The 71,839-nt window shown below is 43.1% G+C and overlaps 4 protein-coding genes across 13 annotated transcripts; 3 read left to right on the plus strand and 1 right to left on the minus strand.

Annotated features, from left to right (window-relative positions):
• Positions 1-1,311: 1,311 nt before the first annotated feature.
• Positions 1,312-40,353, minus strand: LOC108931026 (FYVE and coiled-coil domain-containing protein 1-like). 9 transcript variants are annotated; one of them, XM_018746656.1, is made up of 18 exons: positions 40,289-40,353; positions 37,947-38,042; positions 36,622-36,728; positions 32,150-32,275; positions 29,679-29,785; positions 28,825-28,968; positions 23,253-23,337; positions 20,005-22,299; positions 19,130-19,222; positions 17,919-18,037; positions 17,573-17,740; positions 14,418-14,561; positions 13,459-13,649; positions 13,022-13,175; positions 5,565-5,663; positions 4,993-5,203; positions 2,870-2,979; positions 1,312-2,728 (listed from the first exon to the last, which is right to left on the minus strand). In XM_018746656.1, exons 2-18 carry the CDS (start codon positions 38,002-38,004, stop codon positions 2,653-2,655), a joined length of 4,287 nt encoding a protein of 1,428 aa, XP_018602172.1. In that variant the 5' UTR covers positions 38,005-38,042; positions 40,289-40,353; the 3' UTR covers positions 1,312-2,652. The 9 variants fall into 9 exon arrangements, with proteins under 9 accessions (XP_018602172.1, XP_018602114.1, XP_018602124.1 ...); XM_018746598.1 differs by having other exon boundaries at positions 5,565-5,675; XM_018746608.1 differs by having other exon boundaries at positions 20,005-22,302.
• A 2,339-nt stretch (positions 40,354-42,692) lies between these two features.
• Positions 42,693-44,223, plus strand: LOC108930983 (chemokine XC receptor 1-like). The gene is made up of 2 exons (XM_018746523.1): positions 42,693-42,745; positions 43,032-44,223. Exon 2 carries the CDS (start codon positions 43,033-43,035, stop codon positions 44,062-44,064), a length of 1,032 nt encoding a protein of 343 aa, XP_018602039.1. The 5' UTR covers positions 42,693-42,745; position 43,032; the 3' UTR covers positions 44,065-44,223.
• A 5,864-nt stretch (positions 44,224-50,087) lies between these two features.
• Positions 50,088-51,766, plus strand: LOC108930976 (chemokine XC receptor 1-like). Its single transcript, XM_018746496.1, has 2 exons — positions 50,088-50,224; positions 50,689-51,766. The coding sequence occupies exon 2, from the start codon at positions 50,699-50,701 to the stop codon at positions 51,752-51,754; it is 1,056 nt and encodes a 351-aa protein (XP_018602012.1). The 5' UTR covers positions 50,088-50,224; positions 50,689-50,698; the 3' UTR covers positions 51,755-51,766.
• A 253-nt stretch (positions 51,767-52,019) lies between these two features.
• Positions 52,020-54,357, plus strand: LOC108930980 (chemokine XC receptor 1-like). Of its 2 annotated transcripts, none has more exons than XM_029259311.1 (2): positions 52,020-52,297; positions 52,765-54,357. In XM_029259311.1, the coding sequence occupies exons 1-2, from the start codon at positions 52,279-52,281 to the stop codon at positions 53,823-53,825; spliced, it is 1,080 nt and encodes a 359-aa protein (XP_029115144.1). In that variant the 5' UTR covers positions 52,020-52,278; the 3' UTR covers positions 53,826-54,357. The 2 variants fall into 2 exon arrangements, with proteins under 2 accessions (XP_029115144.1, XP_029115145.1); XM_029259312.1 differs by having other exon boundaries at positions 52,768-54,357.
• The last annotated feature ends 17,482 nt before the right edge of the window (positions 54,358-71,839 follow it).

The following is a 71,839-nucleotide window of genomic DNA, read 5'->3' on the forward strand; positions in this document are numbered from 1 at the left end:
GTTTAAGTATCTCGGGGTCTTGTTCACGAGTGAGGGAAAAATGAAGCGGCAGGTTGACAGACGGATCGGTGCGGCGTCCACAGTAATGCGGTCGTTGTACCGGTCTGTTGTGGTGAAGAGGGAGCTGAGTCGTAAGGCGAAGCTCTCAATTTACCGGTCGATCTACGTTCCTACCCTCACCTATGGTCATGAACTCTGGATCATGACCGAAAGAATGATACAAGCGGCAGAAATGAGTTTCCTCCACAGAGTGGCTGGGCGCACCCTTAGGGATAGGGTGAGGAGCTCAGTCACCCGGGAGGAGCTCGGAGTAGAGCCGCTGCTCCTCCGCATCGAGAGGAGCCAGTCGAGGTGGCTTGGGCATCTGTTCCGGATGCCTCCTGGACGCCTCCCTGGTGAGGTGTTCCGGGCTTGTCCCACTGGGAGGAGGCCTCGGGGCAGACCCAGGACACGTTGGAGAGACTATGTCTCCCGGCTGGCCTGGGAACGCCTTGGGGTTTCCCCAGAGGAACTGGAGGAGGTGTGCAGGGAGAGGGAAGTCTGGAGGACTCTGCTCGGACTGCTGTCCCCGCGACCCGGCCCCAGATAGCGGAGGAAGATGGATGGATGGATGGATTATGTAATGTAGGCTACTATACCCTCAAACTGATTTCAAATTAAACATTTGTGTGAATCTGAAAGTAGTTTAAAAAGTGATACCAAGCAGTACTTAAACCTTTACTGACATTTAATTTTCAGAAAACGCTCTTCCAAGTTCCGTTGCAGCTTCAGAAAACAAAAATTCTTTGCCATTCTTTGTGGTTTTCTGCAGCTGAGGTGAACTTGTCTCGAGATAATTCCCATGGTTGTTTTCTAGCAGTAGTTCTCATTTTTAAACATTGTTGCTTAACTTTCTCAGGAATTAAGTAACAAAAATTTCTTTTAGAAACATCTTTTACTGGCAAGTCTCTTAATAGCACCACCTGTTAGCCACCAATGAAGTTACATCATCTGAAACATTATGATGTTGTTAAGTCCTACAGGTCTACAGAAAGCCTAAATATTTTGTCATACACAAAAAATGTATTTCAACCACTCAGTTAAAGAGTTAACCTTCTGCTGACAGTCAGTGTTGTGCTATGAAGACTTTGCATCTGTGTCCAGAGATCCAGACAGGACGTTGCCATACTCAGATTCAGCATCTATGTGGGTATTTGTATGATTTTTTTGGGGATCATGACAATGCCATAGATATTAGATTTAAAACCAATTCTTGGTCCACAAGAAAATGATAAAAAAGCACACATTCCAAATGAAAACAGAAAATCTCAGTGTCTTTATTTCAAATACAAACTAACAGGGTGAGAAGTACCCCAGAAACCTTCAAAACTGGATACCTTCAGTTTCTGATATGAACACATTTCAGCTATGGGAGTATATAAAAGAGGGGTCCCCATACTTGGATCTAGAGAGCCCCAGGCCACACTGCCTCAAACACAGATGTGAAGCACAGGTCCCAGGAGAAAAGCCTGAACAGTGACAATTAACTCTCTGAAAGGTTAGTCTGAGTCGGTTGCATTTCAGCCTTCAGACATACTGCTATTGGGTCACTTTACGTGTACAGGAAGGTTTTCCAGGGCCAGGATTGAGCACCACTAAATTGGAAACATATTAACCTTCAGTTAAATGCACCAGCGCATTCCTTGAATTCCCTCAAGAAGCATTACCTATAGAAAAGAGATTTAAAGGCTACAAAGGTATTGTTTAAAGAAGTCATTTTACCGAAATGTGCATTTGTCTTTTATGAAAGTCAGCCAACTTGTGCCGATTTTAAAGTATAATTTGTTATTCTGTAAAGCAGCTTCAAACTGTGTTTAATGATCGGACTTTAAGCTTCAGAAAGACAAACGCATTTAGTCAAAAAACTAAACCACCCATTTAGTGTTAAATATTATATTTCCTTAAGAACATTAAAGACATATTTTAAATCTCTAGTTATCTTAAATATATTAAAACAGCTAAATCTTCAAAACCTGGTTATTTCACCAATGTGTTTATGACATGGTGCTTGTGCAAAAGTTTATATTAAATGTATTACTCATATCTTGTATATAAGCCTCTCAGGTCATAAATGATTATAGCTTCATGGTAAGAACTTTAAAGCAAACCAATCAATCTGCACTGTAACTGTGTTTTCACAAGTTGTAACAGGAATGTAACACACATAAAAGACATGGTACGTGAATGTCACATATAAAACAGTACAATCATTAATTCTTATTGTCAAAAAACAAAAGGGCATTAAGCTATACCAAAAATAAGAGGTCAAATGACAGAATTAAAAAAATTGCACACACTATCAAAACAGCTACATCAGTGTTTTTACCTTCCTTCAACTGAGAATGAAACTAACAATCCTTAAAAGGAAAAAACTGCCCTTTTTTGAACTAATTTCTTCCGTTTTTCCCCATACTCTCTCGACCTTCCCTGCACAATTTTAAATAGTGCACAATTTTGTCCTTTTCATATATTAATAAAAAAATGTAGTGCATAGACTTCAGTCAGAGTCTTTTCTTTAGTGTTTCCCAAGGCCTTCATATCTCAGAAGCTATATTACATTCTGAGATTAACAACACTTTGCATAGGTACAACATAAAAGGTATCCACAGTCCGTTATGAAGATTCACTTCTGTCACAGATTATGGGCTTTTTAACAGTCAGATGGTACTGAACTTTCTTAGAGATGAACCTACAGCAAACACAACAATGGAAATGGGGGGAGGGAAACTCAGACACGCAATGGAACACCACAAGCAAAGCATATCTTCCCAAGAATAACTCTACTGTGTATTTGAAGAAATTCCCTTTTCAAAAACAAAGCTGAGCTTACCGGGAAAAGGAGTTGTCAAAAATTAGTGTGTATGTTCCAGGATTCCTAACCTTCAGCTGTCCCTGAATAGTCTCTTTGTGCGAGTTGCAGCGAGTAAGGGGGATCAGCACCTTGGAGGAGAACAACGGGACAGTTATGACTCAGAGACTCCTTGCTTTACATGTTAAATTTCATTATGCACATACATCTCCAGGTATGGCTTATTTGGCCAGGATCATGATGATACACAGAGGTGTGATGTATTCTGGCTATATAAACAGACCACAAACTCGCCTAACTGTTCATGGATTGGAGGGGGAAGCCAGAGTACTCACGAGAACACTGAAGATGAGTTGAATGAGCCAGAGTACAATGACAATGCAGTACTAACAAACAGAAAAGAACACTTATATAAATGAAAAAAATTAAACTATGAAAAATGTATGTACAAACCACAGAGAGAAGAGGTAAATCGGACACATAAAAACAGCACAGGCTTTAACCTGAAACAAGTTCCGATCAGACCAGTTACAGGAAAAGGGGAATATGGATTCTTCTGCACTCATGCTGTGTATGCATTTTTTAGTGCTGCATCTAGTCATTACACAGCTTACTAGAGACGTAAAACACATTTCAATTCTGACTCAGTTACCGGATTTCAGGTCTGTTTCACTGCACACACACCATGCTGGGAATTTTGTTATCAATAAAACTGTGGCAGCATGCTAGCACAGAGGCTAGCATTGGCGCTTGGGTTTGGACTTCAGTTTAAATTTGACCCAGTCTGTGTGAAGTTTCCATGTTTTCATATCCATGTGAGTGTCCACTTGGTTCTCTGATTTCCTCCCACATTACCAAGACATGTGCTTTAGCTGACTTGTTAATGACAAATCATGCATAATGCACAGGCTAATGGCAATTTTCACTTGAAGCACAGGTTTCTGGATTGTGGGAGGAAGCCTGAGCATTGAATCAACATATAAACTTCAAGAGTTAAAAAGGTGATATTTTCCCCCTGACATGTATTATCTTTAACGTCAGCAAAATGTGCACCAAAGTACAGTTCAATCTTGCTTTACCGGATTAATAACTGAAAGGTGTGGGTCAGACGAGTCATTCCAACAAATCATGTACCTGATTGTTTCTGTGACATGGCAGAAATTTTTTTATACATAAATGTTTAATTCAGGTAAGAGTAGGATGCTTTGAAATCACTTCAAATATTTAAATTCTGTTTTTTAAATTAAAAAATTTTTTTTTTTTGTAAATTTTGATTTCATGTCACTGATTTTCATTTCAATGGGTTTCATTTTAGTCAACCGTACTAGAATTATTTCATACTTCATTACCACATTTGCATGTGTAGTAAAATATGTGCTGTTATTAAAGGCTTTATATAATGAAGTCACTTACAATATAATTCTTTTTAATTTGGGAAAGTATTCTTCAAAAAATGGTGGCATGACCTCCCCCTCACTCAGAACTGCTGAAACTGTCTACATTCAACAAGAGTCTGAAAACTCACCTCTTCCGGACTCACTTCGCCCATGATCTCTCAAACTTATGTAAGGTGTAAATGTTCATACACTGTAACTTTATGATCATGCCCAGGTAAGCCTTTACATTGTATGTATATGTTTGTGTACCTTTTTATATATTCCGAGTCCCGCTTGGGGTGCCTTGTGCCTTGTCCTATCCTAAGTGTGTCCCCTCCCCCTTTAGCTTACGCCCTGTAGTGCCGGGTTAGGCTCCGGCTTGCCGGACCCCTCCTGGGACAAGCGGCTTCAGCTAATGTGTGTGAAATTTATAGAAAGGTGATCAGGATTCATCTATTCTGAGTATTATGCACCTACTCGTGCGATAAACATTGGTGCATAAAGTGGAAAGAAACAAACTAAGTTTAAGAATCACATGTCTCTTTCCCCTAATGTAACGCACAAATTGTATTTCTCTGAGATGTGCGTCACTTTGGAGAAAAGCATCTGCTAAATGAATAAATGTAAATGCAAATGTAAAATAGTGATACTGCACAATCATTCCAATAATGGTCACTCGAGATCTGGTCATGCGCAGGTCAGCTTTACATTGATTTGCCGCTTATAAAGGATTGTCATTTTAATAATGACTATGCTCAGGGGCCCCACCTTGGACTGCTCAAGGGGACCATTATTGGCTTCACGGTGCACCACACCGAAAGAGATGCTCTTAGGCTCGGAGGAGAAGAGCCAGCTGATGGTGTGCCCGGCCTCGGGCACAGTGATGGGGATGATGCTGTAGCAGCTGGACTTGATGAAGAGCTCCCTGGGTGCCTCTCCAAACAGTGAGACCTCATCTAGGCTGAAGGGGACTGTTAGGCTAGGGGTGTTGGGGTGGAAATTAGAGAAGGCAACAAGATAGAATATAGTGACATGAACATTACGTCTACTCGAAACACCTCTGACTTGGTTTTCAGTTCACATGATGTGGCAGGTAAATTCGCTTTAAAATTCATTCATAACCACAATAAAATACAAAAGAGTTTGTCCAATACAATCTTATGTTTTTGTTCATTTTAGTTCATTGAAGCTGTGAGCGAAATAGGAAGGACCATACATGGACAGATTCCATAATTAAAAAAAAATAAATAAATTAGCACTGGAAAACTGGTTAAAGTTAACTCCCAAGTCATATTTTGCATGTACAATGCATTGTAACATAGCCTGCAGTAAACACTCACGTGATCTCTCCAGACTTGAGCAGGTATATTTCAGCATCTTGAACAACCAAAGACAGGTCATCTGCATCCTCAGTGGTTGTGTCACCAGTTCTAGTACTTCTGAAATTGAAACTATCAGAGTAGTTATCTACAAAATCTTTCATGTCAAAAAATATTACTGCCCTCGCACTCACTCAGATGAACAGCATGATCATGTTGGTGTCTCTGAAAACAAATCCACAGGTTCATACAGGTTACTCTTAACAAGATCATTAGACAGCTCTGTCAACAAGCAAAAAATCTTTAAAAATGAAAGCATTGGTCCCCCTCCGTGAACCGCCACCTTACCGTGGTGGAGGGGTTTGAGTGCCTGAAAGAGTCCAGGAGCTATGCTGCCTGGGGCTATATGCCCCTGGTAGGGTCTCCCATGGCAAACAGGTCCCGGATGACAGACGAGACAAAGTGCGGTTCAAAAATCCCTTATGAAGAAAATAAAATCAAGGCTTTCGTTTACCCCGCCCGGTATGGGGTCACCGGGGCCCCACCCTGGAGCCAGGCCTGGGAGGGGGGCTCGCATGCGAGCGTCTGGTGGCCAGGTCTATGCCCACGAGGCCTGGCCGGGCTCAGCCCGAAGCCATGACGTGGAGCCACTCTTCGGTGGGCTCACCACCTGCCGGAGAGACCGTAAGGGGCCGGTGCATTGTGATTTGGGCAGTGGTCGGGGACGAGTGCCCGGCCGATCCAAACCTCGGGCGCCAACTCTGGTTTTTGGGACTTGGAATGTCACCTCACTGGCAGGGAAGGAGTCGAGCTGGTGCGGGAAGTTGAGAGATACCGTCTAGATATAGTCGGGCTCACTTCCACCCACAGCTTGGGTTCTGGAACCACTCTTCTCGACCAAGGGTGGACTCTCCACTATTCTGGCGTTGCCCAGGGTGAGAGGCGGCGGGTGGGTGTGGGCTTATTAATAGCCTCCCAGTTTAGCCGCCATGTGTTGGAGTCTACCCCGGTGAATGAGAGGGTCGTCTCCCTGCGCCTTCGGGTCAGGGAACGGTCTCTCACTGTTGTTTGTGCTTATGCGCCTAGTGGCAGTGTAGAGTACCCGGCCTTCTTGGAGTCCCTGGAGGGCGTGCTGGAAAGCGCTCCCACTGGGGACTCTGTCGTTCTACTGGGGGACTTTAACGCCCACGTGGGTAGCGACAGTGACACCTGGAGGGGTGTGATTGGGAGGAACAGCCTCCCTGATCTGAACCCGAGCGGTGAGTTGTTATTGAATTTCTGTGCTAACCACGGTTCATCCATAACGAACACCATGTTCATGCATAAGGGTGTCCATCAGTGCACTTGGCACCAGGACACCCTAGGTCGGACGTCGATGATCGACTTTGTGGTCGTTTCTTCTGACCTTCAGCCATATGTCTTGGACACTCGGGTGAAGAGAGGGGCTGAGCTGTCAACTGATCACCACCTGGTGGTGAGTTGGATTCGATGGCGGGGGAAAAAGCTGGACAGACCTGGCAGGCCCAAACGCATAGTGAGGGTCTGTTGGGAACGTTTGGCGGAGGCCCCTGTCAGAGAGGTCTTCAACTCCCACCTCCGACAGAGCTTCAACCAGGTCCCGAGGGAGGTGGGGGACATTGAGTCTGAATGGACTATGTTCCACGCCTCCATTGTCGGGGCGGCGGTTCGGAACTGCGGCCATAAGGTCTCCGGCGCCTGTCGCGGCGGCAATCCCCGAACACGGTGGTGGACACCGGAGGTAAGGGATGCCGTCAAGCTGAAGAAGGAGTTCTATCGGGCCTGGCTGGCTCATGGGACTCCTGAAGCAGCTGACGGGTACCGGCGGGCCAGACGGAGCGCGGCTCTGGCAGTTGCCACGGCAAAAACTCGGGCCTGGGAGGAGTTCGGTGAGGCCATGGAGGAAGACTTTTGGTCGGCCTCAAAGAGATTCTGGCAAATCATCTGGCGACTCAGAGGGGGGAAGCGGTGTTCCACAAACACTGTTTACAGTGGAAGTGGTGCGCTGACGACCTCAACTGAGGATGTCCTCGGGCGGTGGAAGGAGTACTTGAGGATCTCCTCAATCCCTCCGACACGCCTTCCGTAGAGGAAGCTGAGGCCGGGGACTTGGAGGGGGACTTGTCCATTACCCTGGCTGAAGTTGCTGAGGTAGTCAAAAAACTCCTCGGTGGCAAGGCACCGGGGGGGGATGAGATCCGCCCCGAGTTTCTCAAGTCTCTGGATGTTGTGGGGCTGTCTTGGCTGACACGCCTCTGCAGCATCGCGTGGAGTTCGGGAACGGTGCCTCTGGACTGGCAGACCGGGGTGGTGGTCCCTCTTCTTAAGAAGGGGGACCGGAGATTGTGTTCCAACTACAGGGGGATCACACTCCTTAGCCTCCCTGGGAAAGTCTATGCCAGGGTACTGGAAAGGAGAATCCGACCGATAGTCCAACCTCGGATTCAGGAGGAGCAATGCGGTTTTCGCCCTGGCCGTGGAACACTGGACCAGCTCTATACCCTCACTAGGGTGCTGGAGGGTTCGTGGGAGTTTGCCCAACCAGTCCATATGTGTTTTGCGGACCTGGAGAAGGCATTCGACCGTGTCCCTCGTGGCATCCTGTGGGGGGTACTTCGGGATTATGGGGTTCGGGGCTCGCTGCTACGGGCTCTTCGTTCCCTGTATGACCGGAGCAGGAGCTTGGTTCGCATTGCCGGCAGTAAGTCAGACCTGTTCCCGGTGCATGTTGGACTCCGCCAGGGCTGCCCTTTGTCACCGATTCTGTTCATTATCTTCATGGACAGAATTTCTAGGCGCAGCCAGGGAACGGAGGGTGTCTGTTTTGGTGGCCGCAGGATCTCGTCTCTGCTTTTTGCGGACAATGTGGTCCTGTTGGCTTCATCAGGTCAAGACTTGCAGCGTGCACTGGGGAGGTTTGCAGCCGAGTGCGAAGCGGCGGGGATGAGAATCAGCACCTCCAAATCCGAGGCCATGGTTCTCAGTCGGAAAAAGGTGGATTGCCCCCTCCGGGTTAGGGGGGAGCTGCTCCCTCAAGTGGAGGAGTTTAAGTATCTCGGGGTCTTGTTCACGAGTGAGGGAAAAATGAAGCGGCAGGTTGACAGACGGATCGGTGCGGCGTCCACAGTAATGCGGTCGTTTTACCGGTCTGTTGTGGTGAAGAGGGAGCTGAGTCGTAAGGCGAAGCTCTCAATTTACCGGTCGATCTACGTTCCTACCCTCACCTATGGTCATGAACTCTGGATCATGACCGAAAGAATGATACAAGCGGCAGAAATGAGTTTCCTCCACAGAGTGGCTGGGCGCACCCTTAGGGATAGGGTGAGGAGCTCAGTCACCCGGGAGGAGCTCGGAGTAGAGCCGCTGCTCCTCCGCATCGAGAGGAGCCAGTCGAGGTGGCTTGGGCATCTGTTCCGGATGCCTCCTGGACGCCTCCCTGGTGAGGTGTTCCGGGCTTGTCCCATTGGGAGGAGGCCTCGGGGCAGACCCAGGACACGTTGGAGAGATTATGTCTCCCGGCTGGCCTGGGAACGCCTTGGGGTCTCCCCAGAGGAACTGGAGGAGGTGTGCAGGGAGAGGGAAGTCTGGAGGACTCTGCTCGGACTGCTGCCCCCGCGACCCGGCCCCGGACAGCGGAGGAAGATGGATGGATGGATGGAGCATTTGTCATGGCAATTTAAAAATATTTAAATGGTCCTGTTGGTGGTTTTGAGGGGGCGCTGTGGCGCAGCGGGTTTGGCTGGGTCCTACTCTCTGGTGGGTCTGGGGTTTGAGTCCCGCTTGGGATGCCCTGTAACAGACTGGCATCCCGCCCTGGGTGTGTCCCCTCCCCCTCCAGCTTTGCGCCCTGGGTTGCCGGGTTAGGGTCCGGCTCGCCACGACCCCGCCTTGGACAAGCGGTTTCAGCAAATGTGTGTGTGATGGTTTTGAACCAGATTATTCCTATACCTAAAAACTACTCTGTTTACTTTTATTAATTTAGCTGACGCTGTTCTCTAAAGCAACTTACAATGGTAAGATTACAGTTATTACAAGCTTATAATTATTTACCCATTTATACTACTGGGAATTTTACTAGAGCAATTTAGGGTAAGTACCTCAAGGGTACTACAAACCTGAGGTGGGAATCGAACCTGCGACCTTTGGATTCACAGCTAGCACCTATAATCACTATGCTACCAGCTGTCCCTGTTCCCTCTATCACCTAATCTGTTTTTTCAGAGGACTTGGCACCTTTTGCAGTAATATTTCTTCAACATTTGCAGTGAACACATTAACTTTTCATTTTTCAAATTATCCAACCTAAACATTTCAAACAGTAAAAATGCTAAGATGGTTATATTCAGTACACTCTACAGAGGATCAGCTGACTGAGAACTATGACTGGAGCTAAAGCTAGAAGTACCAATAAGGGAAACACAACCAAAAAAACCACATTTGGAGAAGCTAGAAATAAACTAGAAATAATTGCAACATTGTATTAACTCTTTGCATTTAAAAAGTTTTTCCTTTTTAGACTTGTGATAAATGTTGAAATACTATGTGATCATACAAGAATGATCAAAACTGTAGCCTTTTAACAGAAAAGCCAGTATATTGATTTTCTGAACAGTCGACATGGGAACAAGAATGATTATGCAAAAAGGAAGTCACAAGCGGGTGTTTCTGTAGAAATACACTGTCAATTTTGTAACAAGTGTTTTTGTAATGAAACTTAAAATAATATTTCAGATTAATTTTGATGACAGCTTCATGACATTCACAAAGTGGAAAAAATGTATTCTTTCCACTTTGCAGTGAACATTTATTTAAAAAAAAAAAAAAAAAAGAAACGGATGAGCCTGAATGCGTACATCTGTGCCAAATCATGAGCATATTAAAGACAGGAACTGATGTCATGTATAATGAGGATGTGTATTCTGAAACCACCCACTAACCTGTTGGTATATGAGCTGAAACTGGTATGTTTATTAATTCATGAGCAACCCGTTTACCAAGTGTAGTAACTTGACCAAGTACATTTACATACTGGACCTTTTAGTTACATCTAGCACTGTAGCTACTACACTACTTATACTGCCTGCGCTACAAACACCACAAACCTCATCCACATCACAGTGCAAGTAACAACCAGCTGACACTCTGGTAAGTTTTAATTCTATATATATGCTTATCAGAAGATTGTCTAATGTCTTGCATACATTTACATTTATTCATTTAGCTGAAACTTTTCTTCAAATTGGCTCACAATGATTTACCTGTTTATACAGATGAGTAATTTTTTACTGGAGTAATTTAGGGTAAGTAGCTTGATCAAGGTTAGTACAGCAGGAGCAGGATTCAAATTCAGGTCCTTCAAGTGCATATACATAATAATTACATAATTTATTAAATTTTGCATAGTGTCATATATTGTATACTTTGCAATGTAAATCACACCACATTTCATTAGCAGAAAGACAATTTATACCATTATTTGCCATTTAGTTCCACCCTTTTAATGTTTTCAATAGCACGACCCACTTGCACTGATAAAGAAGTGAATCTGACAATTTTTTTAAGAACATTTTCCAGCAATTGCCCATGTATAACTTGTTATAACCTGTATTGAATCAGTCAAACTATCCTGTTGTATGAAAGAAAAATTATGCACGAGTTAAGACTTTTAAACATAAAACTTTCTTTGACTAGAAATGCTCAACTGCCAAGTCTTCATAACTTGACTTCAATAAAGCAAGAGGTCATAAACATTTTTCTGACATCTTTTCTTTTTTCTCTGGTTTAGTTATAAAAGGCCCCTCAAAATGCTGAAGAAACTTGTTTCAGAGAATGATAAAACAAGAAATGACCAGATCTTGATCATTGTGCTGTATTCAGTGATCACTCCTGTGAGTCTCCTAGGCAATGGCTTGTTCATGGTTGTGGTCCTGCACTTCCGGAAGCCTCTCTCTACCAGTGAGACTTGCCTTCTGCAGCTGGCCTTTTCTGACATCCTACTGGCTTTCAGCCACCTCTTCTTCCTGGCTGAGGCTGTGAATGGCGACGAGTTTGGGACTACGCTGAGCTGTGTCATGTACTTCCTGAACCAGGTTGCTTTCTGCTCCTGCATCCTGCTGCTTACGGGTGTGGCCCTGCACCAGTGGCGCTCCATTACCTGGCCCCAGAATAAGCAAATCTCCCGCCACTTCTTACTTGCACAAACAGTTGCCACATGGACCTTGGCCCTCCTTACCTCCCTTCCTGATGCCATTGAACCTTGGCAAAATGCCAGAAAGACTGGAAAAATTAGCCCTGGATTGAAATTCCTGGGTATTTTCAGCTTCCTGGTTCAGTTATTACTGACTTTCCTACTACCTATGGTGATCATGACTGTGTGCTACTTCGCTGTTCTCAGGACTGTGTGCCAGACCTCCATTCGGAGACGGCGGCATGTTTACCGGATGGTCACTGCCCTTTTGAGCGTCTTCTACATTTTCCAGCTGCCAAGAGTCATAAGCCACTGCCTAGACTTTAATTTAGCACTACCACTCAACTCACACTCAGAAGTTACCTACATCCTCTCCAGTTTCTCCTGTGCCATCAACCCCATCATTTATGCAGTATTCTGGCAGAAATTCCAAAATAACACTAAGAACTTGTTTGCACAAATGAAATGTTTGAAAAAGAGAGGGTTAAGTCCTGTGCAGAATGAGAGTTCATCTACTTAGGCAGTATCAGGGTACAGAAGCCTGTGGTAATCCTCATCTGGGGCTTCCCATCACATTAAACAAACCAAACTGAGTATGAGATCACATAGCACTGTCAGCTGCCCAGCCCCACTGTTGTGCAGATAGGAAAAAAGAGAAGATTCTCATCTTATTGCTGTACAACCACAATATTATGAATCCAAAACTAGTGTCATAACATGGATTCTAGATGACAATTTAACAAATCTCTGCAAAAATGCTGCATTAACAGCAGAAGTGAATATAATCAATAATACAGAAATAGCCACTGATCTGGGCCAGGTGGCATGTGTTTACAATGAGAGGAAGTATGTCAATATATAATTTATTGCACAAGACTGTATTCACATTATATGAATAGGCAATGGGTACACAGCAGGCAGTGGAAGAGCTGCAACTGCGTTGCACTTTAAAAGTCCCAGGTTTGAATCCCACTCTTGCTGTCCACCGATCAAGCTACATAGTCTGAATTTATAAAAAATGAAGACCTTGCTGTAGAAAAGGGTAAATCATTGTATATTAGTAACTGTGCAAATCTTTTAAAAAAAATGTTTTGGGCAAAGGTGCCAGCTAAATAAAGCATAATAATTACTTGCATGCATTACTGTACCTGTCTATTATGTGTACATTATATATGTGAGTGTCTATAAATGCAAGCTTGCTAACTTGTGAAACCAAGTCAATGTCAAAGTATATTTGTGAATTTATGTGTGTGAAAGAGGAAGAAAGACTCACAGATCTAGGGTGTCCCTCTGTGGGGATTTCTGCACCCTTTCTGGAGATTCCTCGGTGGTGTGTGACTGTAAGTCATAGTTACAGACCCCGTTTATCTCCTCTTCAGTGATTACATCATATGTACCATCATCTGGCTTAGCCACCTGTTCTGACACTACACAAAAAAAAAAGCAGCACTCAGTTTACGTGTCTCAAATGTGTGTTCTGCAGAATGAATATGAAAACACTGGATAGAGTCCCTCCCAGATAATTTCCAATAGACATTAATTCAGATACACAACATTCTTCAATTATTAATTGGTAGATGTGTCTATACAAAGTACCACACATCTTATACCTTTATTCATATATACAAGCAGATACACAAAGGAACAGGACAATTCTTAGATTTGAGTCAATAGCTGGAATGTGCAGTATGGAGTGCGGCCTTCCCTCACCACTGACATGGGGTCTGTGCCCGTAGGAAGCAGAGTGGCTATTGGGTGTGCTAGGAGGGCTGCCCAACTCAGTCTCTATCTGGTGATCTGGAGAGGCACTGCAGTTCCTGCAGCATCGCTCCCTCTTCCCTCCAGGTGTGACCTTGGAAGAGCAGTTGCTACAGTAGTAGCAGAAGGTGCGACCACACAGCCTGTGGTGGGGGTGTAACATGAGAAAGTCAGCAGAACATCTTTCCCATGTTCTCTTCTACATCCTCACTTCTACTTTTTCATACATTTCATTGCTGTATTCTTTTTAAATTAGATATTACACCAATGGGTAGATCTGATCCGTAGTCTACATGTGCTGACTTTCAATGTTCTCCTTGTGTTCATTTGTTTCCTCTGGGTGCCCTGGTTTTCTCCCATACTCAAGGGTTTCAGGTGGATTGGTAAATCTAGTATGCATATGTGTGGGTGTCACACTGCTCTACTGTATTAAAGGATGGATGACTGTAGACAGTTTTTTCAGTATACTATCTAGCACTGTAGGTCACTTTGGACAAAGGTGTCAGTTAAATGCTACTTGATAATCACTAAGTTGCTTTAGAGAAAACCATCTGATAAATGCAGAAATGTTAATGAAAATGGTGACAGACAAGGATGAGAAACTACTCTGAGTAACACAAATCAACCTAGTAGAGGAAATCATGACAATTCTATATATTGCTCATTTAGCGCTCTTTTCAAAAACTTGAGACAGCACGTAGGTAACACAAAGTAATAAAAAGAGCGGAAAAAATTAAGGCAGCTGCTAATGAATTACACTGACACAAGCCATCTAGCAACTGGGGAGGGGAGAACAGGAAAGAAGCATGAAGATCTCTGCTAATGGTTACCTCAGACACTTTTCTTACATCAAGTTAATCCCCACAATTAGACAATCAAAAAAGGCATATATGGTGTGTGAAAAAGCACACCTGCAGGGGTGTCGGCGCTGCCACCAGCTGAACTGGCCCTGGCATGCTAAACAGTGGCTAGCATCCTTCTCCGTCACCTCCTCACACCTCTGCTTCTGCTGGAACTCCAGTGCATCCCACTTCTGCCATAGTGTATCCTTGTCCCTGTTGGGTTGGACAGATGAACTGTATTACAGCCAGCTATATAATCACAGCCACAAGCAAGAGCAGCATGTGACCTGTTGATTGGCTTATTGACAGTCTGGCTTTCAGACAGACAAAACTATAGTACTGTAGAAAATTATTGGCCTTTTCCAATTTTCATTATTTTTGGAGCATTTTGACATTAAATTTTAAATTTTGTTGGTTCTAATCGTACAAGAAAGGCTGAGAAAGACAAACCTGATACCATTCTTTTTTTCCATCTTGGCATGGAAGACAATGAAATGTGTAGTCTGTTATTTCACATACGTTTTAAAGATGAACAAACAAGAAAAATTACACCCAAAGCAAAATTTATTTTACCCCAGAGCCAACTGCCCACTGGTGAGATGTAATTAACTTGAACAGCTGCATCACCTATGGCTCACATTTCCTGTGCTGAAGAACTTGAGAAGAAATTCTGATTAATTACTGAAGGATAAATGACTTACTGATGTAGCTGTGTATTCTGTCACAGAAAATTAGTCTGAATCTGTCACAATTTTTCTGTACATACCCAATGTATAGGTTGTCATATTTATATTACAATCATTACTTAGTGTTCAGTCTTACAAAAGGAATGATAACTTGCCTGTAGATGGTAATTTATCCATAGCAGAGGAACTTAACTCGCACTTTGCCTGCTTTGACAAAGACAGCAATAGTAGGGAAACGGTTACGCCCGCACTGCTACCTGATCAACATCAACTGCCGACGCTGGACAATAACAAGGTTAGAAAGGTTCTGCGCAGTGTTAATGTGAGGAAAGCAGCTGGCCCTGATGGTGTCCCAGGTCGTGTACTTCGCGGATGCACCGACCAGCTGACAGAAGTAAGTCTCTACCAGGATTTTTAACCTCTCCTTGACCAGTACCACTGTCCCCACTTGCCTCAAAACTACAATTGTGTTCATTCCCAAACAGCAAAATGTGACTGATGTCACCTTTGCCCTGAATGACTATTGCCCAATTGCACTTACTCCCTTGATAGCCAAGTGCTTTGAGAAGCTGATTCTGGCACATGTTAAAAACATCATCCCCGCTACTCTGAATCAGTATCAGTTTACCTATCGGGCAAACATATCAACAGAGGATGCAATCAGCCTCGTCCTCCACATTGCTCTGGATGGGCCGAACACATGTCAGAATGCTCCTTGTTGACTTCAGTTTGGCTCTCAACATGGTCATCCCCAACGTACTGGTGTCCTAACTCCAGAACCTAGACCTAAGCACAGCTGTCTGTAGGTAGACTCTGGACTTCCTGACCAACCATCCGCAGAACGTTAGGTTACGGAAGCACACATCCTCCACTCTTACCCTGTGTTCTGCAAGGGTGTGTGTTGAGTCCTCTACTGTATGCACTGTTCACCCATGACTGTCACTTGCCCACGCGACAAACACCATTGTGAAGTTTGCAGATGATATGACAGTCATTGGTCAATGACTGATGAAGCTGCATACAGGGATGAGTTATGAAACCTGACAGTCTGATGCTTTGTCAACAATCTCATTCTTAACACCAGGAAGACAAAGGTGGACTTCAGGAAGAAACGCAGAACTGACCTAGGTCCCGTGCTCACAAATGGCGAGGCTGTGGAGAGTCCCCAATTTCAAATTCCTGGGGTTGAACATTACAGAAGACCTCTCTTGGGCCACACACACTTCTACTGTCATTGAAAAGGCACAACAAGGGCTCTATTTCTTGAGAAGACGGACAGCGATACTGCTCCAGGATCTTTTAGTGAATTTCTACTGATGTACGGTGGAGAGTGCACTGACGTATGGCATTACAGCATGGTACACCAGTTGCACAAGAGAAGAACAGAAGGCTCTGCAACGGGTCATCAGGACGGCTCAGAACATCATTGGCACACAGCTACCCGGCAGTCGAGGACATTTATCTGTCCAGATGTCAGAGCAGAGCCTCCAAAATTATTAGGGACCCTACACCACCTCTTTAAACTGCTCCCCTCTGTAAGGAGATATAGGACAATTCACTCACACACCACAAGAATGAAAAACAGCTTCTTCCCCAGAGCTGTGAAACAGCTGAACACTGCTTAATTTTTATTGTATTGTATTATACTGTATTATCGGGGGGTGCAGTGGGTTTGGCCGGGTCCTGCTCTCCGGTGGGTCTGGGGTTTAAGTCCCGCTTGGGGTGCCTTGCGATGGACTGGCGTCCCATCCTAGGTGTGTCCCTTCCCTCTCCAGCCTTACACCCTGTGCTGTCGGGTTAGGCTGCAGCTCCCCGCGACCCCACATGGGACAAGCGGTTTCAGACAATGTGCGTGTATACTGTATTATCCATTTATTTATTTACTGTGTAATCTATTTAAACTTTAATTTTTATTTATATACTTAACTGTTGTGTTTTATATTGTTGTCTAAAGAACTCAGGGAGTACCACTATAATTTCGTTGTATTGCAAAGCAGTACAATGACAATAAAGTCTTCAATTCAATTTTATATTTTAAGAATGCAAAATTAAAGATCCATTTTGTTGATCTAACTGATAAAAATGAGGCAAAAACACTTTAAATGTGGAAAGGATTTTTCCTTAATTTTGTTAAAGCTCTAACTTGCTTATACACAGAAAACAATAATGTAATAAGTTAATAAGATGGATGACCCAGCTGTGTTGATGAGTCTGTACATCTGTTTGTAAGCTACTTGATATAAAACTATTACACAGGTACACAAAAGCAAAAGAGAAGTCACCTTTCAAAATGACATCAATGAATAATTCAAAGTTGGGTGGAATTCAGTCCAGTCTTTGAGACATCAACACCTTAAAACTTTTTTTTTTTTTTTTTTTTTTTATTTCTGCACATCTGTTTGTATGGGAGCTGTTAATCAGTCAGTAACTACAAAGATGCATTTGGTGAATGCAGAATAAATTGAATGGAAGCTGAACTGAATGCAACAAAAATGCTTTCCAAGTAACATGCCATTCGAGGCCAGCCCTGCTGTGTACCTAATCAACTCAATGAGTCGCTCCTCCAAGTTCTTCTTAGTTCTGTACAGGTCATCAATTTCAGCTGACGTCTTCATGTCACAGCTCTTCCTCTCAGCCACAGCACGGTTCAGCTGCTCACTAAGGTCGTGGCAGGCTTTCTGAGCTGTAGCCAGCTTCTCCTCAGCCCTGAAAGATAGGTCGAAAGAGCATTACCCTGTCACATTTCACTGTGTTCAACAAGAACTGTATCAGAAGTTTTGGGAAAAAAATCCAGGCTATTAAAAAAAAACAACAATTTCTGTAAATGTTGTGACCCTTACAGAATGTGTGGGTATTCATAAGGAAAACAAGGGACCACCCCCACCTTCTCAGCTTCTCGTTTTGCTGTTTCAGCTCGCTGTCCTTCCGGCGAATCACACCTTCACACTCTTTAATGTGCACTTTTTTCTTCTCTAGCAGCTCACAATATCTACTGTTTTCAGCCTTCAAAAGAAAGACAGAAACAAAAAAAGTTTGGAATGTGACAGTTTGTCTTTACTGTCCATCCATACAGTTCATGCCTGGACTAATAGGAGGAAGGGGTCATGCAACTGACCTGTCATTTCAAATATCTTTTTAAAATTTTTCTGACATGGTAGTAATCACACACACACACACACACACACACACACACACACACACACACACACACACATTTTCGGAACCGCTTGTCCCATACGGGGTCACGGGGAACCGGAGCCTACCCGGTAACACAGGGCGTAGGGCTGGAAGGGGAGGGGACACACCCAGGACGGGATGCCAGTCCATCGCAAGGCACCCCAAGCGGGACTCGAACCCCAGACCCACTGGAGAGCAGGACCATGGTCCAACCCACCGCGCCCCCCCCCGGTAGTAATCAATTGAAAAATTAAAAAGTCGATTTCTGATCTAACCTTTCTGGATATTGTGGAAAGCATATTAAAAAACAATAAAATAATGCACTGTACTGCCCAGACAGCTAGTCATGCACGGAAAAGTTAGAATTTTTGCTGTAGTATTACATATACAGTACTTTTTCAATCTAGTTTGAAGAACAGCTCACTAATTTACATTTTACAGTTTACATTTATTCATTTAACTGATTATTCCAAATCAACTTATAATATTAAACTACCTACAATTATTTACCTGTTCATAGAGCTAAGTCATTTTCACTAGAGCAATTTTGGGAAAGTAGATTGCTCAATGGTGCTACAGTTGGAGGTGTTTGGATCAGAAATAGCATCAGAAATAGTCTGATGGCTCTAAAAAGTGAAATGATGCTTTTGTTAAGGCTCCTTATTAACATTCAGCATTAAGAAGTTCATTAGTTAAGATCACAGTAACTGAATTAGGTAATTTCTCTCAGCACAATTAACGCTGTGCTACGAAGGCAGCCGGACTACGGCATGCCATGGGCACTCAAGCAGAAAATAGCTGTCAAAAAGGCCAAACCAGGCACAGCTCATTTTTGCCACACTGTGAAGGTCAGCTTAACACAGTGCTAAGATATCAGCGTGCTCCACCTGCCTGCTTGGATCCTTTAAAAAGACCAACCTCCAGCTGTGACACCTTGGCTTCCAAGCTGGAGACCTTTTCAAGCTTGGCCTTCAGCTGATGCTTGGTGCCCTCCAGCTCTTCATTCAAACTCTGCAAGAAAGAACACAGTCATTCCTTACTTGATGTAGCAACTGCTTTAACACCAGTGCATCTTCAGCATAACAACTGGGTTTAAACAAGGCCTACATCAGTTAGTCAGTAATCAGGCTCAACTTCATCAAGAACAACAAGATGGAATTTGACAGAATAAACTGTAGATGCTTTCGGGTAAAAATACTTCTGAGCATATAGAACTGCTAAAACAGTTTTTATGTTCTCCCCATATTTGTGGTGGGCTTCCTCCAGGAACTCCTGGTACTACCGACAGTCTGAAGATTTAGCCTTCTGTGTTTTTTTTTAAACGTCAGTGAGATTTCCCAAGAAGATGAAATACACCTAGATCTAATTATATAACCAACACAAAGCAAACTAATACTTAGCAATAATTTCCAGATTTTTCTTTTTAATTGTTTAAAAATTTGAAAGAGTTATTTTCATATAGATAGATAAAAATAAGCCCCAAGTAATTATAGCTACCTTACACCATGTGCATGTTTCAGGTGAGCTGGTGACTCTAAATTCCCCTAAACATGTGCATGTGCAAATGTCTGCATGACAGAACTAGTGCGTGAATGCCCTGGTGATGGACCTTGAGCTCTATGTGTCTGTGATGGACCACCATGACCCTGTGCTGGACCAGCAGTTACTGCAGTACCTACATTCTTGTAAAACTTCATTACTTCTGTATGTTTCTTCTTTTTGTTTAAACCTTGCCATTTATTCTCTATAGCTTTATTTGACATATTATGAAGTGGAGTGACTTTAAGCAATACCTTCAGTTGACTCTGGTGGTTTAAGGTTTCGCAGCTCATTTGAAATCTGATGGCATTGATCTCCTCCTCTGCAGACTCCTGCAGACTCCTGGACTGTGTTTCTGCCTGCTCCAGCTTCCCCTGAAGGCTCTCCAATTTGCACAGCTCCTCCCGCAGGTTGGCATTCTCCCGCTGGAGGACAAGAAGCTGCTCCACCCCGCATGCCACTTCCTCCTCCATCTCTCGAAGCCGAGTGGACGCACTGCCTAGCCTGCGTTGGGTGTCATCTTTCTCTGAGTTCAGGCTGCAGATGTGGATACTTAGTTCAGCCATCTCCATGTTGACGCGCTGGAGACAGTCCTTGGTCTCGGCACTCTCCAAAGCCAGCAGTTCATGGGATCGCTTCAGTGAGGCCAGCTCCTCCTTTGAAGAGGTACTCTCCAGGGCCTGGGCCTCAGTCTCCCTCTCCAGAGCCACCTCTTTCTGCTTGTGCTGCAGGAGCTCCTGCACGTGTCGTCGGTTCAGCTCCTCGACCTGGCCCTTAAACTGCTTCACTAGGGCCTTTAATTCCTGTCGTGAGGCCTCTGTCACCTCCAGCTGGGCCTGCACCTTTAGCTTCTCTTCTGTCAAGTCCTGGAGTTTACAGCGCAGGTCCACCACTTCATCCCGGAGCCTAGACACCTCCTTCACACTGAGGTCCAGTTGGCCTTCAGCCAATGCAAGCCTGGATGACCCTTCCTGTGAATTTTTCACCCACCTCCCCTCCAGCTCATCCACCTGAACACACAGATCCTCACCCAATCGCATATTGAGCTGCAGGAGGCTGTTCTCCTGGAGCTTCTCCTGTAGAGTTTCCTCATTGCTTTTGGACGTTGCAAGGTTCTTCTCCAGCTCAGCAATCTGAGCACTAACGGAGCACAGCTCCTCCTGCATCAAGGATAGTGCCCCCTTCTCCATGCCTTCCTCAACCCTCAGCTCGCAGTTTTCCTGCTCCAGTCTCCTAACTGCCCCTTTGCTCACCTCCTTCAGGAGCATGGCCCTCTGGAGGCTTTCATCAAGCAGTATATTCTCCTCTCTCAGCTGCCTCTCCCCCTCATCCACAGCAAATACAGCATCACCCCCCTGCCCTCTCAGCTGCCTCTCCGATGCCCTCAGGGTAGTCAGCTCATTCTCCAAAACCCCCTTGACCTCAGCCACCTCCTTCTTGATCTCTTCATTTCTCTTCACAGTCTGTAGCAGCTTGGAATTGAGCTCCATCAGGCTGTTGCACTGCATCTTGTATTCCTCTATCCTCCTTGCCTGGTCCTTCACATTGCCCTCTAGTTCTACAAGGTTATTCCACAGACCCTCTTTTTCACTCACAAGCTTCTCCACTTGCTTCTCTAACCCCTGGATCTTTTTTACACTGGTGGAAAGGCCATCCTCTTTGGCTTTAAGCTGCTCTGTCATGTTGTGAATCTGCCCTTCCATTTGTTCCTTCAGGCTGCTGTGTCTTTGTTGGAGATCCTCCTTTTCTGCCTGTATCCTCCTTTTCAGCTCCTCCACTTGCCTCTCTCTTACCTCCTGTGAGTTCTGCAAGTCCTGAAGCTGCATCTGAAGGTTACTGGACTCCTTCTCCTTCACTGTCAGTGCTCCCTGTAGCTTTTTGATGGTGCTCTGCAGATCCTTTACTTGCTTGAGCATTGCAGAGTTCTCCTCCCTGGTAAACATGCTGCTCTCCTTCATCCTCAATTCCTCGGCCAGCCTCTCTGCCTCCCGCTTCCTCCCATCAGCTTCCCTTAGTGCCTCCAGTTTCTCCTTCTCTGCTTCATTGAGCTTGTCTAGCAGAGTGTGGATCTTCTGGGCTGAGTCAAAGTGGCTGGCTGCCTGCCGGCCCTTTTCACCTAGTGCACCATCCAGCTGCGCCAGCAACTCCATGTTTCTGCACTCTGCACTGCTCAGCTTGGCCTCTAGCTCTCGGCCAGCCGTGGCCTCGGCCCGCAGAGCCTCCAGCTCCCGTGCAGTCGTCAGCAGTCGCTCGGCCGTTTCCTGGTTGGTCAGCTCTAGAGCCCGTTGATTTTCCAAGGTCTCCTGATGAGATCGGCACAGGCTTTGTTTCAGGTGCCCCTGCAGCTGGCCTTCTAGGTCTCGAACAAGGGCTCGCAGGCCTGCAGATTCCTCTTGTAGCTGTCGCACCTGCTCCAAGAGCTCCTGCCGCTTCAGCTCAGACTGGTCAAGCTCCATGCGCAGGTCGTCCACTACCCAGCAGGAGGCCGTCTCGCCGATGTTGCTCAACAGGCTGGGGCCCTGGTCAGGGCTGCACAGGAAGTCAGGGGCCTGCTGAGTGGGGAGAACACCATCAGAGGCACAAGAGTGTGACATCTGACGCATAAATGGATGTGGCTCACAAACAAAATTCACAAAATCACACAGGTCATGTCTGTTCTTCACAACACTGTTCATGTTCTCATAATCAACATTTACTTGAAATACATGAGACAAATACAAAATACATAGCACAGTCAAATGCCTGAACACCACAGTGGTTATAAGTTTAAAATCATTATTAACCACCAGTAATGGCAGAACTATTTTCAATGGAACAAACAACTGACAAGGTCAGTCAAAGAAGGATCCTTAATGTGGACTGAAAACCTCACCCTGAGGAGGCCTGGATATTTGTATATTCCAAACAGAAACAACAGCAGCACTAGAACAAACCTGACAAGGGAGTATACTGATCATTTGTGTGATTGTATATTTGAATAACCACTTGTTGGTTGTCTGATTCATATTTTACACCCATAAAACTAAAGCCTGACCCAGAACACAGTGTGATTAAGAATATTCCAATCAATTTCACAACATGCTGTGAAGAATGCATTGTTTTCAAAGCAATAACAAGATTGAAACATTCAACATTTTATAAGGAAATACTGCCATCTAGAGGTAAAGTGCTTATATTTACAATGAAGACCTCTTGATCACAGGCATCCAGTAGAATATTTATTCATATGCAACTCCACTGGCAATCTACTAAGGTTGAGCTTTGCAAAGGCTTCCAGAGGGCAGGGGCTCAAATGAAAACAAACAAACTCATATTTAAATTTCTTATTTGGTCCACAAAGTGAAATTCTACCAAAGTAGGAGTTCAGCACTGGAAAATTCAGACAGAACCCTGATGGAGCCATTAAGTTGAATTTTTACTGTTACCCAAATTACACTTTAACACACAAGCACAAACCCCAATGACACATTACTACTCTCGCTGATGGACATCAAAGACTCACCTGTGAGTAGCTGCTCACCAGGCTGCTGACGCTGGAGTAGCGGCTCGGAGGTTTCCACAGGTGGGCTGGTGATCCCAGTGACCTCCTATAGGACGAGACAATGTACCATGAGGCTCCAGCTCCCCTGGACTGCCCATATTACATATAACCCCCCTGCTGCCACCTTAATAAAAATCATTAATGGAAAAGGAACTGGGGAGTTTGGATACAAGCAAGGAACACTACAACACTCTTGACCAGCTTATTTTTAACTGCTTAAACATTATAACAGTTTTTGATGGTTTTTATGTCATGGGGAGGTTCCTGTAGATTTAGAAGGAAAGTCCATCCATCCATCCATCCATCTTCCTCCGCTTATCTGGGACCGGGTCGCGGGGGCAGTAGTCTAAGCAGAGCCCCCCAGACTTCCCTCTCCTCGCAAACCTCCTCCAGTTCCTCTGGGGGAACCCCAAGGCGTTCCCAGGCCAGCTGGGAGACGTAGTCTCTCCAACGTGTCCTGGGTCTGCCCCGAGGCCTCCTCCCAGTGGGACATGCCCGGAACACCTCACCAGGGAGGCGTCCAGGAGGCATCCGGAACAGATGCCTGAGCCACCTCAACTGGCTCCTCTCGATGCGGAGGAGCAGCGGCTCTACTCCGAGCTCCTCCCGGGTGACTGAGCTCCTCAACCTATCCCTAAGGGTGCGCCCAGCCACTCTGCGGAGGAAACTCATTTCTGCCGCTTGTATCCGCGATCTCATTCTTTCGGTCATGATCCAGAGTTCATGACCATAGGTGAGGGTAGGAACGTAGATTGACCGGTAAATTGACAGCTTCGCCTTACGACTCAGCTCCTTCTTCACCACAAAAGACCGGTACAACGACCGCATTACTGTGGACGCTGCACCGATCCGTCTGTCAACCTGCCGCTCCATTTTTCCCTCACTCGTGAACAAGACCCCGAGATACTTAAACTCCTCCACTTGACGGAGCAGCTCCCCCCTAACCCGGAGGGGGCAATCTACCTTTTTCCGACTGAGGACCATGGCCTCGGATTTGGAGGTGCTGATTCTCATCCCCGCCGCTTCGCACTCGGCTGCAAACCTCTCCAGTGCACGCCTGTAAGTCTTGATTCGATGAAGCCAACAGGACCACATCGTCCGCAAAAAGCAGAGACGAGATTCTGCGGCCACCAAAACAGACACCCTCCGTTCCCTGGCTGCGCCTAGAAATTCTGTCCATAAAGATAATGAACAGAATCGGTGACAAAGGGCAGCCCTGGCGGAGTCCAACATGCACCGGGAACAGGTCTGACTTACTGCCGGCAATGCGAACCAAGCTCCTGCTCCGGTCATACAGGGAACGAACAGCCCGTAGCAACGAGCCCTGAACCCCATAATCCCGAAGTACCCCCACAGGATGCCACAAGGGACACGGTCGAATGCCTTCTCCAGGTCCACAAAACACATATGGACTGGTTGGGCAAACTCCCATGAACCCTCCAACACCCTAGTGAGGGTATAGAGCTGGTCCAGTGTTCCACGGCCAGGGCGAAAACCGCATTGCTCCTCCTGGATCCGAGGTTCGACTATCGGTCAGATTCTCCTTTCCAGTACCCCGGCGTAGACTTTCCCAGGGAGGCTAAGGAGTGTGATCCCCCCATAGTTGGAACACAATCTCCGGTCCCCCTTCTTAAAAAGAGGGACCACCACCCCGGTCTGCCAGTCCAGAGGCACCGTTCCCGAACTCCACGCGATGCTGCAGAGGCGTGTCAGCCAAGACAGCCCCACAACATCCAGAGACTTGAGAAACTCGGGGCGGATCTCATCCCCCCCCGGAGCCTTGCCACCGAGGAGTTTTTTGACTACCTCAGCAACTTCAGCAAGGGTAATGAACGAGTCCCCCTCCGAGTCCCCGGCCTCAGCTTCCTCTACGGAAGGCGTGTCGGAGGGATTGAGGAGATCCTCAAAGTACTCCTTCCACCGCCCGAGGACATCCTCAGTTGAGGTCAGCAGCGCACCATTTCCACTGTAAACAGTGTTGGCGGAACACTGTTTCCCCCTTCTGAGTCGCCAGATGATTTGCCAGAATCTCTTTGAGGCCGACCGAAAGTCTTCCTCCATGGCCTCACCGAACTCCTCCCAGGCCCGAGTTTTTGCCGTGGCAACTGCCAGAGCCGCGCTCCGTCTGGCCCGCCGGTACCCGTCAGCTGCTTCAGGAGTCCTATGAGCCAGCCAGGCCCGATAGAACTCCTTCTTCAGCTTGACGGCATCCCTTACCTCCGGTGTCCACCACCGTGTTCGGGGATTGCCGCCGCGACAGGCACCGGAGACCTTATGGCCGCAGCTTCGAACCGCCGCCCCGACAATGGAGGCGTGGAACATAGTCCATTCGGACTCAATGTCCCCCACCTCCCTCGGGACCTGGTTGAAGCTCTGTCGGAGGTGGGAGTTGAAGACCTCTCTGACAGGGGCCTCCGCCAAACGTTCCCAACAGACCCTCACTATGCGTTTGGGCCTGCCAGGTCTGTCCAGCTTTCTCCCCCGCCATCGAATCCAACTCACCACCAGGTGGTGATCAGTTGACAGCTCAGCCCCTCTCTTCACCCGAGTGTCCAAGACATATGGCCGAAGGTCAGAAGAAACGACCACAAAGTCGATCATCGACGTCCGACCTAGGGTGTCCTGGTGCCAAGTGCACTGATGGACACCCTTATGCATGAACATGGTGTTCGTTATGGATGAACCGTGGTTAGCACAGAAATCCAATAACAACTCACCGCTCGGGTTCAGATCAGGGAGGCCGTTCCTCCCAATCACGCCCCTCCAGGTGTCACTGTCGCTACCCACGTGGGCGTTAAAGTCCCCCAGTAGAACGACAGAGTCCCCAGTGGGAGCGCTTTCCAGCACGCCCTCCAGGGACTCCAAGAAGGCCGGGTACTCTACACTGCCACTAGGCGCATAAGCACAAACGACAGTGAGAGACCGTTCCCTGACCAGAAGGCGTAGGGAGACGACCCTCTCATTCACCGGGGTAGACTCCAACACATGGCGGCTGAACTGGGGGGCTATTAATAAGCCCACACCCACCCGCCGCCTCTCACCCTGGGCAACGCCAGAATAGTGGAGAGTCCACCCTTGGTCGAGAAGAGTGGTTCCAGAACCGAAGCTGTGAGTGGAAGTGAGCCCGACTATATCTAGACGGTATCTCTCAACCTCCTGCACTAGCTCAGGCTCCTTCCCCGCCAGTGAGGTGACATTCCAAGTCCCAAAAGCCAGAGTTGGTGTCCGAGGTTTGGGTCGACCGGGCACACGGCCCCGACCACCGCCCAAATCACAACGCACCGGCCCCTTATGTCCTCTCCGGCAGGTGGTGAGCCCACCGAAGAGTGGCTCCACGTCTTGGCTTCGGGCTAAGCCCGGCCAGGCCCCGTGGGCATAGACCTGGCCACCAGGCACTCACATGCGAGCCCCCCCCCCAGGCCTGGCTCCAGGGTGGGGCCCCGGTGACCCCATACCGGGCGGGGTGAACGAGATCCTTGATTTAATAGTCATAAGGGGATTTTTGAACCGCTCTTTGTCTTGTCTGTCACCCAGGACCTGTTTGCCTTGGGAGACCCTACCAGGAGCATATAGCCCCAGGCAACATAGCTCCTGAGATCATTCAGGCACTCAAACCCCTCCACCTCAGTAAGGTGGCAGTTAGCGGAGGGGTACATTTAAATACTGCTTTAAATATTCCTGAACACTAAAAAGTGAACAAAACAAAATGTTCACTCTTTAAAAAAAAAATCAATTGACACAAGCTGCAAACAGAAATTACAATATAAAATTGTACTCATCTCCTAATACATTGGTTTATCAGTACTTCTTAAACTAATAAATGCTTAGACAACAGATCTAGGCAAATGGCACAGGTGTTACCAACAGCTGCAAAATGGCATATTCAGTTTGAAGAAGCTGTGCACTCCCTGCAGAAGACAAATTTGTCAAAGGTATGAGGATGCCACCACTGTGTGTCACTGTAGAGTTCGGGATGAATGTCTACGCTTCTGGGACAAACAGACTTTAACATGGCAATTTTTTAATGAACGTTTCCATCTTGTCGTAGAACTAGAACTGTTACATATCCTGGATGTTTGGACTGAGGAACATTTTCAGCATAGAAGTGTGAATGCTGAAAAAGGTGGATTCATAGGGTACAGGAGGAGAGTCTAATTTACATTTATTCATTTAGCAGACACTTTTGTCCAAAGCAACGTACATCTCAGCAAAAGTACAATTTATGCATTACATTAAGAGAAAGAGAGACAGCTGCAGACAAGGTTTACTCAAGTAAACCTAGACCTAATCATCTAGACAGGTTTTGCATTCTTCATTACTACACAGACACTGCTCACCAGAGCACTCAGAGCTTTTACATAGTTGACCTTCTGACTGATATACTTATTTGATCTTGATCGAGCTAAAATGAAATATCTGTTGAAGGTAATTTTAACACAACTATGTGGGGGGAAAAAACACCACCAGTGCACAAAGGTCACTGAGCATACACCTCAAAAAGGTCAATTTGTGCACCTAAATCGATGGATTAAGTTTATCAAAGTGTTTGAATCTGTGTTCAATCATTTGTTACTTTTACATATTTATGTCCTTTTTGAACCTCCATTTCTGGTGTCCTGTGTGCGGAAATAAAGCAGAAATGTGCAATATCGGCCACCAAATGACCAAGCTTTACCTGATAACATTTCCATGTGATTGCTGTGTATATGTGGGGGGTGCCGTGGCGCAGTGGGTTGGACCACAGTCCTGCTCTCCAGTGGGTCTGGGGTTCGAATCCCGCTTGGGGTGCCTTGCGGCGGACTGGTGTCCCGTCCTGGGTGTGTCCCCTTCCCCCTCCAGCCTTACGCCCTGTGTTGCCGGGTGGGCTCCGGTTCCCCGTGACCCCGTATGGGACAAGCGGTTCTGAAAATGTGTGTGTGTGTGTGCTGTGTATATTTGCACTGTTTACACTGCTGGCAAACAACCAGAATCGCGACCAACAAAAAAAGGAAGTGAGCATTTCTCAGCACACAGCAGATTACCAAGAAACATCAACACCCATCCCCAAATTAACAGGGAAGTGAAGAGTTGGTTTATGAAGCAAACCGCTGGAAGTGCATCACTGAACTGTCCTCAAACCCAGACCCTTCCTCTTTCAGTCTAACCACTGCCTTTTTCTGACCCTCTCATCTGCTTTACTCATCAGTAAACATGTAGGATTTTTTTAATATAAATAATTAGCACTCAATTTCATTTATAATGGTAGAAGGTGTTTAAATTCCAAAAAGGAACACATGAGTGCTTGGTAAGCTAACAACTAAATGACATGCTGAATGAAAAATGTGCATGCATTGAACCTAATCTCTGTAATGTCACCATAGGTTTTACACAACCCCTAAGGTCAAGTACTTAACATTTGTAAATACATTTGCAGAAAATCAAATGAAAATTTTAACAGATTATTTACTTAATCTTCTTCAAACTTTCATGAGATGGCTTTTCCCAACAGAAAGGCCTGTGCCAGTGTTTCACAGAGTTGAATTTGTGTGTGTACCTGGCAAATGTGGGCCAGGCTGAGTCCAGGTCATAGCCCATGGAAGCCACATCAAATTGGACCTCATTCAGCTCATACAAGTGACTAATGATGTCTACATTCAGGTGGGACTTCAGGAAGGGACTGCGAGCATAGTACCACTCACTGCGTGAAGAGAAAACATTGAAACAAGTAAAAGGCAGTCAACACAGAACGCACGCTTATAAACTTGAGCCAGCATGCCTGTGCACACCATAATGACACAACAGAGCAAGTTCTCCTTTATTTACAGTGCTATTACTGCCAATTCAGAGGAGCTTTAAAAAAAGCAAGGGAAAAGTGGGGTTTTGGATTTGAGATGCAGCTTGCTGCTGTTTACAGAGGTTTAAACCCAACATCTGACTTGAGAGATTCCACCAGAGCCCAGTTGCCAAACTAGAGGAATGAGGTCCCCATGGCCAAACAAGGAAATGATACAGCAAAGATGGTATTGTTGGGGAAGTAAGACAAGTTATGAGGAAGAGAAATGAAGCAATGTTTATAGAGAAATTAAACTCATTTCCTTTAAAATTGCAAATAAATCTTAATGCTTCATTAGAATTTACATGTAAAAATTAAATTTGCATGAAAATGGCAAAAGACAGAATTTGACCATTGTGTAAACTTAACTGAAAGGTTACTGTCCATTTTCACTCAACTTTTTTGCTGATGTCAGCTGTAGATACAGTACTTCACTTTTTTCTGAACATTACAAGTTCTCAGCAAATTCCCACTGTCAACACTGAACTGGCCACTCAAGAGCAGATAACTGTCATATTAGACAGGAACCTGGTTTCTCAACTGATAAACTGACATTGTTCATCGCTTTCACCTACCTGGTGACCCTCTCGTTCATCAGACACTGCTGCAGTGTGTCAGCCAACCGCTGGTGCACCAGGGAATAGCGGATGAAGGCTCGACCTTTCCCCAGAGAGGTCTTCAGCTGGAACAGGGAAGACAGTGCCCACACAACACACAAACCCACTTGACCCTACGGATGTCACGGCATAACACTTGCTTCACTGGAATCTCTATGTGAAACCAGGCTTGTAGTCACATAACTGCTGGTGTGATACTCAGTTGGGCCAGTACCCTGTACCTCTGGGCAATTTACTTAAATGTATCTGGCTGCATAAATTAATAAACTATGTATAGTCATTGCCCAGTAAACATCATAGGAGGTCAACGATGGCACACCTTTACAACTGTGTTATTTTTGGCTTTCGACAGTAACCTCATCAACACCAGTGTAAACTAGTCAGTGCAACAACTCCTGTTTCTTCATCAGTCCATTAAATGCTATGATTAAGAGCCGCATGTCAAGTGGGTCAATAATCCATGAGGTAGGTGTGACCACACTTGTGTGTCAGAAAGATTTTAATTAATTTTGCATCTCTGGTGCTTATTGTGTCACTCTACTAAATTTATAACAAAGTAAGTATACATTGCCATTACCCAACTTTTCAACTAAAACCAATCTTATGACTTCATAGGACAGGCCATCGCAATCACACAGTTAGCAGACAAATACGGTTACTGGGAGTTCTCTGGTCCATAACCCTGATGTTAATCAGGCAATGACTGTTCTATATTATAGAAACACCAAGGCAAATGGAAAGTTTCCACTTCAACTTTTGGTAAAGGCTCCGCTACAATACCCTTAAGCAAGGTAGTTTGCTCCAGCAAAATCCATCACTTTAGCAGCCTAATAACAACAAAAAGTAATGTTGTGTCTGCCTATTCCCATGCTAAGTTACTAACATTGTATCCTGTAAGGAAAGCTCCTCTGACATATAATAGGGATGAGAGGTAGGATGAGCTTTGAAGAGGCCTGAGAAAACCAGGTGGCTACAGTTCCTGGGACCAAGGATAGCAAACCATGCAGGATTATGACTCTACACGTAACACATATGGCAAGGGAGCAGCTTCTGAGGAAAATACTCTTTTGGCATCATACAGTGACTAACTGTCCTTTCTAGCTTTCTGTAAAATAAAGTTCTTCTACAACAGAAAGAATAAAAATAGATCTGAGTAGAAAGAAAAATTTAACAGGCCTAGACTTGAGTACAAGGCTGGGACAGCAATTACAAGAAACAACAACTCGCTGCCCAGCAGTAATGCGATAACATCAAGTGTTATAATTCTCATAGTTAATAATAACTTTGTTATTTTGAAACTGACTGATGCTCAACCACAGAAAGATTACACACTGAGAAATGATAAGGGGAATTTAGATAAAAGATCAAAGACTAAATAATATGCACAAATGAAGCAAAAAACAGGCACTTGAATGAAGGTAAAAAAGGAATGTGTAATTGAAAATACACAGGTGCAAATACTATATATTTATAGCTCATTTTTTTCTGTGTATGTTTGCAGGTGTGTGGATTTAAAAGGAAAAAATAGTTAAGATCTTTGTGAATATTAGGTGGCTAGAATTTCCAGGTACCTTATTTTATTGCATTGACATATTAGTATACACAATCTCTTTCAGATTTCTCCCCATCATGCAATTCTGTTGGAGTGGCTATACTTTCAATAATACTGTTATATAATCAGACAAGTATTTTTGGAAGAGTGGAAAAAAGTAAGGGTGATGCCATTTTCAGACTTATACATTAACTCAGCCTTTAATGCTTCTATCAGGTTTTACACACCTACTTTCTTGACTTTCACTACTTCAGTACAAACACCTAAAACTGAATAATAAGATGCAGGGTATTTCCATCAGGAAATGAAATCATTGTCACTGCTTATTTCCTCAGGGTTAAATTTTCTTCCATATGTTTGAAACACTCTGTATATATAAAGATGATACACAAAAATCTTATTTTGCTATATTACAAGTTACAGAAAGTTTCCACACTGTTACTACACAGGAAGACACCACTAAAGCACCACCCATAACACTGCTATCTGTGTCCGCGGAGGTAGAAAACGTGATGCTTTTTCAATGTGTACATGTCTCAATGTGTAAATGCAAACTGTCAAGCAAGTTGCCTTTTAAGAACACACATACAATTGTGGTCTGAGGATGTAGTCTACTGAACCGAACCACTTACTGAAGGGCAGCAAAGCTATCACTACAAAAACAAATGTGTGAAACTCACCACTGTGGTTGGCCTTTAAGGACATACATCTACATTTATGTCCTTTGGAACTGATGCACCACAAACAGCCACGCTTTACTGCTACAAGAAATCCTTGGGTAAACGCCTGGTCACAGATGCACGAGGAGCGCCAGGCAGAGCAGATGGACATATGTCTAATGATACAGGACACATCACCCTCTGCCCGACTGACTTACCACAGGGATGGACTTGACGTAGCGAATCCCATCATTAGCACCCTTTATCTTAGCCAGGCAGTCGCAGAAGTAATCCCAGTAGTCTTTCCTCGTACCCAGCAATGTTTTTTTCTCCTTCTGGTCAAACTTGAACACAAAGCACAAAAAGTACTATAAAAGATCATTTAAACAGGTATTACACTACCCCATGTTAATGTTTCAATCATTCTTTGATTTGTGAAAGCAAAATTTGATTTCATAAAATCCAACATCATGTACATTTACAGAATTAAAAAGATTTAGTTGTTTCGCTAGAACTTAAACTTCCTAATTCTTTTTATGTTATTTCCACTAACACAATTTTAGTTCTTAAAGACTAAATAATGTTGAATGAGGTGGCAATGAGACAAATATAGAAAAATATTTACTCAGTGGTCACTTTATAAGGTATACCTGTCTGTTTAAACATACAACTTGCCCCCCCCAGAAACAGTAGGCAACACAAGCCTCACTGAGAATATATAAAGCATGCAGAAAAAGTTGAGGTCCAGTTACCTGTTATAGGAATAAATATTATAATGTGTAAGAGAAGTGATCTAAGTGGTATAATATATGGTGCCAGACATGCTTGTTTCAGGATCTCTGAAACAGCCATCCCCCTGGATTTTTTTCATCAAAACATCAAGATTTCAAGGTATAATAAACCAAAAAGCACCAAGTCAGCAGCTGTACCACAGACAAAAATGTATTACTGATTACAGAATGCAAGCTGTTGATCACGAGTAAGCAAATAACAGCTCAGTACAACAGTGGTATGCAGAAGGGCATCTAGGAAGACAAAAATCTTGAAGACAACAGGCTACAGCAAGAGAGGACAACACCCATTCCAGTCAGCTCAGGAGAGAAAGACAAAGCTCCAGTCAAGGTTGTACAATCACTATAACTGGATGACCAAAGAGCGGAAAAACATCCTGGCTTCTACAAAAAAGCATGAATCTGTGGTATCAATGATACAAGCTGCTGGTGTGGAAAATGTTTTCTTTTGAAAAAGTAGGTCTTTTAGTACAAACTGAGCATTATTTACAGATCACAGCACACCTAAACATTACTGTTGACAGCTGCATTTATTCCTGGCAACAATCTACCCTTTATCAATGGATACTTCCTGGCCAAAATATGTTTGACTTCAGAATCAGAAAGAGCTTTACTGCCAAGTATGTTCACACACAGAAAGAGTTTGTCTTGGTGACAGGAACTTCCACAGCACAGACAGGATGACAGTGACAAGACAGATGAGAAGATAGAGTATGTGAATAAGGGATAAAAAAATATATAAAAATATAAAGTACCCAATATACAAAAATAGTCACTAGATACAAATGCAAGGGAGTGTGAGTAAGAGATATGATGTGATAAAAGTGGCCTGGATGTGAGGGGTCTAGAATGATTTTGCTAGCCCTTTTACTGACTCTGGATGAGTGCAGTTCTCTGAGAGCTGGGGGGGATGTGCCGATGATTCTTCCAGCAGTCCGAACTATCTGCTGTAATCTTCTGACGTCTGATTTCGTAGCTGAGCCGAACCAGACAGTTATAGAGGTGCAGATGACAGATTGGATGACTGCGGAGTAGAATTGCAGCAGTAGCTCCTGTGGCAAGTTGAACTTCCTCAGCTGGCGAAGGAAGTACAACCTCTGCTGGGCCTTCTTCACAATGGAGTCTATGTGGGGCTCCCACTTCAGGTCCTGTGAGACAGTGGTGCCCAGGAACCTGAATGACTCCACTGTTGCCACAGTGCTGTTCATGATGGTGAGTGGGGATAATGCTAAGGTGTTTCTCCTAAAGTCTACGATCACCTCCACTGTTTTGAGCATGTTCAGCTCCAGGTTGTTATGACTGCACCAGACAGCCAGCTCTTGGACCTCCTGTCTGTAAGCAGACTCGTCACCATCCCGGTTGAGGCCAATGAGTGTAGTGTCGTCTGCGAACTTCAGGAGTTTGACAGAGGGGTCTTTAGCGGTGCAGTTGTTGGTGTACAGGGAGAAGAGTAGTGGGGAGAGCACACATCCCTGGGGGGCACCAGTACTGATCGCGCGAGTATTGGATGAGAATTTTCCCAGCCTCACTAGCTGCCGCCTGTCTGTCAGGAAGTTGGTGATCCACCGACAGATGAAGGTGGGCACAGAGAGTTGGGTTAATTTGGACAGGAGGAGGTGTGGGATGATGGTGTTGAAGGCTGAGCTGAAGTCCACAAACAGGATTCTCGCATAAGTCCCTGGTTTGTCCAGATATTGCAGGATGTAGTGCAGTCCCATGTTGACTGCATCATCCACAAACCTGTTTGCTCAGTAAGCAAACTGCAGGGGGTCCAACAAGGGTCCAGTGATGTCCTTCAGGTAGGCCAACACCAGTCTTTCAAGTGACTTCATGACCACAGACGTTAAAGCGACAGGTCTGTAGTCATCAAGTCCTGTGATTTTGGGTTTCTTCGAAATGGGGATGATGGTGGAGCGTTTGAAGCAGGAAGGAACTTCGCACATCTCCAGTGATCTGTTGAAGATCTTTGTGAAGATAGGAGCCAGCTGGTCAGCACAGGTTTTTAGGCAGGCCGGTGAGACACCGTCTGGGCCTGGTGCTTTCCTTGTCTTCTGTTTGCGGAAGACCCGACACACCTCCTCTTCACAGATCAAAGGTGCAGGAGGGAGGAAGGTGGGGGTTACTGGAGGTGTTAATTGATGTGTGGAGAGAGGGTCTGAATGGGTGTGGGGTGAGAGACAGGGTTTTTCAAACCTGCAATAAAACTCATTCAAATCGTCGGCCAGTTGTTGAGTTGACACGGTGCTGGGGGATGGTGTCTTGTAATCTGTGATGTCTTTCAGGCCTTTCCACACTGATGCAGGATCGTTGGCTGAAAACTGTTTCTTCAGCTTTTCAGAGGAGTTTCTCTTAGCCACTCTGACCTCCTTTGCCAGTGTGTTTTTGGCCTGTTTATACAAGACTCTGTCCCCATTCTTGTAGGCGTCTTCTTTGGCCTGACGAAGTTGTCTGAGTTTTGCAGTGAACCACGGTTTGTCATTGTTGTATGTTAAACGAGTCCTGGTAGGGATGCACATATCCTCGCAGAAACTGATATATGATGTTACAGAGTCTGTGAGCTCATCCAGATCGCAGGCAGCAGCCTCAAAAACACTCCAATCGGTGCACTCAAAGCAGGCTTGTAAGTCCTGCTCTGCTTCCTCAGTCCATCTTTTAACAGTCCTTATTACACGTTTAGCTGATTTCAGTTTCTGCCTGTAGGTCGGTATAAGATGAACCAGACAGTGATCAGAGAGCCCCAAAGCTGCCCGTGGGACAGAGTGATATGCATCCTTTATTGTGGTGTAACAGTGGTCCAGTATATTACTGTCTCTGGTAGGACATGTAACGTGTTGTCTGTATTTTGGAAGTTCACGGGAGAGATTTGCTTTATTAAAGTCCCCGAGAATGATTATAGCAGAGTCCGGGTGTTGTTGCTCTATGTCTGTGATCTGATCGCCCAGCTGTTGCAGTGCTGCGTTCACGCATGCTTGCGGTGGAATGTAAACACTTACGAAGATGAATGAGGAAAACTCCTGCGGCGAGTAGAAAGGCTTACAGTTGATGAAGAGCGCTTCTAGGTCGGGACAGCACATCTTCTTCAACGCTGTTACATCTGTACACCACCTTTCGTTGATGTAGAAGCATATCCCACCGCCACATGATTTCCCTGCTGATTCCGCGTCGCGATCCACTCTGAACAGTTGGAAGCCCGGCAGATGTAGCGCGCTGTCCGGAATGGCTTCATTCAGCCAGGTTTCCGTGAAACACAGAGCAGCAGAGTTTAAGAAGTCCTTAAGAAGTCTTTGTTTTTTTGGGATAGGAGGAAAAGTTCGTCCATTTTGTTGGGTAAGGAGCGGAGGTTCGCCAGATGGATACTAGGCAGCGCTGCTCTAAAGCCGCACTTTCGGAGCCTAACTAGCGCGCCGGCTCGCTTTCCACGCTTGCGCGTCTTGGAGCGCTTGAGCAGCGCCGCTGCACCTCCGACTACAACGTCCAGCAAAACGTCAGAATAATCGAAAACCGGTAAAATGTTGGGTGGTGTGTACTGCCGAATGTTCAGCAGTTATTCCCTGGTAAAACTGATTGTAGGAGTATAACTAAAGACAGGGCAAACTAACAAAAACAAAACAACTGTGGAGCTCCACACCGAGGCGACCGTTCGCGGTGCCATCATGTATATGTCCCATATGTTCATTCTTGTGCAGTCCCGAGATCTCAACACAATACAGAACTTCTGGAATGAGGCTCAACAGGATGAATGGAGCCAAAAGGGAGTTGCACCCTGTTCCAGTTACATCTACCTAATAAAATGGGCTGGGAATAAGTATCTTCAATATAGGTGCTGTATATTTTGGTTTACTTAGGATTTTGGGGATCTTGGCGTAAAGCTTTAGATCCAGGCCTTAACTTCTCCTTACCTGCAGCAGGTACTCTAGCTTGTAGGAGAACTTGTGGAGGGAAGGGCTGTCATCTGTGATGGGATCCCCAATATCCTTGTACTCCCTGCTCAGCTCAGCCACAGCCTCTTCAACAGGTGCCAAGAAGGACCATAAGCAGGGAGGATCACACACACCAACCCACATATAAGTAAAGTATGAGAATGTTTACAAACCAGTTGTCGCACAGCCTAGGTTTGTTTCTTTCAGGAAGAAATCGGGCTGCACCCTTCTTTTCTTAACCAATGTGATCTCTGTTTCTGTTATTTTTTCCCCCCAGTATAAAAATCTCTACTGTCATTATGTCATCAGCACTTGAACCCCCAGAGGTTTTTCCTTGCTTTTAAGCTGGGAGTGTTTATGTTCCTTTCCTCCGTGGCTTATTTATGACTTGAATGATTAATATAGTTATTGCAGCAATTTAATGTATAGCCAACCTTTTATATGCATTACATCTCTGATCCTTTGTTGAGCAGTTTGTGTCACTGTGTAAGAAGAGCCCACTACAAAAATAAATTTAATTGAACTGAATTCAGAAAGAGCACAAGAAGGCAGCAGGAAAGGAGAAACATACTTATGCTTAACATAGTAGAAATTACTCAGCTGTATAAACGGGTATGGGTAAAAGTTAGTTTGGGTCAAAGAAATAAGTTACTTTAGAGAAAAAAGTGAGCTAAATAAACTAAATGACTATTAAAAATTACTAATTTGTCTGATTTATAAAATTTTCCCCTTAGTCTGACAGTAAAACAGTACCTACATCCCAAAGAGCTCTTTAATATTAAAAAACATTATTGAAAGGACACAATCATTCTTATTATAACTCAGTGCCACCCATAAAACCTGCATGTTCTGTAATGACAGAAATGGGCTCTTTGTGCGTGCCACACTGTTTCCGTTTAAACTGCGCAGCTGTTCCCTGCAGAAATTGGTGTTGCTGCTTGTGGTTGATGCAAAGGAGCCACAAACTCTCTACTGAAGCTGCTCTGTAGTAAAGCTAACTAAAACTCACAGTTCAGTCAAAGGAGAACAAACAGGAAGTAGCCCTATACCCTTTGGCTGACATGCAAGCACACATGTCTTCTCTCACTGTATTTCAACACGCTCATGTGCACATAAACTGTCTCACAAACATCCTACACTTCTCACATACACAAAGCAACACATGATCTAAATCTGCTCACAGAGAGATACTGTGCAAACTGCACAAATATGCACTTTTGCTATGCTATACACAAACTACTGATCACACAATGCAGACAGTCTTAAATAACCTTGCACTCACAGACAGACACACAGCCACTTACCATGTAGATCTCGGATGATCCTGTGCAGCTGGCTCTCCCCTACCGAGGTGGCAGCCATGGTGCTGCTCAGGTGCTCAGGAGCAGGGCAGCAGACTGCTGAGTCAGGGAAACATGGGCTTTCAGAGGCAATCTTCACAGGGCTGCCACACACACCACATCCATTCATAACCCACAAGCAGAGCTTAAAAACAGGGCACCTGAGAAAAGCAACAGTGGAAAAACACCCCTAATGGAAAGTAGAATGACTGAACAACTCTAAATTAGTATTCATACACCTCTCTTTTTCCTTGTACGTACTGCAGATCACTTTTCTCAGGCTCAAAGCTCTTATGTGAAAGGGGCTAAGATAATGTAACAACAGCTGTGATTTCTTTTATATGCAATCGTAAATGTGTCTAGATACCCCTAAACTAAATTTTAGGAATACTGTACAAATAACACGTAATTTTATTTTCTAAAATGCACCTCAGCAGGCATATGGCACCTCGGTAAGATGAAGTTAACAGAACATTTCCAAGAACTTTCACACAGTAAATATGAATGGGAAGCTCTGGTCATCTGATGCAAAAGGTACTGACAGCTAAATTAAAAACTTTGGCATCAATTTTTTAGATTGCCAAAACTGACTGAAGGTAACCTGGTTATTATGTGACACCATACTTAAAGATTACACTCAAATGTGGGCAATGTTACAAATAATACTGCAAAAATGAAAATACAAAAATAAAAATATGATTTTGCAAACATCATCCGAATATGTATTGTCTGCTGTGGATCTTACAAACTGTTTACTAACTATTCACAGGTGAACCTGAAGATTTGCTGAGAGCATCTGGCCTTTCCATGTATCAATTTTATTGCTTTGATGATCAAATAACTATAAGCTTCCAGTGGAAAGTAACTGTCCAGTGACTTTTCTTGTGCTGACCTGGTCAGATCAGTGACCTAGTCAAATCAGATAAATCCACAAAGTATAAACTTAACGCAATGCTCTAACATCCACCCTTTTTGCTAATTAAGTTTCATTCTATATTTTGTGTTTTACAGTTTTGATATGCACAACAATTATTTAACTTGCATCTATTGGATAAACACACAACTACTTAAATCACAGAACTGCATTAAACTCACAGCTGAATTCCACAGAGGACTGATAATGGTTTCCACATAACTCCCTTCACAAACAATCACAGTATGAAATTGCTCTGCAGAATGAGACTCTAAGAGCCATACTTCTCTTCACCAACCTCATCTAATGTACACAGGGCAGGCCAGTCTCCAGCACAGGATTTATGCAATCATGACATACATGCATGTTGGAATAAAATGACCACAAAGGGCAATTAAAGGGGAAAGAACACAACTAAGTGCACATTGTTTTGGTTATGTGCACCCACATCCATACACAATGTGTAGTGAGGGGCTGCTGGAGCCTTGCTGTGTGAAGGTGGTAACCACACATGCTCTGAAAATGAAGTCGATGTCTTACAAATTCAAAGAATGAGTGCATGAATCCAAAACTAACATTTACAATTATTTGTTTAGCTGACGCTCATCTCCAAAGCAACTTACACTTTTAAGCTACTCACAATTATTTACCCATTCAGAAAAATGATTGTCAGCAATTAATATTTATGTCAAGCGAGACCTGCTTGTCCTGTTGTAACCTGTAAGGCAGGAAAAAAGCTGTCTCGCACACTATGCTTCTGAGAGGACCTCTGCTGTGGAAAAGCAGTTTGAGACAACAGGAAAATAAAGACTAAGACAGACAGGTTTCCTTAACTTTCAAAGTCACTTAGAACATAAAACACACTGCCGTGGAACTATTCAATCTATTGTCTTTTTTTTTTGTAATAGGCAGGCTAATAGACAGTCTAGTATATCACTAGATAAATATATATGTGTAATTTTAGAAGTTTTAAAGATTTTAATTCTTTTTCCTCATTTTTTAGCTCCGTCACGCGGGTCCCGTCCGCGCCGCGCAACAATATATACAACAACATGTCTGTCAGGCGTCTGTTGTGTTGAATTTTTGCTCGTCTGTGTTAAAAGCGTGCCATTAGGGTGCATTAACCTTTAACTTTCAAGTTATATTTATTAAAACCAATGTTATATTTGGTACAGCCGTCTCAGTCTGGGATAAAAGCCACACACGTTGATTGACGATTCCGCTTGACCTGAAGCTAACTCGCTAACTAGCGTGCACCTGCTGCTACCAAACTTCTAGACTCAGCATTATCGATAAAGTGCGTCAAGAAAGCAATATGAAAACAAAAAAAATTTATATGTACGAGTAAACAAATGTAACATGACAATAAAGAAAACAAGCTTTTTTAACGTACTTTAGCTTAGGGCAGCAGTTCTCCCGAAGTTGAGTAAATTAACAAGCACGAGAACTGGAGAGGCGGCAATAACGGTTGATTGATAGCTGCCTCACCCAATTAAAAGGAGGAATAAAAGCATGGGCGGTTGCGAGCGCGCACCCACAAGGTTCGGTTATGCTGCGTCAGAGGTGAAACTGTACAGAGAGCGACTAGCTCAAGTTGATATATGTGCTTATATAAAACTTAAAATCAAGTTTTCATTGAAAGATATGTTTCTTTATTTTTCTGGCAGTGACCATGCTATTGATCTTGTTCATTTTTTTCGTGTTGCATTGTAACTTTTTTTTTTTTTTTTTTTTTTTTTAAAAAAAAAAAAAAAAAACTCTTAAATTGAGGTTCTTTCTTTACTCAATAAAATATGTAAGAGGGGGGAAGTTAACATTCAAGAAAAGTAATTTACTGCGAGGCAATATTAATGGACACCCTGATAGTTATATGTATATCTGTAAGCATACATTATGTTACTTTACTCATTTATATAATTTAATGTATTTCTCAAATTTTCTGTTTAATATTACATATATGATATTGCTCGTTTGGGGACTCAGGAGACTCCATATTTTTCAGTACTTTCTAATGATCAATTTTGGTTCCTTTTGCAATTTATTTTTGGTTAAAATGTAGTTCACACACACTGACTGAAACTGCTTGTCAAGGGGGGTTGTGGCGAGCTGGAGCCTAACCCCCCAACACAGGCCATAATCCTGGGAGGGAGGGGACACACCCAGGACAGGATACCAGGAGGCAAGTCACCCCATTTGGGACTCGAACCGCACACCCACCGGAGAGCAGGCAGAGACCAAGCCCACCGCACCACCACGCTCCCCTACTGTAGTTCATAATTTGGAAAATTCTGTATTGTAACAGCACTAATGTAAATTAATGGAAATAGCTGGTGTTAGTTTCCATTCTTGTACGTAGTCCTGTGTTCCGTTCTGATTGGTTGCCACTTTACTGCTGCTTTGTTTGCCACTGAGGGATTTTGGGGGGTGCAATGGGTAACCCCCCCGCCACTGTGGGGAGTAGGGGGGTTTAGTGTGACCTGGGGGACCGCTTATGTGTTTCTAAGGGTATTTTGTTCTGTGTTTTGCACATATGTCAAGACTTCATTTCAAACAAATGTATAAGTTTGATCTCTAGTAATGTTCAGAATTGTCTGTCTCAAACCTGATTCCAGTGACTCCATGGGGGACTCCACATTATGATTAATCCTGATGCTGATGTTTCCACATGAACCCTGTTTGTTCTACACAATAAGCCATGAAATGTTAAAAACTGATAAACTGATATTGATCCTACTTGACTGTAAATGTTCTTATAGCTGTCCTTTAAAAAAAATAAAAATAAATAAATAATTAAAATAATTTTTAAAATCCTGTTGGCCTTTATAAAGTGTTAGTGAAAATGCAATTCAGTTTAATTATACTGTAGATATTATAGTTGTTGGGTGTTTTGAATGCATGACACAGCAAGTTCGCTCAGTCTGTGTGGAGTTTTCACGTTCTCCCCATGTCTGCGTGGGTTTCCTCTGGGTGCTCCGCTGTCCTCCCACAGTCCAAAGACATGCTGTTCAGATTCACCCATAGTGTGTGAGTGACAGAGAGAGTGTGTTACACTGATGTATGGATGAGTGACCCATTGTAAGTAATGTATCTAGCAGTGTAAGTCACCTTGGTGAGCAAGGTGTGTGGACTGATAACACTACATAGAGTTCATTGGAAGTCACTTTGGAAAAAAGCGTCTGCGAAATAAATAAATGTAAATGACATAATTAAAAAAGGAAGCAGCAATCCAAGTAGCTTTTGCTCTTATTTACATCAGTTTAAAAGTCATTTCCTACTTCCTTTTTTAAAATCCGTTGACTAAGATTTAAAGAAAAACACTGAGTAAAAGTTTAATGGACTCAAATGCTTTAACAAAAAGTGCATAGATACAACACATGTTTTTCAGTGCATAAAAATGTGTATTCCACATAGGCCTCAAACATATTACCGCACATATAGAGATTAAAAGTACTGCAATCTTAAAATGTTATATGAGAACTAAGAAAGAGTCATAGCTGTACATGGAAATGATTGCTGAGAGGTATTCAACAAAGACCTAGTAAAGATAAAATCTTTTTACCAACTTGGATTTTTTGCTAGATCAAAGTAACATGAATGTCTTATGACTCCTCCAGCAAGACCTTTACTGAAAGAAGTCCTAGATCCTTTATGTTAGTTGTCAAGGTTTGTTTCCCTACAAGACTTTTGGTTCCTCTTACCTCATTTCCATTGTTATCAGGTTGGACAGTGTCAAACTTATTGTAAACCACACCTTCTGGGGTATTGATAAAATTGACAATGAGTCAAAGTGATAACATTGGTGCACAATCTGCAGAGAGGCCTGTTTGTGTCTGAACGACCTTGAGAAAAAGTAGGATGAAGTTATTATATTAATATACAGTAAATCATTTAGAAAATGAAATGTCAGCTTCATGATTATTATTGATTACTTCAGTCTGTTATATTTTTTCCATGTATGATGTAAGATTTACAGATCAAACATACAGTTGTATTATTAATTTCTGTACTTTTTTAGTGTGTTTCTAGTCTCTTCAATTGTTTTGTCTCAAGTATTAATGCAGAAGAAAAATCTTTGTTGGTTTATTTTGACATATTCTTTGTTGTTAATTTTCTGTTTTTTGAAAACTAATTTGCAGCATGGCAGCGTCTGGAGAAGATCTTGATGCAAACAGCACTTATGACTATAACTACGATTATTCTGATGAGATCTGCAACAAGACAGAGCTTATCAAATTTGGAGCAGTCTTAACTCCAGTTTTCTTCTGGATCGTGATCATGTTGAGCCTTCTGGGTAACACCCTGGTTTTGGTGATCCTGATAAAGTATGAAAATCTTAAATCACTCACCAACATTTTCATCTTCAACTTGGCTCTATCTGACTTGATTTTTACCTTTGGACTCCCGTTCTGGGCTTCCTACCACATATCTGGATGGACATTTGGAAATGTGACTTGCAGTGCTGTAAGTTTCATCTTCTACACTGGGTTTTACAGCAGTATAATGTTCCTGACCATAATGACCATCCATCGCTGCCTGGCTGTAGTTCGGCCACTGTCTGACCTTGGATCAACAAGAGTCTGCTATGGTTTTGTGTCTTCTGTCATCATTTGGAATGTGAGTTTCTTAGCTGCAGCACCAGCACTTACATTTGTCACAGTGGAAAAAAATCGTGACACAATGTATTGTGAATTTACAGACAAAAACTGGAAAATAGGTTCAATTTACGAACAAAATGTATGCTTCATACTTTCACTGTCAATAATTAGTTTCTGCTATATTGTAATACTTTTGAAACTACTTCGATCAAGATCACATACAAGGTACAGAACAGTAAAGCTAATCTTCACTATTGTGGTTGTATTTTTCTTGGGGTGGGCACCATACAACGTGGTCATCTTTCTGAAATCTCTGACTGATATTGGGGGTATCCCTCCCTTTAACGACTGTGCTGTTAGTAAAGGTGTAGATTATGCATTTTATGTTTGTCGACTGATTGCTTTCTCCCACTGCTGCCTGAACCCAGTGTTTTATGTCTTTGTGGGAGTGAAGTTCAGGAACCATCTGAAGAAGATGTTAAAGAAACTTTGGTTGCGTCAAAACAGTCTGGACAACTCACAACGCAACAGCAGGGTTATACATTCCAGTGGGGAGGAGCTTTCGATATATTAATACATTTTAACTGGTCTATGCAAATTGAAGCATATAAACATTAAATTTACTTGATCATAGCAAAGTAAATGACTTACATAAGTAGGGCATGTGTTATCTTCCTATGCAAATCTCCAAAATCTCTGTAGCGCTGCGTTTCACCCCTCTTGAATGGCCCCATCTTTCAGAAAAACAATGCTTCAGACTGTTTGAGAACAATTAGAACAAAATACTTCTGTGTTCTGAGGTCCTCACTATTAAAGGAACTTATTTTGCACTTTCTTGTAATTTCTGTTTGGCTGGAAGAATTTAAAAAGTACAAAACTGTACTGGGTTACTGGACACTTAGTAGCACATATAATAACTCCATAGCGCATCAAATCCTGCTGTTGGTGGTTGTGCTGAAAGATATGACTTTATAACCTAAATGTTACGGGTTCAGTTCCCTTGTGGTGTTCTGCTGTCATACACAAGAATAGGGTAATTGTATTCAATTATTCCAGTGAAACATTCAGCTGTATGTCTAAAATTGAAACTGGCTACATAAAATGTATCCATGACCACATGATAGTAGTAGTTCTGAAACTTAGACAGCTTTTCAGATTCCATTGTTCACTAGTACTGTACATAACAAAAATTCCTGTATATTAAATAGTGACCTTAGATACTTGAATTTTTAAGTTGTGTCAAGAAGCATCATTTGTTTCTTCTCTACAGTTACAATCATTGTGTACATTATGTGGTTCATGTTCCTGTAAATAACTTAAGATATGATTCAGATTCTGTTTGATCAAATTTATCTCTTACATTACATAGTTCTTTGAATTTTGTTTATGGCTTGTTTGAGACAGATCATTTGTGAAACAATAAGTAATAAAATGATCAATTTTCAAGACTTGCTGGTTTTTGCAACTTTCAGTCTAAACAAATAATCCTATCTCACCTAATGAACATAATTTATGGCTGAAAAACCCTTTGTAAAGCGAATTACATATTAATTCGGAATAATTCAAAAACATACCAGTAGAAACATGAGAAATAAATGAATTTTGGTCCTTGTAAATCAACAGATTTGGTCCTTGTAAATGTGAAGAAATGCCCTGTAATCCAAAGTAAGAGTACTGAATGAAACTCCTTACAACGCTGAATTCTTCTGATTCAGATGGTCGTATCTTGAGGAATGACTGAATAATATACAATTATGAATGTTCAAAGATATGAAAACTTCACAGTTTGGTTTATGTCTTTATTTATAACTACATATTCACGATCATATTTTCTAAAAAATTGCATAGTGAAAAATGCCATGTGTTTCTACTTTCTGCGTTTAGTTTGCAGCAAGTCATATTCAGACTCAGATGGTGCTCCTGGAAGAGGGGCACCATGGGATCTCTGACCAGCACAGGACCGATTTCATTCTTTGTATTTTTCATTTATTATAGCTACATCCAAGGCTTTTACAGAGATATTCCAATGAATAAATGTACTCTTTATTATTAATAATGATTAATTATTGTGTTTGTTTGATTCCAAACTGAAAATGACCAGATGCTGAAAAAATGCTTATGTAACAAATCTGTCACTTCCTCCTGGCTGTTTTGTTGTGTCCTCATTCGCAAATGAGACACACACACACATTTTCTGAACTGCTTGTCCCATACAGGGTCGCGGGGAACCGGAGCCTAACCCGGCAACGCAGGGTGTAAGGCCGGAGGGGAGGGGACACACCCAGGACGGGACGCCTGTCCGTCGCAAGGCACTCCAAGCGGGACTCAAACCCCAGACCCACTGGAGAGCAGGACCCAGTTCAACCCACTGCGCCACCACGCCCCCCGCAAATGAGACACATAGTTAGAATTTATGGTTAAACATTTTTTTAATAGTTACCCACCTCAATATCCTTTCTTCACTCTACTTTGTCACTCTCAGATGACACCCAATGCACAGGAAAAACACAGGATTGTCTTGCATGTATAACACATTGAAGAGGAGCTTATGAAAATTATATACTGTATTTTTGTTTTCAGTCTTTTTAGCATTAATATTTCTTCAAGTTAATACAAAACATAATAAAACAAAAGCCCTGTGAAGGATTGCCTTCCTCACCATGGTGTTCCCTGCCTCACACCCTGTACTTCCAAGATAGAGAAATAATGAGAGCATGCACTGTATGAGCTGTTAATTAAAAAAATTATGCATTACAGCAGTTTTTTTTAAGTATGCTAAGTTCATTCAAGGTTGTGCAGAAGGTGTCAAATAGAATAACTCATTTTTATATCTTTGGGGACATTTTTCATGGTATGATTATTTTTTCAGAAACCTGTGTTTTGTTAGAGGGGGACATGAGATACTGGAGAGATGTGAAATACAGTGATATTAACTAAAGTGAACAAAAACTTGGAAGACAGCTTGTATGATTGTAGGCTGACTGCTCTCTCCCAGTCAAGCTTGAATCCTGTGTTGTGGGTCTCTGTGGAGGTGAAAATCAGGAAACACCTGAAGATGGTGTCAGACAACTTCTCAGACACTCAACATTCTAACAGCACAACAATTTCACCCTCCAGAGGCAGTCAAATGAACTTATCATAAAGGTCATTAAAACCTCTAGCTTCCTTATCTACCATCACTTCTCTACATTTTCTATAAACAAGATTCATATCCCTTGTAGACTATACTGTAAAATTATCACCATGACTAAAGTTCTCTGCTTGAGGTACTTAAAGTTGTTGTTTAATATTTGTATTGGAAAAATATTATATATGAGTTATGTATCACAAGTGAAATTTAATAGAAGACAAAAATGAATGAATTTTGCTGACATTCTGGTGTTCTCTCCATCATTTTAATTTATATCACACATCTTGCGATGCACCTGGACACATCATCAGTGATATAATCTGGGGTCACTAGGTGTTTTGGGCCTTTCAGTATCAGACACCTTCACCCAGGAAACCTGACCAACACTGATCAGACCCCAGTCTCCGTAATGACTTTCACAACCTTCCTCTTCTGGCTGTTGGTGATACCCAACATGTTGTATGCAAAGACTTCCCTGTAAAGTGTCTACTGTTACTTCATTGCACAAAAGGATGTGTGCTCCATACGACATCTTATTGCTGTCTGATCCCAGCTATCAAGTCATTATTTTTTTTCTGCCTCCTCTGTGTTCCACCCTGTACTGTCTCTTTTCTCCCTACAGCTGCTATAGTGTGCTCCACTGTCACACTGACAGCACCAACACTCTGGCAATAGAAGAATTTAGCTAGCCCCCTTTTAACATAGTTGGTTAGCGTTGTATATCTGGCATTATAAGATGCTTTGGACAAAAGGTTCAGCTAAATAAAATAAAATGCATTTCTGGCTCTTTTTGCTTCCTTTTTTTGGGACAGAAATAAGTCATCATTAATATAACAACTGGAGTAGAAGTAATATATGTCCATTTATCCAATTTCAATAACTGCTTGTCTTGAACATGGTCATGGTGAACTAGACCCTATCCTGGAAGCACTTAGTCCAATGCTGAGGAAGTACACCCTGAACAAGATGCCAGTCCATCACAGGGTTGCCCACACACTCACACCATTCACACACTACAGGAAATTTACCATCACCATTTTACCAGAAGTTCTTGTGTTTGGACTGTGGGAGGAAACCATATCACCTGGAGTAAACTCACACAAACAGGAAGACCCGGGGGGGGCTCAAACCCACATTCTCTCGCACCACCCAGGTGCTACTTGCCGCACCACTGTGCCAACACACACACACACACACACACACACACACACACACACACATACACACACACATTTTCTGAACCGCTCATCCCATACGGGGTCGCGGGGAACCTGAGCCTAACCCGGCAACACAGGGCGTAAGGCCGGAGGGGGAGGGGGACACACCCAGGACGGGACGCCAGTCCGTCGCAAGGCACCCCAAGCGGGGCTCAAGCCCCAGACCCACCGGAGAGCAGGACCCGGTCCAACCCGCTGCGCCACCGCACCCCCTCACCACACATATACAGTCATGTGAAAAAGTAAGTACACCCCATGGAAAGTTTAACCTTTTTCATCTTATTTGGACATGCAGACATTTTAGCTTGATTGAATCACTGCATATAGTGATAGTATAAGTATTAGTGATATACTTGAACAAATGAAACATCAAACTTGCACTATATTCTCCTTTTTATAATTTTAAAAAACAAAAGTACAGATTTGTTACATGGAAAAAATAAGTGCACCCCTACATTTATCACAACTGTAAATGCACAAAATTGAAATCAGGTGTGCCAGATAAGGAGCCAATGATTAGAACACTGTTAGAGAGTATCCTGGAGGAACCTGTGCTATTTAAACCTCAGACATCTATTTGTTACTGAGTTGTGTGGTGTCATTATGCCTTGATCGAAGGAGTGCTCCTAGGCTTTTAGAAAGAAGATTGTGGATGTCCATGACTCTCAGAAGGAATTTGAAAAGATCTCTAATTTATTTGAAATCTATCATTCCACTGTATGGAAAATCATCTACAAGTTGAAGAGATTTGAAACACCTGCCAATTTGTCTAGGAGAGGCTGGCTCAGCAAATTTGGTGTAAGATCAAACTGTAAGGTGTTTACACCCTCAAATTTCATCCCAGAATCTGCAGGTAACCCTTGCAACTGTCGGTGTCAATGTGCATGTGTCTACAAAAAGATTGCACAACTTTGATCTACATGGCAGGTGTCCTAGGAGGAATCCCTTACTGTCCAATAACTACATTGAGACAAGATTAGTTTGCCAATGAACATCTAAGCAAACACCAGGACTTCTGGAACAATGTGAATCAAAGACAGTTGTTTGGCCACAGTACCACAAGAGATCTTTGCTGCAAACAAAAGACAGCACTGGAGTAGAACCTCATATCAACATGCATGGTGGTGGAAGTGTTATTATGGTTTGAGGTTGCTTTGCTGTCTCAGGGCCTGGTTGCCTTGCAATCATAGATTCAACTATGAATTCTCCATCATATCAGAGTGCTTTAAGAAAATGAAACCATCTGTCCAAAACTTGATATTGAACCAGAAGTGGACCTTTCAGCAGGATAATGATCCGAAGCATACCAGTAAATCTACCAAGGAATTTCTTGAAAAGGAAGAAATGAAGAGTTATGGAATTGCCTGGTCGAAGCCCAGATTTGAATTCCATTGAAACGTTGTGGGGGATTTTAAATGGGCTGTTCATGCATGAAAACCCTCAAACATCTCACAGGTAAAGAAATTCTGCATGGAGGAGTGGTCAAAAATTTTATCAAGTTGATGTCAGACTGGTAGACAGTTATACAAAATGACTTTATTTCTGCTAAAGGGGGCAATACCAGCTTCTGAGACCTGGGGTGTACTTACTTTTTCTACATAGGAATATTACATCAGTAAAATTTCTTTGTTGATTAAATAATTGAAAAACCAAAGTTTCATTGTGTTTTTGTTCAAGTATATCACTTTTGTCTACAGAAACTGCTTAAAGGAAGATCAAATGCCTGCATGTGCAAATATTTTGAAAAAAGGTAAAATTTTCCAGCGGGGTGCGGTGGCGCAGTGGGTTGGACCGCAGTCCTGCTCTCCGGTGGGTCTGGGGTTCGAGTCCTGCTTGGGGTGCCTTGCGGCGGACTGGCATCCTGTCCTGGGTGTGTCCCCTCCCCCTCCGGCCTTACGCCCTGTGTTGCCGGGTTGGCTCCGGTTCCCTGCGACCCTGTATGGGACAAGCGGTTCTGAAAGTGTGTGTGTGTGTGTGTGTGTGTGTGTGTGTGTGTGTGTGTAAAATTTTCCATGGGCTTTATTTACTTTTTCACATGACTGTATGCACACCCCAAGTTGCATTAGTTAAACCAAGTAGCTAAGCAGAATCAGGAGCGTAAATCCTAATTATTTCATAAGTTTATTTTAATACTTAACATGTAGATGTTTTAAGTTTAATACTTTATACAGGAATGATGCCCATCCTTACAGGGCTCACATACTGTACTTACATTTACATTTATTAATTTACTTTCAGGCAGCCCTGTATACCTCTGAATATGAGACATCTAGTCATAGCATGTGGTGTTTTGTAATGACATCACTGAAACGAATCTATAATGCTGATGTCTTATTCTGAAAGTGAAGCTCAAATAAGCAGCAGTGGACTGCTGTTGAAATCGCACTGTAAGTAAAACGCAACTTGCTCGTTGATTTTTTTTACTGTGTTTTAGCTTTTTTTTTACTATTATGTATAGATTTATTCATATTAATTTAGACTGAACAATGTACAGTATTACTACTGTGTTGGAGTGATTCTTGAAATTGGTTGAACTTTGACATTAAGCAGCAAGGACATTGTAGAAGTTTTTACTTCAAGCTGTGAAGAACAACACATTCAAAGGCAAAAAAGAAACCTTAAACTAACACTTTAATGTATTAGTATATTCTGTTCTCCTTAAAATGGGTACATCCTGTCTGCTTACACTGCAAAATTAGTCTGACGCAGACAGCCATTTCACAAGAGTTTCCTCCATTTTTGAGATTATTGTGAATTTATTACATTGCATTCAAGCGGTTCTGAAAATGTGTGTGTGTGTGTGCATTCAGTTTGCTTTCAGGTCTGAACATAACAAGCTTGTTGATTTCAGACCTGCAGCCATGATGCACGATGTACTTATTGGAATCAGCAGCATGAATGACTTCCAGGAAAATGAAACATACAATGACACATCTGACTACAATGGATCACTCGTCTTCCTCTGTGAAGATGAAAACCAGCATTCGGGAAGCACAGCCACAGCTTTTTGCTTCATTGTCATCTTCTGCCTCAGTTTTGCCGGCAACACAGTGGTCCTCTGTGTCCTTGCCAGGTATGAGAAACTGAAGAGAGTCACCAACCTCTTTGTCTTGAACCTGGCCATGTCAGATCTTATCTTTAGTATGTCACTTCCATTCTGGAGCACTTATCACTTTTCCCAATGGGTCTTTGGTGACTTCTTGTGCAAGCTGTTGAGTGGTGCTTACTTCATTGGCTTCTGCAGCAGCATGATGTTCCTCACAGCAATGACTGTTGATCGCTATATGATCATGGTCCATAACCAGTTTCCACTGCTGAAGAAAAGGCGTCTCTGTGCCCAGGTGACGTGTGTGGCTATATGGATCATAAGTGTCTCATCCTCCATAAAGGAAATGGTAATCTCCAGTGCAAAAACAGACAAATGTGATTACATTACTTGTGAGTCTTCCACTGATCCATGGATGGACAAGATCAGCAACTACATATTAACTTTGATATTTTTTTTGGTACCACTGACAATCATCATTTATTGTTACTGTCGGATCCTTAAGATTGTCATATCTTCAAAAAACAAGAATAAGCACAAAACCATCATCCTCATATTTTGCATTGTTGTAGCATTCTTTGTTTGTTTGACTCCATACAACGTGGTCTTGGTCACCATGTCAGAACTTCAGAGCAGCAGCAGTAAGTTGTACCACATATTTATCTTTTGCCGTATCTTAGCGTACTTCCACTGCTGCTTGAACCCATTTCTGTATGCTTTTACAGAGAAGTTCAGGGCACAAGTGTCACGTCTGCTTTGCTGTGCTCCGCTGCAGCGCAGATCTATCAGCAGCAGGCTTAGTGGTGCTCACAGCATCTCAAATGTTATCGAGAAAGTAATAGCGACTAATGAGAATATTCAGCTCACATAAATCAATAATCAACTCCAGACTTTAATTTCTTATAACTCTTTGGAATTCTTCACTTGATCATATTTCTGTTCAGTATTGTACAGATGAAATTAGATTCTGCTGTATTTTTTTCTAAAATTACAATGAAATTTAGTTCTGGACTCCATGGTATGAAAATACTGTTACTATGCTGATTTATAAATATGTATTTGTATATAGATGCATAAACTATAAAATATTATATATAATATTTGTTCTTTGATTTTGTAGTTGGTTGTACAATATAGTATATATCATTTTTAAAAGATATTTAAATTTACTTTGAACAATACACAGTGATAAAGATAACCACATCTGGAGTTAAAAAATTGAGAAATATGTTATTTGTCTGGCTGTTTTACTACTTGATAACAATTATGAACTATTACAGTTTGTCATATACGGTGGGCTGGGCTCTTCAAAGGGCTTCTGCAAATGGGCATAATAATTGTCAGACATTCTGTTGAACTAGTGTGGTTAGGATCTACTAACATTGCCTATGACACATGCAAGGGAAGATAAAAGGTAAAGTTGTGATTTCTCTGCAATATTCACATTTGTGCATAATTTAGTTTTCTGTTTTTACAAATTCAAAATGTTTCTAAAATATTTGCAATAATCTGAGCTTGATCATTCTGCAGTAATTCTTTTGCTTTTGGCTTCCTCTTTTTTCACTTCGCTGTCTTTGTTAACTGAAGTGCAATACATAACTTATTGAAAATTTTGCACCCTACAATTTGAGTACAGTATCACATCAGTCAGACATGGACCAAATCTAAATTGAAAAAGATAGGAATTGAAATCTAAACTGAAAATTTAAATTCCATGCAATAAGATAATAGTGATATTTAAGGATAGGTTATGTGCATTGTTCTTTAGAGCAGTGTTTTCATTAACACTGGACTTAAAGATTCAAGGAATATTAGACTTTATTTATATCTTACCTACATCTTGCAATGCTCTATCACTTCCTAATAACTGTTGAATTACAGCAGAGATGGACATCTGTGAGGATTCCTTGTGCACAGCTCCACTCTCCAATGGGACAGGTATTTTTGACAATTACTCTTATGACTATCCAAATGAGTCATGGATATTCCTTGAAGAGGATGAATCTGAGAAGTTTGGAGGGTTTTTTTCTGGAGTTTTATACTGTCTGGTATTCAGCCTGAGCCTGATTGGAAACAGCCTGTTGCTGTGGGCTTTGCTGAAGCACGAGGACAAGACCAAGGCCTGGAACATCTTCCTCCTCAACCTCACTGTATCTGACCTGCTCTTCACCATGCCCCTTCCCTTCTGGGCCGTATATCAATTCCACCAGTGGGTTTTCGGAGATCTGGCCTGTAAGCTTCTCAGTGGTGTCTTCTTCATTGGCCTCTACAGCTACATGTTCTTCTTGGTGGTGATCACCATTGACCGCTATGGTGCTGTTGTGACCTCTACATATTCCTGGCAGACCCGGAGGCCACTTCATGCTCACTTTGTGAGCGGGGGGGTCTGGCTTGTGTGCACTGCTGCCAGCATCCCGGATGTGATCTTTTCCGAGACGATGGAGACCCTGGGGGGCACAGTTTGTGCAGGCACACCCCGACCACTCCATGTAGAGTTGTTGATGTATTGTATTCAAATTCTGCTGTTCTTCCTGGTACCCTTCTCAGTCATCATGTTCTGTTATACGAAGATGTGGACAATTATTGTGAGGTGCCGTTCAAGTCAGAAGCACAAGGCTGCAAAGCTCATACTGGGCATTGTCATTGGGTTCTTTGTTTGTTGGGCTCCCTACAATGTTCTCTTCTTCCTGTTCTCACTAAAGTCCCTGGGCTGGGATGCACTGGTGTTGGAGAAGCTCCACTATGCTTACTACATCTGCCACTGCCTGGCATACTGCCACTGCTGTCTCAACCCCATCTTTCACATCTTTGGCAGCAGGAAATTTCGGACTTACTTCTTCCTCATTTCTGGTTCCTCAAGTCACCAGCTGTGGAGACAAAATAACATAACTTCTCGCAGTAGCAACCAAAGAATGTCTGTCTCAAATCAGACATTTGTGTGATGTCCTGAGTTGAGTAAAGAGCTGGTCATGCAGGCTATGAGGCTATCTACCCACTGATAAAATTTTCCAGAAATAAGATATGTTCATGTAGTGGACAGTTTATGGACCTGCAATTTTGTCAAACAAGTTTCCAGTTCAAATTGCTTGCTGTTTTAACTTTAATGAAGGTATTTTGGTAAAAATATTCTTAAGTGTATAAATGGATAACGTGCAAAATATGCACCAAGTAACAGCAATTTAATGTAATTTAAAAAGAAGAACAAAGGCTTCATAAAACATCACTCCAGCTATCATGCAAATGATAACACAGCCCTCTGAAACATTTATTGCAGGTGCCCAACAGATGTAAAATAACTTTACATAAAAACTTACAGATACACATGGTCCAGTTAGATGAAAAGGGGGAAGACCAACATGAAGAGATTTGCAGTTTAACTAGATATATAGATCATTTCTGACTGTGTTGAGCACACTCAGACGCATACACACACTGTCTGAAACCACTTGTTCCAAGCCTAACCTGACAACACAGGGTGCAATGCTGGAGGGGGAGGGGACACATCCAGGACAGAATGCCAGTCTGTTGCAAGGCGCCCCACGCAGGGCTCAAACCCCAGACCCAACAGAGAACAGGAGTTGGCTAAATGTGCTGCGCCACCACACTCCCCTTCACCAGCCAACTGTCTTCTGCTTATTGCTTCTTTCTAAAATTCATCCATAAAATTCAATAAACAAGAGATGACATTTGCAAAAATGTGTCATGTGATGACTTGAAGGAGGAAAGAAAGAAGTGTGAGGCTTCCCCTATGACTAAAAGTGATCCCGAAAATAAATTACTATTTATTTTTCATGGTGACATAATAAGAGGAGGTGTGGTGGCACAGCGTGTTTGATGAGGTCCTGCTCTCTGGTGGGTCTGGGGTTCAAGTCTTGCTTGGGGTGCCCTGCAATGGACGTGTGTCCCCTTTCCCTCCAGCCTTGCACCCTGTGTTACTGGTATTTACAAATGTTTTGTGTCTTTATACAGTAAATACCTGACTGAAATACAATGATATAGACAGCATATGATGTGTGAAGGTCAGTATGTATTTTTAGTAGCGAGATTATCTCTCAGAAACAAGTAGATAGCTAGAGTTACAAAACACAGCATCCATGGTTACTGTTAACTACACACACACACACACACACACACACACACTTTCTGAACCACTTATCCCATATGGGGTCCCAGGGAGCCAGAGCCTAAACTGGCAACACAGGGCGTAAGGACAGGACGCCAGTCCATCATAAGGCACCCCAAGCAGGACTTGAACCCCAGACCCACCAGAGAGCAGGACCCGGTTGAACCCACTGCGCCCCCGCACCCCCCTACTGTTAACTAAGATTTCAGTTTACCCCTTTATATAGCAGAGCATTTTTTACTGTATCAATTCAGCGCCTTGTACCTTGATCCTGACAGCAAGACCAGGAATTCAAAGTCAAAGTCATGTTCTCCTACTAACTTTAGCTTGAATTCTTCTACCCAACTCTGTCCTGAGTAAAGTTGAGGTGAGCTGAAGCCTATCCCAGAATCACCTGATACTAGGCTGTGTCCCTCCTTCTACGTAAACTAAAATGCTTTGGACCAGTTAATATTTTCTGTCTATTTAGAGAAATAGATTTTTTCTTGTGGTGGGGCGGGATTACAGTGGTGCAGTGAGTATCATTATGTATATGACTTCAGCTATTTAGATGTAGGTTTGAATCCAGCTCAGTCTTAGCGGAACTTGCATGTTCTCATGTTTGTGTGGGTCACCTTCCAAAGACAAGCCATTCAGGTGAATTGGCTATGCTAAATTTGCATGTTCTCCCTGTGTCTGTGTGGGTTTCCTCTGGGTGCTCCGGTTTCCTCCCACAGTTCAAAGATATGCTGTTCAGGTTCTCCCCATAGTGTGTGTAACAGAGAGACTATTTCACTGATGTATGGATGAGTGACCCATTGTAAATATTGTATCTAGAACTGTAAGTCACCTTGGTGAATAAGGTGTGTGGGCTGATAACACTACAAAGGTGTTAATGGGAAGTCACTTTGGAGAAAAGCATCTGCTAAATAAATAAATGTGCTTGACCCCTCTACTTCTGATAACATTCAATTAAAAAACATTAATATATTAACAATATGTGTTTTATTATGCGAATACTGGTTCACAGCAATATACTGAATATGGTAACAACAGTTTAACATTGGAACTGTTATTGCAAGCATGAATCAAGGAACACAAATAACAGTGTTTCTCAGAAGTGATCTACTGTCATTATCCATGTCAGTTACCTAAAGAAGTATGAACCCTTGAGTTGCAATTCTGATCTGTCATAACTCCAAGGGCAGAATCCCTGAAGTCCAACAGGTGCATCTTGTTACATCAGTCTAACTGCATCAACACACCTAGCCCCAACTTTCCAGCTCACAGTCCTACAAGAAGGTTAAAGTCATATCCCAGGGTTGTGAATTATTTATCAGTGTTTTACTATGGTTTCCCTAGCAATATGTGTTTGCTGATCTGGTTCCCACATTTTGTTCCAGTTCTACGCTTTCATCCCGGCTGCTCTTGTCCTTTGTGATTCTTTCCCCATCCTGTATTCCAGCTCCATCAACACCTCATCTCTGTGCATTCGCCTTCTGCGCAAAACTCATTTTGCTTGTCAGAACACTCAGTGTTTCCTGAGTTCATTGTATCAACATTGCAGTTTATTTACAAATTTGCATTATCCTGTTGTATGTAGACTCTACTGTTGAAATCATTGCACCCTATGTCCATGTTCAGATGGAACAGTAAAACATGTCCTTGTCCATTTTGCATCTGGGTGTTACAAGATTTTGTTTTGTCACACAAGAAAATTCACTACTCATCTTCTATGTAAAAAGATAACTGAGTATAGACCACAACTACAACATACTAAGGAATGAGTGAGAATGCCATGAGCAGCACCTAAACTAATAACCAGAGGTCCTCTTCTGAGCTAGCTGTCAGAAATAAACACTAGTTCTTAATTACACAAACAATAAAATGCTTTATGTCCTACATCCCTTTATTCCATGTTCATTCTATCATATCTGCGCTTTGTTTCCTAAGTTGCACAGTGCACCTGCGTATCACTCTGTTGCTGAGAACACCACCCCTCATGTCTATGTTTGGACATTTCAGTAAACGGCATCAGTGTCAATGTCTTGTCTGGACACTACGTTACAGATGCATCGCCTGAAAAAATTCTCAGCAGAGTTTTCACAATTCCAGATTGAAACTGCTTGCAACAAACAGCGTCTCACGTCTTACCACTCAGAACTGCACCCTCGCTCTGATTCCCTGCCTGCATGCACTCTGTTTACTGCAAAGAGGAACAGAGCAAGTAGTTGTGTATGTGAATTTTATGGATGAATTTTAGAAAGAAGCAATAAGCAGGATATAGGCAGCTGCCGAGGGGGAGTGTGGTGGCACAGTGGATTTGCTCAGGTCCTGCTCTCCAGTGGGCCTAGGGTTCAAGTCTGCTTGGGGTGCCCTGTGATGGATTGGTGTCCTCTCTCCCTCCAGCCTTGCACCCTGTGTTACTGGTATTTACAAATGTTTTGTGTCTTTATACAGTAAATACCTGACTGAAATCCAATGATATAAACAGCATATGATGTGTGAAGATCAGTATGTATTTTTAGTAGCGAGATTATCTCTCAGAAACAAGTAGATGGCCAGAGTTACAAAACATAGCATCCATGGTTACTGTTAACTAAGATTTCAATTTACCCCTTTATATAGCAGAGCATTTTTTACTGTATCAATTCAGTGCCTGAGCGGAATCTCCCTACCCACTGTGCCCAAAATAAGCCTAACACAAGTTGGTCCTTCCCCTGTGCAGAACATGCTTAAAATTTGCTGATCCATTCATCCATGAATCTTATACCTTTTCAGTGTGTCTTAGCTATCAACCTCCCTTATTCCCCTAAGCTGTAGAATCCTGTGAAGTTCCTGCTCTGGGTGATTGGGATAAAAGTACTGAAATCACATAGAAAGCAGCCTGTACATTCATTCACTTAGCAGATGCTTTTCTCCAAAGCAACATACAATGGGTACTATGTAACATTACAAGCCCACACACCTTGTTCATGAAGGTGGCTTACACTGCTAGATGCACTGCTTACAATGGGTCACTTATCTAGACATCAGTGGAATGCACTCTCTCTGCATTACTCACACACACACTATGGGGGGGAACCTGAACAGCACATCTCCAGAAGGAAACCCACACAGAGAACATGCAAACTCCACACAGACTGAGTGAGGATTGAACCCACATTCTTTTGCACCACCCAGGCACTGTGAGACAGCAGTATTACTTGCTGTGCTGCCACACCACCTGTACCCCCCTTGCAAGGAGCTATGAGATCTCAGAAAAGCCTGGTAAACAGAAGACACTGGATTGTCCTATATCAACCAGGTCAGAAAGTATAAGATTCCACTGAAGACATGAGGCTATAATTATCAGGAAGTTTGCACCCAAATACACTGATCTTGAAAAAAATCAACTCTGTTCCTGAGAGACTGCGGTTACCCTCTCAGTATTGAATCTGCCCCACATTTCACATCTCCATTCTTAAACCTTGAAATTCAGTCCTACAGGGTCAGTCTCTAGCAGCCCCTCCCCCACTCATTGATCTAGGTGGCTCCCCAACATATACTTTCAAATCCCTCCTGGACTCCAAATGCTGAGCTTGCAGTGTTTACTACCTCGAATGGGAAGGGTACAGCCCGGAAGAGCAATGATGGGTGCTTGGCTGTGTCTCTTATTGAGGACTTTCATCCCAATCGTGCTGCTCCTTGACCAAAAAGGTGACTGCCTTCGCAACGTCAAAGAACGACTGGAGCAGCTCCTATATGGTCATGAGTAGCAGCTGCAGTAACAACCAGAGGTCCTGCTCTGAGCCACCTGCCAGAAAGAAGCTTAAATAAGCTCTTCTTAATGGCAGAAGAACATATAAAAAGCAAACCTTGCTTGCTTGTGTAAAGTCTTAATTTATATTTAGTATAATATTTTTGCACAGAATGAACTTCCAACCTATAATTACATTAATATCCAAGTGTTCATTTTAATTGAAAACAGTTTTAATTCAAATAGTTACCCAAGAAGTACAGTTTGTCCTATTGACAGACAACTAGAACATGTCAGCCAATGAGGTAGAGAACAGAAAAAGAGAGAGGAAAGAAAGGACAGAGAAAGAGACGTCAAAACACTCAAGATTCAAGCATTCAAGCTTCAAAGGAAAATGATAACAAAACTTTAACAAACAGCAACATCCCCCTCTTAGAGAACCATTTAGCCATGAACAATACTTACAAATTTCATACAAGGATGATATCTCCTAACTAGACATCCCTGACTACACATTTGGTGACACAATGCCACTGTGACTGGCGCTGTTCTCTCATAGCATCTGGGTGTTGGAGAGAATGTGTGTTTGATTCTCACTCAGGTTTTATGGAGTTTGCACGTTTACCTTGTGTCAGTGTAGGTTTCCTCTGGGTGTTCTGGTTTTCTCCTACAGTACAAAGACATGCTGTTAAGATGGACTGATAACTCTACAGTCACCTATAGTATGGGTGTGTGTGTGTGTGTGTGTGTGTGTGTGTGTTTCACTGGTATGTGGATGAAACATTGTAAGTGCTGTATCTAGCATTTCAAGTCACCTTGGGTGAATAAGGTGTGGGTCGATACTGCAACCCGAATTCCAAAAAAGCTAGGACAGTATGGAAAACACTAACAAAAAAGTAGTGATTTTAAAATTTACTTTGACTTCTTTTCAAACAAACAGTATAAAGACATGGTATTTCATGTTTTACCTAATCAGCTACATTGTTTTTTGAAGATATATGTTTTTTCTGAAATCAATGCCTCAGTAACTGCTTACTATCCATCTCTGGAAATAGGTAATGAGATTATTTTCATTATTGCCTGTTAATGTCTCACAGCCGGTCCTTCACAATGCAAGGGGATTTTCTGTTACTCAGTGTTAAACGTTTGAAAGGTATCTTAGAGAATTTTTGGCCAAGATGTGAAAAGCAACACTTAGACACACACACATATAAATACATCCGTACTCATGCATACGCTGAAATAAAGCCTTGACAAATAATTCTTTCATCTCCTGTTAATAAAGCACTGTACAAATAAATAAAGCAAAACGGTGTCTCTTTTGCTTACCTTGAGAACAGCCAGTCTTTCTGGAAGGGTCTGCTTACATTGCAAATGTCTTCCCTGAAATAGACAGGTCTTTTCTGAAGACCTGGTCCATAGCATGAGAAAAACGATGTGAAATCATGATATTGACATTTTTTTGCTTTTGTAAAGGTTTGACTTATCAAGCTTGACAGTCTTGCCGTGTTGAAACCAGTGACCTTAAATGCTATGATGCATTGTGGAAAAAGGTCACCAAGTGTCATACTGTTAAAAGAAAGATAGTAAAACAGATGTAGACCACATGCAGCTTGTTTCACTCTATGAACACCAGATCTGAGATTCAGCCAGCATATATTTTTTTTCCCAGCATCTTCTGGCTTAGCTTCATTGCGAATACCCTGGTCTTCTGCATCTTTGTCACATGTGATATAGGATAGTCCCCAAAATTTTTGTTCTGAATTTAGCCATCTCGGACTGTTTCTTTGCAATATCATTGTCATTTTGGACCACCCACCATCTTCCCCACTGGGTCTTTGGGTCTTTGATAACATCTTGTGTAGGCTGTTGAGCAATGTGCACTTTTAGCCTGATGTTCTTTACAGTAATGACTGTTTATCACCAGATGATAATGGTCCATATTGAACTGCCATTACTGAGGAAAAGGCTTCTGTGTGTGAAGGAACCTGTGCTGTCATATGGATCATCAGAACATTGGTTACAGTGAGGGAGTTGTGTCCTTCTCTGCACTATAGATGGCCAAGTGGATGCTGCACCTGCAAAGATTCATACAATAATTCATGAATAAGCAACAACAGCTATTACTTACATGCCTTCTTTTTTGTGCCGCTGACTGTACAAAGGACTGTAATATCTTCCAGAAACAAGAAAAAGCAGAAGACCATCATACTCATATTTTGCATCATCTTGGAATTCTTCATTTGCTGGGCACTCATGAAGAAATACAGGGCTACAAGTGCCATTTTAACATCCTATCATACTTCTTGTGCTGTTCACTTCTCTCTGCTTTTGACAGAGAAGTTCAGGAGACACATGTTAAGTCTGCTTTTCCACGCAGCTGACAGTAACCATGTGTAGTGGTGCCCACAGCATCTCAAGTGGCACAGACAAAGGAGGAGAGACTCAGCTATATTCTCCAAACTTAAAACCAACAAGATCACACCTAAAGTTGTGTTTAAAATGTTTGAGACTTTGCTGAAACATTCCTCTCTACCTTCATACAGCTAAACTTCTGGTATCAGTTTCTTTCCTTTCTGTTATGACAGCAGTAAAGAGCAGTCTGTTCTAAGGCCCACTACGTTAAAACATCTTCAATATGTATGTCAATATGTCTTTATGTAAACTGATTATTGAACTGTGTAGTTTTCATCTTATATTTGCAATTAGTTTAATAACATAGTTTATACTTATAGATTTATAATAATAATAATAATAAAACACATTTCTATTAAGGGAGCGTGGTGGTGCAGCTGGTTTGGCCTGTTCCCTGTTCTCAAGTGGGTCTGGGGTTTGAGTCCCGCTTGGGGTGCCTTGCGACGGACAGGCTTCGTGTCCTGGGTGTGTCCCCTCCCACTCCAGCCTTGTGCCCTGTGTTGCCGGGTTAAACTCCGTCTTGCCACAACCCTGCTTGGGACAAGCGGTTTCAACCAGTTTGCCTGCATTCGTACTAATAAGTTTTTGTTTAGAAAATGAGTGATATTTCATGTCATGCTGTAAGTTCATATAACACAGTCTCAGAGAAGCTTTGAATTGTTCTCTCAGAGCATGCAAAAAAAAAAAAAAACCTTTTGCACATATCTTCTTTCGATCTGCAGTTAGTTCACTTGCGGTCGTTGATGAACACAATCTGATAAGGTTTTTCTGTGTGGGCTGGGCTCTACGAGATGCCTCGTGAAAATGTGAAACACAGTAGTGAGACATCATAATTGGACAAATCTGATAAGGATGTCCTAACCTGTAAACTGTTGAACTACACAGAAAATGACACAGATACACAAAGAAAGGTAAAATAAACTTTCACTATTGCATTTTTCAAATAAACGTTCATCCATTCCAGTTCATTTATACTAAAAATGTTTGGAAATTAATAATGCTAACTTTCTCAATTAACTTAATAAAAGGATTTAATTTAATTAATAAAAATTGTTTCCCTGTAGAGGGGTGCGGTGGCGCAGTGCGTTGGACCGCAGTCCTACTCTCCGGTGGGTCTGGGGTTCGAGTCCCGCTTGGGGTGCCTTGTGACGGACTGGCGTCCCGTCCTGGGTGCGTCCCCTTCCCCCTCTGGCCTTACGCCCTGTGTTGCCGGGTAGGCTCCGGTTCCCTGTGACCCCGTAAGGGACAAGCGGTTCTGAAAATGTGTGTGTGTGTGTTTCTCTGTATGTTTATATTTTATTAGCATCTCTTTTTTAATGTTTCCTCATCAGTATTTGTACGTTGAAGTAAATACATTGTTTAGTTCAGATTCAATATTGAACCAAATTTAATTTGATATATTTTTCAATTAAACTGTGTCATTCAGGTGTCCTTACTATTACTACTTATTCAATCTTTCATAGCTACATGTATGTACAGTGACTTCAGAAATTTAGATCCCTACATTCCTTTCAAACTTTATTTTGCTGTGCACTTAATTAAAAATGGATATAACCAATTCATTTTTGCCATCAGCTGACATACAGTATCTTGTAAAGGCAGACTGGGAAGACATTTTAAGGAATTTTTGCATATTTATCTTAAAAAACTAAATCAAAATACGTCTCTCCTTCCATCTCTTAAATCACTGAAATTTGCCATTCACTTTCACTTTGCCATTTTGACATATTACATGTCTGTATGTACTGTATGTGTATCTATCTTTCTGTCTGTTGATCTCAAGTTTAAACAACTGACCGGTATTTTTCTTTATTTTCATCACAGAGCTCGATGACTTGCTAAAAGCTTTTAAATTCCTGCAGGGATGGACAGCTATCAACTTTCCTTGACCACAGCTCCACTCTCCAATGGGACAACCACTACTGACGATTACTATTATGACTATCCAAATGAGTCATTGACATTCCTTGATGAAGATGAATCTTGGGAGTTTGGAGGGGTTTTTCCTGGAGTTTTATACTGTCTGGTATTCAGCCTGAGCCTGATTGGAAACAGCCTGTTGCTGTGGGCTTTGCTGAAGCACGAGGACAAGACCAAGGCCTGGAACATCTTCCTCCTCAACCTCACTGTATCTGACCTGCTCTTCACCATGCCCCTTCCCTTCTGGGCCGTATATCAATTCCACCAGTGGGTTTTCGGAGATCTGGCCTGTAAGCTTCTCAGTGGTGTCTTCTTCATTGGCCTCTACAGCTACATGTTCTTCTTGGTGGTGATCACCATTGACCGCTATGGTGCTGTTGTGACCTCTACATATTCCTGGCAGACCCGGAGGCCACTTCATGCTCACTTTGTGAGCGGGGGGGTCTGGCTTGTGTGCACTGCTGCCAGCATCCCGGATGTACTCTCTTCCGAGACGATGGAGACCCTGGGGGGCACAGTTTGTGCAGGCACACCCCGACCACTCCATGTAGAGTTGTTGATGTATTGTATTCAAATTCTGCTGTTCTTCCTGGTACCTTTCTCAGTCATCACTTTCTGTTATATAAAGATGTGGACAATTATTGTGAGGTGCCGTTCAAGTCAGAAGCACAAGGCTGCAAAGCTCATACTGGGCATTGTCATTGGGTTCTTTGTTTGTTGGGCTCCCTACAATGTTCTCTTCTTCCTGTTCTCACTAAAGTCCCTGGGCTGGGATGCACTGGTGTTGGAGAAGCTCCACTATGCTTACTACATCTGCCACTGCCTGGCATACTGCCACTGCTGTCTCAACCCCATCTTTCACATCTTTGGCAGCGGGAAGTTCCGGACTTACTTCTCCTTCGTTTGTGGTTCCTCAAGTCACCACCAGTGGACAAGAAGTCAACCCTTTACATCCCGCAACAGCAGCCAAAGAACGTCTGTTTCACATAGGACATTTGTGGAGAGTGCAGAGGAGGGTAAAAGAGCAGGTAATGTGATCCATGTTCCTGGTTGCCACCTTCTATAATTTTAAGGAAAAAAGGTACATGTTTGTGCCAGTTAGAAAGTCTTGTTTTGTACTTTTTTTAAAAAAAAGATAGTTCCATAACATTTTTACAAGAAAAATGTAAAAATTTATTTCCTGTCATTCATCATTGGCATCCATCAGTCTAGAAAGACCATGGAATTGCGCCTTGGTTTTGTCCACTTCATGGTGGTTTGCATCGCCGGCCATGACTGTGAAGGCCCAAACGAGAATGACAATCCTTGCCGCAGTTGCAACAGATGTGCTGGGTGCTGTTCATATGTTCCACTTGAAGCCTGACCTTCCTGTGTCTTCGCCTCTCCTCAGCCTGTAGTCGCAGCTTTTGTTCGCCACGTCCCAGACCTTGATGAAGTTCCCGCCTCCAGCTGCAACGATCAGTTGCCAGCTCCTTCCAGCCGTTCACATTAATGTCAAGCTCTCTCAAATCCTTTTTGCACACATCCTTGAAGCGCAAATGAGGCCGTCCGGTTGGTCGTACACCAGAGGCCAGTTCCCCATACAGGATGTCTTTCGGGATCCTTCCATCATCCATCCGACGAACGTGCCCTAGCCACCGTAGCCTGCGTTGCCTGAGGATGGTCTGCATGCTTGGCAATCCAGCCTGATTAAGGACGTCACTGTTAGTAACTTTGTCCTTCCACGAGATCTGGAGGATGCGTCTGAGACAACGCAGGTGGAATGTGTTCAATCTTTTCTCCTGGTGGGCATACAAAGTCCATGTTTCACTTCCGTAGAGCAGAACTCCAAGAACGCAAGCACAGTAAACTTTGATCTTAGTACGCCTGGAGAGCATGCCATTCATCCACACTCTCCTGCTGAGACTGGACAGAGTCATGGCGGCTTTTCCTATTCTTTTATTGAGCTCAGGCTCCAGTGACATGGTATCTGTGATGGTCGACCCGAGGTAATTGAATGCGTGAACGACCTCAAGAGTGTAGTTGCCGATGGAGATTCATGGAGGTTGAGGGGTACTTTGTCCCATAACATTGGTTTTCTCCAAGCTTATTTTGAGACCAAAGGCCTCAACTGTGCGAGAGAAGCAATCCATTTGCCGCTGAAGCTCTTCCTGTGTGTGTGACACCAGAGCAGCGTCATCAGCAAACAGCATATCACGGATGAAAACCTTTCGTACCTTCGACCGGGCCTTAAGCCTTGCGAGGTTAAACAGGTTCCCATCACTTCGGGTATGTAGGTAGACCCCCTCTGTGGAATTTCCGAAGGCTTGCTTCAACAGCACTGCGAAGAAGATCCCAAAAAGAGTTGGAGCGAGCACGCATCCCTGCTTGACACCACTTTTGATGCTAAAAGCGTCAGACATTGATCCATTAAAACGGACTGTGCCCTGCATATCAGCATGGAAGGACTGAATCAGCTTAAGTAGCTCAGGCGGACAGCCGATTTTACTGAGAACCCGGAAAAGCCCACTTCTGCTGACGGTATCAAACGCCTTGGTCAGATCAATGAAAGCGACGTACAAGGGTTTCCTTTGCTCTCTACACTTTTCCTGCAGCTGCCTCAAGGAGAAGATCATATCAACGGTTGATTGTCCGGCACGGAAGCCGCATTGTGATTCCGGGTAGATCCGCTCTGCAATTTTTTGAAGCCTTCTGAGGACAACTTGAGCAAAGAGTTTCCCAGTAACACTGAGGAGTGAGATGCCACGGTAGTTGTTACAATCACTTCGGTCTCCCTTGTTCTTGTAGAGAGTTACAATCGTGGCATTTCGCATATCCTGTGGAACCACACCTTCTTCCCAGCACTGACACAGTAACTCATGGAGAGGTTGCAGAAGAGTATCTCTAGCACACTTGATGACTTCTGGTGGTATGCCATCCTGTCCTGGAGCTTTACCAGCAACTAGGTGGTTGATGGCGTTCTTGAGTTCCTCCACCGTTGGCAGGTCATCCAGCTCACTCATGAGTGGCAACTGTTCAATGGCTTCAAGAGCGGTGTCTGACACTGTGCTCTCGAGGTCATACAGTTCGGAGAAATATTCCAGCCAGCGCTCCATCTGTTTGGTTTTGTCGGTTATAATATCACCTGACTTGGACTTCAGAGGAGCTGTCTTATTCTGCCTGGGACCAATAGCTTGCTTGATGCCATCATACATCTCCCGGAGATGACCGAAGCTGGCATGGATCTGAATCTTGTTACACAAGTTGAGCCAGTAGTCGTTCGCACACCGCCTGGCTGTTCGCTGAATTTCTGCTCTGGCTGCTCTCAGCGCTCGCTTGGTGTTCTCGCAGGGTGAACGTTTGTATTCCAGAAAGGCGGCACGTTTCTTCTCAACGGCCGGAATCATCACGTCACAGTACTCCTCAAACCAATCGTTCACTTTCCTAGACTTCCTCCCGAAAACTGCCAAGGCCGTGTCACGAATAGTGTCCCTTAGGTGATCCCACTTCGAGGTGACGCTTTCTGTAACGCATGTGGTGGGTAGCGTTTTCTCAAGGCAGTCACGGAATATCTTTGCCGTCTCTACATGCAGTGCCTTGTTTCCATCGATGCGGGGCTTCCCATAGGGTTTCGAATGATGTAACTGCTTGGGCATCAGCTTAACTTTTGAACACACAAGCGAGTGATCCGTATCGCAGTCAGCGCTCTGGAAGCTGCGTGTAAAGAAGACATTGTTCAAGTTTGCACACCTAGTGATCACCAAGTCCAGTTGGTGCCAGTGCTTCAAGCGTGGATGTCTCCAGGAAACCCTGTGCTGTGGTTTTGTGTTGAAGAAGGTGTTAGTAATGCACAGGTTGTGATATGTGCAGAGTTCCAGCAGGCGCTGTCCGTTTTCATTAATTTTTCCCACACCGAAATAGCCTAAGCATGAGGGCCAAGAATCCCGATTAGCTCCTACTCTTGCATTAAAATCACCCAGAAGGTATACTTGCTCATTTGCAGGTATGCGTTCCAGGACGGCATGGAGATCGTCGTAAAACCGGTCTTTTGTTTCGGGCGAAGCACCGAGGGTTGGTGCATAGGTGCTAACTAGGTGAGCACAGCCGGCACAGGTTTGTAGCTTGATGCAAAGTATTCGTTCTGATCCACCCGGACATAGTTCCACCAGTTGCAAGAGACCGTTTCTGATAGCGAAACCCACCCCGTGTTCTCTTGGTTCACCGTCTGATTTTCCTTGTTTTTAATTTTTAATTTAATGCATTTTCCACCATGTTGAATTAAATATTACTCTCTCCAATGAGCAAAACATCTGCAGAATATTACATATCCTGAATATTGCTCTGTTGTTTTTGTATCCCAGATGAAACACAAATGAATATATGTGGAAGTGTATCATTCAGTGACCTGAAGAAGACTGATTAAAAGGGGATTTTTGCACAAGAAGTGTGAGGTTTCATTCATGACAAAAAAATGACCTTGAAATTAAATTAATGAGTATTCTTTCATTATGCTGTGCTTTCAACATGCGTCATGAGAGAGAAATTAATGAATTGTGCTAATTCTTCAGTTACATCATCTACAAAAAAGATAAACTTTGTGTTACTAATTTTAAATTTTAGAAGCTATGTTGATGCAGTTTAGAAGCAGTTTGACTGGCTGATTTATTAGATATATGTTCTTTTGGATATAAATTATCATTTCTGGCAGTCACAGTTGCAACTAACTGAATACTGTTACTCAAGGCTGCACCATGAAAAGTATCTTTCACATTGCCTTGAGAGATAACATATTACACTTGAAATGTGTTCACATCTTGAAGTTAAAGATGTTTTTGTATCTTTCCGTATTCTCTCACCTGACTTGATAAACAATATTTTTGTTTCAATAAACCAAAGATGATTCAGTATTTCTAAAGACACACACACACACACACACACACACACACACACACACACACACACACACATTTTCAGAACCACTTGTCCCATACGGGGTCACAGGGAACTGGAGCCAACCCGGTAACACAGGGCGTAAGGCCGGAGGGGGAGGGGACACACCCAGGACAGGACATCAGTCCATTGCAAGGCACCCCAAGCAGGACTTGAACCCCAGACCCACCAGAGAGCAGAACTGTGGTCCAACCCACCGCGCCACTGCACCCCCAACAGGTGAACTCCGTTTAACATAATGCTCATGTTTTACTTATAGATTCATTTCCAGGAAGTTTAAAAGGTGGTGTTTCAGAAGATTATTTTTAGGTTAAGGTATCAAAACGACTTCATAGGGGTCCAGTAAGGGGGGCAGCAAAGTCTTAATGTGGCTCATGATGAGCTTCTCAAAGCACTTCATGACGGTGGTAATCGTTGAGGCAGGACACCGAAGACTTCGGTTATACTAATTTACCGGTTTATACCAGGATATTTGTACTGAAGTAGGGGCGTGGTGGCACAGCGGGCTTGGCTGGGTCCTGCTCTCTGGTGGGTCTGGGGATCGAGTCCCACTTGGGGTGCCTTGTGATGGACTGGCGTCCCGTCCTGGGTGTGTCCCTTCCCACTCCAGCCTTATGCCCTGTGTAGCCAAGTTAGGCTCTGGCTCACCCCAACCCCGCTTAGGACAAGCGGTTCCAGCTTGTGTGTGTGTGTTCTTACAGGAGTAATTCATGGTAAGATGTTAACCTTAAAAAAAGGAAAATGATAAATTGTTGTGTTCTGGTGGTAAACATCGCTATTATTCTGTTCCTCTAAAATGTCCATCAGTCCAGTAATCACTTATCTTAATCAGGGTCTTGGTAGAAGTTTTTGGACTGTGGGAGGAAACCGGAGCACCTGCAGAAAACCCACATGGACATGTCCCCGTGAAAAATACATATTTAAAGCAAATACCTAAAGTTATTTTAAATGTTTTACTTTTCACAGTGAAAATATATAGAGGATGCGATGCATATGTGGGGGGCGCGGTGGTGCAGTGGCACAGTGGGTTGGACTGGGTCTTGCTCTCTGGTGGGTCTGGGGTTTGAGTCCTACTTGGGGTGCCTTGCGATGGACTGGCGTCCCGTCCTGGGTGTGTCCCCTCCAGCCTTACGCCTTGTGTTGCTGGGTTCAGCTCTGGCTCCCTGCGTCCCCGTATAGGACAAGTGGCTCAGAGAGCGTGCATTATGGCAGCACTCTGAGTTGAACTGGAGAGGCAACAGCAAAACCATTTACTCATGACTTCGGAAATTACATACAGTACTGATCTGTAAAAGATTCTTCGCAGATGTCTTAACAGTGATCAAAAACATATGGAACATTTTTTAAATCCATCTGTCCATTATCAATAAGAACTTCTCAACTGCAGGACTGTGGATGTTCAGAGCCAATCCCAGAAAAAAATATACTGTAATTTCACTCTTTTTATTTTGATTTTGAGTAAAAATTCATCCCTTTGTTGGTTTAGTATCATATCAGCAACATAAATGTGTCTTACAAATAAGTAGCGAAAAGTCACATAAGGGGACGCTCTCTATAGAAGGAGGAAGGGTTGAACCACAACCTTCTGACTTTAAGGTAATGTTCTTTGTCACAACCTACAGGGACAATGCCCCTTGGGTCTACAGGAGGTGACACTCAGTGCCCCCAGCCCAGACCCATGCACCTGTTCACAATCTGGTGATTAGTCAAGCATAAAAGGAACAAACAACTGAGGCTAGACTGCGAATTATTAATCAGTGTTCTATTGTGATTTCTATGTGAACTTTAGTTATCAGTTTCACAAGTCTTGTTGCATAAGTGTTCAGCTTCATGTCCTCAGTGTCTGGCCTGTCTACTCCTGCCTTTTGTGCTCCTGTTCTGGAATCAGAGCTCCTCTCTGGTATTGTTACACCTCTGTATTAAAGCCCAACTCTTGCAGCTGTGTTTCACTTTCCACCTTTGTGAGAATACATTGTGCGTGTCTCTGTCCTATGTTCACAGTTTCACCTCTACACTGTACTTTCCATTTTTCACTGTACACTTATAAATACACTCTGCACGTGAGGTCATTATACTTTACGCCTGGGTCTGGGCGTTACAGCAATACCCGTCATTGTCGGACTCCTGTCCGGACGCGACAGCCTTGATCGCTATGTTGCCTGCTGCCCCTTTTAATCAAAAAACATTCCATTTAAGAGTTTTTCTTCTCAGAAACCAGCAATATTGCACACTTCTGCCACAGAAATTGCTCTTGTCATAAAATATCCTTGCGATCATCCCTAACATGACTGGCCCTTCCTATCCAAGAACCCTTTTGCTGATGCAACCAAGGTTGGCAGCTTAGTTGTGGCGGGAACAGAATTATATCCACATACAGATTCTGCAGCACAACAGCCACAAGATGCTGGCCACAGCACAAGGCATCGCTCATGATTATAAGAAGAAGAAGCTAGTGAAAGCCTTTAAGAAGTTAGAAGTTGGCAGGTGTTTTACATTGGCTGAACCTCAAAGGATTTGTACATAAATCCTAAGCATCCATAATTTCTTAATTTTTTAAATTTTGCTGACAGTCTTTATGGTAATTTAACTATGCACAGGTTAACATGTCATTCAGCCCTTAGTCAGTACTGATATTTATTGCAAAGGAGCAGTTTGGCTTCCCTCAGTGACCATTTTGACTTCATCATCTGTTTTCTAATAATACCAGTAAGTGATAATCAGTTATCAATAACTGCATGCCTGAAGTAGGATCATGATGGACCAATTCTTTATATAAAACAAGCGTGAAGCAGGGTACACCCTGGACAATAGGCAATTCCACATCAGTAACAAAGTAGTGATGCCTGTGAATGGATTACCTTTATGCTTGAAACGCAATTGCTTTTGAAGTTTGTAATTAAACACAGCAGTGCAGAAATCTGATGAAAAAAGGGGTCTGGAAAAGGTCTGAAAACTTACCTTTTCTGGACCCATTTCGCCCAAGATCTCTCCAGCTCATGTGTGGTGTAAAAGTTCATGCACCGTAACTTCATAATCTTCCCCACATAGACCTTTAAACAGCCACTACTCCGGCATTATGTGATTGTTTGTTTGTGTACCTTATTCTTAAAAATTTGCTAGGTCATCAGGATTCATCTAGCTGGCGTTTTTGCACCTACTCGATCGATGAACATTGGTCCACCAAGTGGAAAAGAAACAAACTAGGTTTACTTAAGAATCACATGTCTGCAGCCACATCTCTGTCTCTTAATGTAATACAAAAATTGTATTTTTGCTGAGATGTATGTTGCTTTGGAGAAAAGGGTCGGCTAAATGAATAAATGTAAATGTAAAAAAAAATTCAGAAACATGTGCCTACTCAACCATTCACCTTAGGCATAAGTTCATAAGACAGTAGCAAAGCTGCTTTTTGCTACATGGACCAAAATAAACTTTTTTTAATCACCAAGGATAGGGAGGTGCAGTAGTGGAACTGATACAGGTACTTCCAACTTGGTGTATGAAAAAAAAGTGAAGAAATGAGTGTTTTCTTACATTGGCAGCTTCTCACACTGATGACTTGAAGCGTGACCTAAACTGGGTTAGTTTCCAGTGCACATTTAGCTTGAGTCACCACAAACAAGATTTTCTTTCCAGTCACAACTACTGAAAATGAGGAAAAACAACACATTTCTGCTAAACAAACACATTGCACAGCCTCCTGACCTCGGACCTATTATTGCTAAATATTTTGTGTCTGAATAAAAAGTGTAAACCATACAGTTATACATGTAAACACCTTTTCGAAAGCTGAAAATGCAAGCTTTTTCTGTCACACAAGGCTAGAGATTTTTTGCTTAATTTCCCTCTGT

This window comes from Scleropages formosus, chromosome 17 (genome assembly GCF_900964775.1).
Source record: "Scleropages formosus chromosome 17, fSclFor1.1, whole genome shotgun sequence".
Taxonomy (NCBI): domain Eukaryota; kingdom Metazoa; phylum Chordata; class Actinopteri; order Osteoglossiformes; family Osteoglossidae; genus Scleropages; species Scleropages formosus.

Bases quoted from the DNA above. Each gene is read 5' to 3' on its own strand.
- LOC108931026 (XM_018746582.1), bottom strand. From the start codon at position 38,004: ATGGCTGCCACCTCGGTAGGGGAGAGCCAGCTGCACAGGATCATCCGA. The intron at 28,969-29,678 runs GTAGGTGAAAGC...CTCTTCACGCAG, and splicing joins ATGAACGAGAGGGTCACCAG to TGAGTGGTACTATGCTCGCA. The intron at 18,038-19,129 runs GTTGGTCTTTTT...TTTCTTTTGAAG, and splicing joins CCAAGGTGTCACAGCTGGAG to GCTGAAAACAGTAGATATTG.
- LOC108930983 (XM_018746523.1), top strand. From the start codon at position 43,033: ATGGCAGCGTCTGGAGAAGATCTTGATGCAAACAGCACTTATGACTAT.
- LOC108930976 (XM_018746496.1), top strand. From the start codon at position 50,699: ATGATGCACGATGTACTTATTGGAATCAGCAGCATGAATGACTTCCAG.